The sequence below is a fragment of the Peromyscus leucopus genome, chromosome 8b, assembly GCF_004664715.2.
Source record: "Peromyscus leucopus breed LL Stock chromosome 8b, UCI_PerLeu_2.1, whole genome shotgun sequence".
Taxonomy (NCBI): domain Eukaryota; kingdom Metazoa; phylum Chordata; class Mammalia; order Rodentia; family Cricetidae; genus Peromyscus; species Peromyscus leucopus.
Genome location: NC_051086.1, coordinates 55,963,719 through 56,033,928, shown reverse-complemented (window position 1 = coordinate 56,033,928; position 70,210 = coordinate 55,963,719). Strand labels below are relative to the sequence as shown.

The 70,210-nt window shown below is 49.5% G+C and overlaps 2 protein-coding genes across 4 annotated transcripts in view; both read left to right on the top strand.

The window, feature by feature from the left end:
• The first annotated feature begins 13,553 nt into the window (after positions 1–13,553).
• Smtnl2 (smoothelin like 2) lies at positions 13,554–35,434 on the top strand. 2 transcript variants are annotated; one of them, XM_028888721.2, is made up of 8 exons: positions 13,555–14,025; positions 21,693–21,780; positions 22,431–22,670; positions 22,832–22,907; positions 23,855–24,037; positions 24,923–25,040; positions 25,345–25,496; positions 34,311–35,434. In XM_028888721.2, the coding sequence occupies exons 1-8, from the start codon at positions 13,636–13,638 to the stop codon at positions 34,435–34,437; spliced, it is 1,374 nt and encodes a 457-aa protein (XP_028744554.1). In that variant the 5' UTR covers positions 13,555–13,635; the 3' UTR covers positions 34,438–35,434. The 2 variants fall into 2 exon arrangements, with proteins under 2 accessions (XP_037056841.1, XP_028744554.1); XM_037200946.1 differs by lacking the exon at positions 22,431–22,670 and having other exon boundaries at positions 13,554–14,025.
• Positions 35,435–67,828: 32,394 nt separating this feature from the next.
• Tekt1 (tektin 1) overlaps positions 67,829–70,210 on the top strand; it is a 23,100-nt gene continuing 20,718 nt past the window's right edge. Inside the window, exons 1-2 of one of the 2 annotated variants that reach the window (XM_028888741.2) lie at positions 67,829–68,129; positions 69,871–70,077. In XM_028888741.2, the coding sequence (XP_028744574.1) occupies positions 69,888–70,077 (190 nt within the window). In that variant the 5' untranslated portion in view covers positions 67,829–68,129; positions 69,871–69,887. The remainder of the gene's footprint in view (positions 68,130–69,870; positions 70,078–70,210) is intronic. The other variant, XM_028888740.2, reaches the window with a different exon arrangement.

Here is a 70,210-nt window from a genome sequence, read left to right as displayed (position 1 = left end):
ATATTTCTTTGAGGACTATATTAGAAAGGTTTTTTTTTTTTTTTTTTTTTTTTAGAGGAATATAAGCAACAGATTATATGTGTATATATTATAACTTTTTTTTTTTATGTTGGCTTACATGATATGGGCTAAATAATTCAATAGTCGACCCATGATCTAGAGTGGCAAGAACCATGTAGCTGCTGGATCCAGGAAGCTCAGAAATGACAGTCAGGTGCTGAAAGCCTGGGACCTCCTCAGAGAGCTCCTATATTGAGCCTCTGTGGAAGGGCTGAAGGAGCAGGAGTCTGATGTTGGTGGTGGACTGCAGCAGTAGATGCACTGGCTCAGAGAAAGCTGGAGAGGTGACTCAGTCACTAAGAGCATGTGTTGCTTTTGCAGGCATGAATTCAGTTCCCAGCATCCAAAAAGCGGCTCATAACCATCTCTAACTCCAACTCCAGGAAATCTGATGCCCTCTTCTGGCCTCTTTGGGTACTGTATGCATGTGGTACACATACATGCAGGCAAAGCACTAATACACATAAAAATAAATAAATCTTTAAAAAAATTTAAAAGGAAAGAAAGGCTTACAATGGTGTACATAATTTTTCCCTTACTTTTTTTTTTCACTTGTTTTTGAAACAGAATCTCTCTACATAGCCCTGACTGTTTTAGAACTCACTCTGTAGACCAGGCTGGCTTTGAACTTACAGAGATCCACCTGCCTCTGCCTCCTGAATGCTGGGATTAAAAGTGTGCAACACTGTTTTTTTTTTTTTTTTTTTTTTGAGGTTTTTTTTGTTTGTTTGTTTTGTTTTTATATATGTTTGGGTGTTTTACCTGCATGTATGTCTGTGTATCACATGCGTTCCTGGTGCCAGAGGAAGCTGGAAGAGGGCACCTAATCCCTTGGAACTGGAGTTACAGACAGTTGTAGACCACCATGTGGGTGCTGGGAATTGAACCAGGGTCCTCTGGAGGAGAAGCCAGTGCTCTTTCCTGCTGAACTATCTCTCCAGCTCCTGGACTTAACTGCTGAGCCATCTCTCTAGCCCTTGGTCTTATTTTTCAGTTAAAAAACAAACAAAACTGCTGGGGATGTCTTTCTATACACTGTGAATATATGCTGTTCCCATTGGTTAGTAAATAAAGCTGCATCGGCCTATGACAGGGCAGGATGGAGCCAGGCGGGAAATCCAAGAGAAATTATTGAGAGGAGAAAGGAAAAGTGGAGAGACACCAAACTCCTGTCCAAGGAGCAATATGTAATGGGATGCAGGTAAAGTCACGGAGCACGTGGAAATACATAGATAAATAGAAATGGGTTGATTTAAGATGAAAGAGCTAGCAAGAAACCTGCCATAGGCCATAAGTTGGTAATTAATATAAGCCTCTGAGTGATTATTTTATAAGCAGCTACGGAAATGCAGGGCCTGGTGGGACCTGAGAAATTTCTGCTACATAAAACCTTTGAGTTGATTTGTGCATGCGTGCGTGCGTGCCTGAAGGCATTGTGTAGGTGTGTGCATATTACAATGCACATGTGGAGGTCAGAGGACAAAGTGTGACAGTCACTTCTCTCCTTCTTCCATGTGAGTCCTGGGGATTGAACTCGGGTCATAGAGCTTGGTAGCAAGCACCATTGCCTGCTGAGCCATCTTGCTGGCCCTGGGTTCCTCACTTGAAAGTTATCTGCAGAGTCCGTAAAACTCAGGGCTGTCTGCTAGTGACCTTGACTTGGTCTCTGTTGGACTGGATTCCAGACCAGGGTTTTCTCAGAAGTGTCTACTGTGGCCTCCATCTCCTGGGACAGTTCCTGTGAGGTTGGTGGCTTAGCGGAGGGCCCAACCACAGGCACAGGGCTTAGTTCTTGTGGTGAACTAGTGGGCTACTCTGGTTTATGTTCCCCAAGTGACAGCACAGGTCCCCATGCGAGCCAGGCTCAGGCCTCAGGCCTGCTTCCCATTTGTATGATAGGCCATACATACTCCGTGTTTTCAACCTTCTTTTAGTCCCAGGCCAGGGGGTGGCCTATCTCTGACCTCCCTTGAGGGCTTCTGCCTCCTTTTAAGACAACTCTTGCCAGGTGTGGTAGCAAGCCCCATTTAATCCCAGCAATTGGGAAGCTGAGACAGGAGGATTGCTTCAAGTTTGAGGTTAACCTGGGCTCTATAATAAAACCGTCTCAAGGGCTGGAGAGATGGCTCAGAGGTTAAGAGCACCGACGGTTCTTCCAGAGGTCCTGAGTTCAGTCCCTAGCACCCACATGGTGGCTCACAACCATCTGTAATGAGATCTGGCTCCCTCTTCTGTGTACATAATAAATAAATAAAAATCTTTAAAAAAAAAAAAAACCATCTCAAAAAACAAAACAAAACAGAAATCTCCACTTCTTGTATATACACAAATTTCTTTGTTACTAATTTTTAAAACTATCACATTCAATTGTGTCTTTTTGCACGTGTATGTCCACATGGCGGTGATGTATGTGAAAGTCAGAGAACAACTTGTGGAGTTTGGGTTCCTCTTTTCACCATGGGCCCTGGGGATGGAAATCTATCAGACTTGGTGGCAAGCACTTTTACAAACTTTATTGCATTTAATTGTTTATTTATTTATTTATTTACTTATTTATTTGTGTGTATATGAGTGCGAATGTGTCCCTCTCTGGATCACATTCGTGTCATTATTAATTCTTTTGTTTTGAAATTTTATTTTATGTATATGAGTGACCTGTCTTCATGCACACCAGAAAGGCTGAGGAATCAGATCCCATTACAGATGGTTGTGAGCCACCATGTGGTTGCTGGGAATTGAACTCCAGACCTCTGGAAGAGGAGCCAGTGCTCTTAACCGCTGAGCCATCTCTCCAGCCCCATTATTAATTCTTACAATCTCATGTCTATGTGTTTGAAGTAGGAGGTGGCTTCAATCATCTCTGACCAGAATCAATGCTATCTTTTCTACATGTAATTCAGCTTCTGCTAATCTTTGAGCTGATGTCACCCTGGTGACAACATTTTATCTTTATGATTACTGACTTCAAGCCTGTTTGGACTTGTTGTTGACTAGGGTCTGGCTTAGTCCCAGGACCTCTGCTTTTAGTGGTGCAAGGGGCTAGATCCTGGGCCTCAAGCACACTAGGAAGGCTGTTCTACTGTACTGTACTCTGTCCCCATTTCATATGTATATGGAAGTCCCCTTTTATTTGTAATGGTAGTCGTCAGTGAGTGCTTAAAAACATGTGGTGGATCGTATTGAATTCTAGATGGTTTGCTTTTCTTTTTCAGATAGGGTCTCACTGTGTATCATAAGCTGACCTTGAACTCCTGGCAGACATCCTGCCTTGGGCTCCTAAGTGCTAGTATTACAGGTATGAGCTACCGCACCTGGCCTAATGTTGTGTTTTCTTTTTATTGGTGTGTCATGTATGTGTGCGTGTGTGAGTGTAAGCTGGAGGTCACGTTGGGTGTTTCCTATCGCTCTCTATTGTTTTCTAGACAGAGTCTTTCACTGAACCATTTTGGCCAACTTAACTGGTTAGCAAAACCCCAGGTCTCTGCCCCCTTACCCCAAGCACTAGCTTTTTCATGGGTGCTAGGGATCCAAACTTAGGTCCTCATGTTCCTATGGCAAGCACTTTACCCGATAAGATGTTTCCCCAGCCTCTAGATCCTATTTTTCTATAATGAAATATAATTTATGTTAGACACGGTAACAGATTAGTAACAACAGCTAGTCATAAAATAGAACAATAATAAACTAATACATTTTATAGGAATATGGTCTCTCTTTTCTTTTTTCTTTCTTTTCTTTTCTTTTTTTTTTGAGACAAGGTTTCTTTGTGTAACAGTCATCAGGAACAGTCCTGGAACTCCTTTGTAGACTAGGCTGGCCTCGAACTCACAGAGACCCACCTGCCTCTGCCTCCCGCATGCTGGGATTAAAGGCGTGTGCCACCATTGCCTGGCTGGAATGTGGTCTCTCAAAATATGATAGTGTCTCTGCTCTTTCTGTTTGTTTCCTTCTCCTCGTCTTTCTCCTCCTCCTCCTCCTCCTCCTCCGCCTGAGCCCCCCAGAGGATCTTTCTTCCTTCTCTGTGAGCCTTGCTGTAGTGTGTGTTTCTTTACCTCCCATAAAAGCCTTTCTTTACCGGCTGATGCTGTCTGCTGTGCCTGAGATCCCCTGCTGCTACCTGTTGAACTTGAGATGTTTCTTACCTTTTAATTCTTTAGCTGGCAGAGAAAATGAACTGGATCAAGACCCCTAGACAGTGACCCTTCTTAGACACACTGCCTCATGATGGAGCCCAGGCTGGCCTTGAACTCATGACCCTCCTGCTTTGGTATCCTGGTGTTAGAATTACAGTTCAGTGCCACCACACCCAGTCTCAACCTCCTCCTTGTTGACAGAGGGTAGCTGAAGCCTTGGAAATCATAACCATAGATGCGGATGTGGAGGTGGGGGACAGGACACTGCTACATGTGATCAGCATGTTTCCAATCAGGGCCTTTGTAAGGGACTCAAAGCTCGGAGTCATTTAATCTTCCAGTCCTAGGGTCGGATGCTGCTGCCATGCTCTCCATTTTACAGGAAGTAGTGAGTCAGGACTTGGGATCTGAGTCCAGAGACCTTCTCTATTTCTCTGAGTGGTGTGTGTCTCTGTGTGCATGCACACATGCTAGCTTGTGTGTGGGAACAGATGTGGAATTAAGCTCTGGGCCAGGCAGTGGTGGTTTGTGCCTTTAATCCCAGCACTTGGGAAGCAGTGACAGGTGGATCTCTGTGAGTTGAGGCCAGCCTGGTTTACATAGTGAGTTCCAGGCCAGCAGGGCTACATAGGGAGACCTTGTCTCAAAAACAAAACAAACGAAACCCCCAAACTAAAGAACACTAAGGAACCAAGCTCTGACTGTGAGGTGTTGTTCTACAGCCAGGACTGGAACGGTGAAGGGTAGAAGGTGGCAGAATCAGGGGACTCACCAAGTGGCACCAGCCTCTTATACCCAGCTGTGCCTGCATCCTACCCATCTACCGGAGGGTATAAAGGAGGCCTGGCTGCAGCCAAGGCCTTGGGCTCTGCCCTCTCCATTCTCTCTTGTACACATCCTACCATCTGAAAAATCCTTGCACACAAGAGGGCGCCAGGGCTGGAAAGGAGGGGAGCGTGCACACAGTTCCTTCCTCAGAGAAACACACTCATGGGCTGGGTGTAGCTTTGAGGTAGAGTGTTTGCCTACTCTGTAGGTTCAAGGCCCTCCCCAGCACGGAACCCCACCTTCTACAAGAAAGCTCTAAACCAAAACCAAAACGTGCTTGGAGAAACAAATGCGGGACGCAAAGATCCAGAGAGGAACGGTAAATGCACAGAAATAAAATAGGGCGGAGACTCAGGGTTCGGGACACACAGAAAAGAGTCTAGAGGATGTCTTCATTGTAAAATGGCCGGGATACAGGGTTAGGAGGCATCAAGGTTCATACAGGAGGGCTCCAGGGCAAGGCACTAGCCCCTGGGGATACCGGGGGGGCTTGGAGACCTCCAGGAGTCTGGCTCAGGCCGTGAATCGAGGATCCCATATCCATTGTGTGGCTCCTTTTGGGAGTCGGGGCTGGATGAGAATGTGAACAAGTCTGCCGGTATCCCTGCAGCAGAGGACAGGTGCCTAGTCTCTCTCTGCCCTCCCCTGTGCAAGGCCAGCTGCCCCCCCACCCCCACCCCCGCTCATGCCAGTGTCAGGTTCCGGGCAGTTCCCTGGGGGGAACTTTGATCTGGAAAGAATGAGACTGACCGATCTGGCCGCTGCCCAAAGCCCGGCTGTGTCACTGAGACCTGGCCTGGGCTGCCCCTGTTACCTTTCTACTCATGGGACACCAAGCAGTCGCCATGGGTTAGGGGGCCAGCGGGGGGCTTTCTTGCTTTCCCAAACTCCCTTGTTCTGGAAGTCACTCATTCATGGCCTCATTCACTCCTGCGGTTACTTCTCCTTCATTTCGCTCATCCGACAAGCGCTGTCGGGGATTAAGCGCGGGTTCTGTGAAGAGATAGGCAGGGTCGCGATCTTTAGGGACACCCTAGGGGGTTAGCCTCCAACCACATCTGAAACAGACACAGAGCTAGGAGTAGGGGGACAGGAGGGAGCGAGGGTGCAGCTGAGAGGGGGTTAAGTGAGAGAGGCTGTGGGACCCCGAGAGAAGGGCAGCCATTTGTCACCCAGCTGGACAAGCTTCTGCACCGGGGACTGCTCAGAAACAGGCGCAGAACTGTGGCCGAGTTCCACGTGGGCAGCCGAGAGGGCCGCTTGGGGCTGGCTGGTTAGAAAGAGCCTCCAGTGGATTCCTGAGGCCCATGTAGCCGGAGAGAAGCATGGGTCAGGGGGAGGGGTCCTTCGATGGCTTGTTGGGAAGGTGGCTGACTGTATGGTGGCATTCCAGGCTTTTTTTTTTTTTTTTCTGAGGGGGGGGGTCTGTGTCCTCCAGACTTCTCTTCCTAACTCCCACGTCCCAGCTCCAGTGAGTTTCCCAAAGGCATCCAAGCACGACCAGCTTGTCTACCCTCTTTAGAGGGCTCCTAGTGACCCTGCCATGCTGAGGCCCAGCCCCCTCCTTTGGCCTCCCCACCCCCACTGCCCATTCTGACTGACATGGCCTTTTGCTGGGCTGAAAGCAGACACTGGCTGTCCCGCTGGGCCCCTAGGGAAGGCCTGGTGAGCTGTGGCCTTGCAGCCTGGCTCCTCTTGTCTTGGAGGCTACTGAGCCAGGCCCTATAAATAACCCCTCCCCCGGCCCCTTCCTTGGGAAGGGGGAGGGGAGGCAGGCTAATGCCGGGCTAGAGGGACCAGGCCTCTTTGTAGGACATTGTGGAGGGGGTAGGACAAGGCTGAGAGGGAATTGGAGCCTGGAGTTTGAGGTTTAGTTCTGATCTCAACCAAAGACCACTTGGTGTTTGGGTCTCAGGGGCCTCTTGCTAAGGCAGCCAGGCTGGGTGGGCAGGCATGTATACTCCGGAATTACTGGTGTGAGAAGAGGGCCGAGTCTCATTCCATCTCTGGGCAGGTTTCCTTCCAGAAGCCCAAGAGTCCTGAATATGAGCTGTGGGTCCTTTAAGCTAGGCTTGGCCTGCTCTAGAGACCCCTTTCCCAGTCCTCAGAGGCTCAGGGTGATGTCACCAGGTGCCCACCCCACCTGTTTGCTGAGGTCTTAGCCTAGGGCTTGCTGTCCTTGTACCTCAGTTTCTGTTCCTGGCTCTGGAGTTCTCAGGGTGGTGAGGGCGAGGAAGTGAGGTAAATCAGTGCAGGGACCTCCCCAGGCCAGGGGGCCAGGGCCAGGGCTTGGGACCAAGTGGAGGATCTTGGAAGTGGAAAATGTGAACCAAACAGCCTTATCTGGGCTGGAAGCAGCTGTCTCCACACCCTGCGCAGCCCCTTCCTCTGTGTGTGTGTGTGTGTGTGTGTGTGTGTGTGTGTGTGTGTGTGCCGCGAGCGTGGCTGGAGTGGGTGGGGGTGGCACAGTACTGCAATCCTCACACTTCAGGCTGGAGTGGGCCATGTTTGTCCTCAGTATAACCTGGGCGTCAGGAGAGGCCTGTAGGAAATTCCTCTTCCTTTAGGTCAAGAAGCCCAGCGTGGTTTAGGAGGGAAGGGAAGCTCAGTTCTCTCTCACCTCCTCTCCAAACCAGGTTTTCCCTCAGAATTTGACATGCCAGAATCTCTTTAGGACAGGGCCTGTGCCCTCCAGAGAGTCTTCTAGATCTAGTTAGAGTCAGCCAGAAAGAGGATATGTGATATGCGTGTCCAGATCCAGGCTTACCCAATAGACATGCAAGCGCATAATTAATGTAAACTTTTTTTTTTTTTTTGGTTTTTCGAGACAGGGTTTCTCTGTGTAGCTTTGCACCTTTCCTGGACTACTTGGTAGTCCAGCTGGCTCGAATCACAGAGATCCGCCTGGCTCTGCTTCCCGAGTGCTGGGATTAAAGGCGTGCACCACTACCGCCCGGCAATTAATGTAAACTTATATACAGATATATGTATATCTCACATATGTCCAAGCACATGGCAATATAGGCCATATGTGTCCTCACATCTGATGCTTATACTGGTTTATGTACTACTGATCTACCTACATATGTGTGAATATCAACCTACACGGACCACCTATGAACAAGTCTCTCCTACAATGGTGGGCGTGGTGGAACTTGCTTCTAATCCCAGCACTTAGGCAAAGTCCAGGAGTTCAAGGTTATCTTTAGTTGCGTAGAGCATTTGAGGCCAGCTTAGACTGCATGAGACTCTGTCTCAAAAAAAAAAAAAAAAAAAAAAAAAGGAAAAAAAGAAAAAAAATCCTCCTACAAATATGTATTCTTACAAATGTGTACAACACCCAAATATCACATATATGAGCAGACATTTCCTCCATCCATGATACATGCACAGACATAGATACATCATTAGATATACAGAAAAAAGATGAACATTAAAAATGTCCAAAAGTGGGCTGGAGAGATGGCTCAGCGGTTAAGAGCACTGGCTGCTCTTCCAAAGGATCTGAGTTCAATTCCCAGCACCCACATGGTGGCTCACAACCATCTGTAATGAGATCTGGTGCCCTCTTCTGGCCTGCAGGCAAACATGCAGACAGAACACTATATGCATAATAAATAAATCTAAAAAAAATGTCCAAAAGCCTCGAAAAAACAAAATAAAACAACCCCCCCCCAAAACAAAGCAAGCAAACAAACAAACAAACTACTTAAAATAGGACACATGGCCTGTATTTGTTAGCTGGGTGGTGACGCACACCTTTAAATCCCAGCGCTTGGGAGGCAGAGGCAGGCAGATCTCTGTGAGTTAGAAGCCAGCCTGGTCTACAGATCAAGTTCCAAGACAGCCAGGGCTACACAGAGAAACCCTGTCTCAAACAAACAAACAAACAAACAAACAAACAAACAGAGTCCAAAAGAAGTCAGAGAGATGGCTCAGCATTTGAGTGCATCCTGCTTTTCCAGAGGGCCTGAGTTCAGTCCCCCTGGCACTCACATCAGCAGCTGCCTGTAACTTCAGCTTCAGGAGGTCTGATGACTGACGTCTTCTGACCTCTGGGGGCACTATACTCATGTGTACAAACCAACGAGAGAGAGAGAGAGAGAGAGAGAGAGAGAGAGAGAGAGAGAGAGAGAGAAGAGAGAGAGAGAACACAATTAAAAATAAATCTTGCCAGGCGGTGGTGGTGGTGGCGGTGGTGCACGCCTTTAATCCCAGCACTCGGGAGGCAGAGGCGGGCGGATCTCTGTGAGTTCGAGGCCAGCCTGGGCTACCAAGTGAGCTCCAGGAAAGGCGCAAACCTACACAGAGAAACCCTGTCTCGAAAAACCAAAAAAAAAAAAAAAAAAAAAAAAAAAAATCTTACAAAGTGTCCATTAGTGTGTAGCAGAGTGTTCCTTGGGGGAGAGGAGTGAAGTTTAAGCAGGGGTTGGTGGTGGGAGGGGTGGGTTTGCTGGGGTGGGAGGGTCTCGTCTCAATTGGCTAGAGGTCGATGGGTTCCAGACTCAGTCCCCAAGGCTCTGTGTTAGGCAGGTAGAGCTGATGGGGGGAGGGGGGCGGCGGCACAGAGACCCATGAGTCTCTCTCCTGGGTACTGCCTGGGTTCCCCTGAGGGTGATAAGACCTGGAGACTCCAAGATTTTCCCATGCGGAGGCCTCTGCTACTTGAGTCCCACCACATTTCTACCTCCCTCCTTATCGCCCTCCACTTGGCTCCTGAACCCAGCAGCCTGGCAGGAAAAGATAAATGTAAGCCCCACCTCCCCGTTGGTATGGATCACATAACACACAAGGAATGGGTTCCCGGGACAGAGGATGGATTTGGGGATTCAGGAGGAGTGGGGGTTGTATATTTGCCAGGAGTGATGGGCTCAGCCCTGGAGCTGGTTGCTTTCACGTTTTGAGACTATTTGCTGCAGGCTGTGAGGACTGGGCCTGGCTGACTGCATGTACCTCCCAGGTGTGAAGCCTGCTCCCTAGGCTATTAGCTGTGATGTGGAACATAAGGGGGTCTAGCCTGGCCCACGATCCTCCAGTGAGAGTCTTCCCTAGCAGTGGGGCTCCGGAGAACTCCAGTGAGATGTACAACTGCCCCAACTCTGTGCTATAGCTGAGTGTGGCCTTGGAGACTGGCTCATGGGCCTCCACAACTTCCTGGAACGCACTTTCTCTGGGACTCACTTTAGTGGTGGATCCCCCTCTATCCCCAAATCCAGAATTTGGAAGCCGTCCTTGCTTTCTGTCCCCTCTCATCCCCCACTGTCACCCATCCAACAGTCCCTCTGGGTCCCCTCTTCCCAGACAGCCCATCATCCAATGCTTTTAAAGCACTTATTTTTGGCAGTTGCCACACCAGGTGTGGAGGCAGAGGAAATGTTGGAAGATCTATTTCTTTGCAGTATGACCTGATGCCCCATGTACACATGCATGCACCCATGCATACAGAAGCTGGGGTGGAGGAATGCCACCAGGTGGGTGGGCAGAGCCTAGAAAACATAAGAAAAGCAACTGCAGGGCATTTGCGTTTCTAGCCAACCTAGAGAGGAGAGAAGGGATGCTTAGAACCCACTGAATCTGACTGTGCCCTGACAGATGAGGGGAAAAGTTCTCCAATTAGGCCAGGGCCCTTCTTAGTTCTACTGTGTCTTTGTATGTCTTGCCAAACCGCCTTGAGCCAGTCCCTGCCCATCTCCTGTCCTCAGTTTCCCCATATCAGGCCCATGACTCTAACTTCTCTAACTTCACGGTTTGGGCCTGGCAAGGGTTTGATTTTTGTGAGATGATTGACAGGAGGAGCTCTGGTGCAGCCTAGACCCTGAGCTGAGGGAGGGAACAGCAGGCTGTGGGGTCAATGAGGAGAGCGGGAGGGCAGGTGCCAGAGCACTCCGTGGGAGGTCAGCCTCCGCTGTGTGCTCTGACATCAGGGCTGGTGAATGTGGAGGCGGTTAGCCAGATAGGTTTGCCCTCACCTCCCTCACAGCCTGGTACAGGCCAGGAGCTGTCCAGGGGAGGGCGAGAGAGGGGCTTCCAAGGAGGGGTTGAGAGAGCCTAGGGCTGGGAGCAGAACTTTGCCTCCCGATCTGCGCTGGAGGCAGGCTCTAGGGTGATGTTGGTCCACCGTCCAGGCTCAAGCTTCACTTCTCCTTCACTCCCACCCCCCCCATCTTCTTCACCCCACTAACATCTCAGGCTTATCTCTAATTACTGACTCCTGATGGTAGTTTGACTGCTGAGGGACAAGACTCTGGGGCGTGGGGACGACGGTTTGAGTCCTGTGCCGTCTAACCCACAGTGAGCCCTAATTTCTGCCTTTGACCGAGTTCCTACTTGTGTCCCCAGAAGACGCCCTGTGCTGCCCTTCTATCTAAGCAACTCTTAGGTCCTCTCACAATGTCTCAGAGGGACCAGATTCCTTAGCTGAGGTTGCAGAGTATGTCTGTGTCCTTGGCAGATCTCCACATCTTTGACCTACTCCTCCCTGGGGTTTCCACTGCAGAGACCCATTCACTTTCTCCTGGAAGGTTGGAGAGAAGGCTGGACCCCTAGTCATCTTCTACTCTGAAAACCCCATCTATGCCACTGCCCCGAGGCATGCCCAAGAGGTCAGGGACTCAGACATCCTCTCCTTGCCTGGGCTCTAAAAAGGAAAGGTTGAACTCTGACTCCAAGGCTCAGACCTGCAGGGTGGGCAGCTCTATCTGGGGTAGCAGTTGTTGTAGTGGCCCCTCTCCAGGTCTCTATCAAAGATTCCACCCTGAAAAAGAATTCATGGAGTGGTTTGGCTCACCCTGTCCAGACGGCTGCTTGGAACACACACAGACATGCAACATGCTCGCCTTTTGGCACTCGGCTTTCCCATGAAATAATTGCTGGAAAGCTCTTTGGATTAGGTAACCCAGTGTTCCTTCCTGTCCCTGCTGCTCGGGGGAGGGGATCAGCCCTTAGCATCTGGTAGGCTGACCCTGCTCCTAAGGGGGAGAAAAAGGCCAGTCCAGGAGGGGCTGGAGGCTCCCAGACATCCTTGGAAGCAGCACATGATTATGGGAACAAGCCTTCCAAGCCTCTTCCTGTGGATCATCTCACTAAGTCTGTCCAGTCTTTGGGCCTCCTTCCACAGCCCAGGCCCAGAGAAAGCTAATTAGGGAAGCCTTTTCTCACAAAGAATGAGATGTTCTCATCTTTATTTTTTAAATGTTTAGAGCGTCTATCATACTGTTATCCTAAGCAACAATTACCTCCATCCTCTCTTTTGGTCATGTTTGGGGTTTGTAGGAACGGGACTCTCTGGAATCAGGGATAAAAATAGTATTGGAGAAAAAAAAAGTTGGTACATGGGTACTGAACTTTTGAGGCAGCAGGGGTCGGGGTGGATCGGGGTAGGGGTTTGTGGCACAGATTGGTTTTTGGTCCCAAAGCTTCTCATAGCAAGAGTTTGGAAATTTGGCTTTAATCTTCTCCCTGTTTATCCTCAGCCTCTCCCGGATCCCTTAACAGGGGCCTCTGTCACCCTAAAGTTCTTACTGGCTGCTGATGGGGAACCCGTGCACACATACACGTGTGTGTGTGTGTGTGTGTGTGTGTGTGTGTGTGTGTGTGTATGCCCCCTCCCCCCGGAAGGCCTGGAAGGATGGGAGGGCACTTCACTGTCTGCCTCCCTCTCCGTGAGATCTCAGAATTGGTGCAAGAAATTCCAGGCAAAAGTCTCACAGGTGAGGGGCTGAAGTGATGGCTCAGCAGTTAAGAACACTTGTTGCTCTTGCAGAGAAGTCCCTGAGCTCGGATTCCAAGACACATAGGGCTGCCAACACAACTCTTGGGAACTCCAGTTTCAGAAAATCCCGACACCTTCTTGCGATTTCTGTGGGCACCAGGCACTCACGCTGTGTAAATACAGATAAACAGGTAAAAAGAATCATACACATAAAATAAAATAAATAAATAAAAAAAAGGTCTCACAGGTATTTGCGTACTGGATGGTACCGGGAGGCGATTGGAGATACATATAAAGGTGAGTCCGAGAGGTTATACGGGGAATGCGTGTGTGTGTGTGTGTGTGTGTGTGTGTGTGTGTGTGTGTGTGTGTGTGTGTTCAGCTGCTGAGGTTCCCTGAACATGGGGAAAGGTACCAACCAAAACAGAATCCATGTCCTGCAGGTGAGAACCTAGAGGGAATGCTTAACTTTCTTGGGTTTTTAGAGTAACGTCCATTTGAGGGCCTTCTTCCGGTGGGTCCCAGCTCTTTCCCTGGGCTGCACACCACTCCTCTCGGGTCAAGGGAGTATGAGACTCCTTACTCCTCCAGGGATCCGTGCCCCAGCAAAAGAGAGAGAGAGTGAGCTCTCCACCGGTACCTCTGGGGCCAGCTAGCCCTCACCAGCGGGGCGAGTCCCTAGGGGAGGGGTGTCCGGGAGCGGGCTGTCCCTCCCACTCGGCCCCGCCTCCCCATGCGGCGCCCAGTCCTGGGGCTCTTGGGGTCTGCCCCGCCCTGCTCCCGCCCCTTTGGCCGCCCCTTAGGCGCAGCCAGCCGCGGCCCGCCAGTTGCCGCAAGAAGCTGCAGATCTCTTGTCGTCCCCCACGTCCTGCCTGCTGTCCGATCGGTGCGCGCCTCTCGGCCATGGAGCCGACCCCCGACGCCGAGGAGGCGCACACGGTGCGCGAGGCGCTGGGCCGCTATGAGGCGGCGCTGGAGGGTGCGGTGCGTGCGCTGCACGAAGACATGCAGGGGCTGCAGCGCGGCGTGGAGCGGCGCGTGGCCGAAGCGCTGCGCCTGGCCGGCCCCTTGGCTCGCACCGTGGCCGAACTGCAGCGGGACAACCAGCGGCTGCAGGCGCAGCTCGAGCGCTTGACGCGCCAGGTGGAGGCGCTGGGCTTAGCGACTGGTGTGTCCCCTGCCCCGGGCACGCCCAGTCCCCCTCCTGCGGGCGCAGGTACAGATCGCGCGCCCCGCTTGGGCACCGCACGCTTCTCCAGCCACGCCACCTTCTCACTGTCCGGTCGCAGCCAGGTGAGCTCCCTGGGCGCAGCGCGCGGGGTGTGGTGAGCGGGAGCGTGCCTGGGGGAGCGGGATGGGGTAGATTAGTGCCGCCCCTCGGCTAAGAGTGCGTGCGCTTGCGAGCGTCCTCTGGTCTGAGAGCTATACCTCCACCTGCCGCTGGGACTTGGTAACCGGGGTTACACCAGAGCTGGAAAGAACAGGAGAAACATTGTTTTAGTTGGCCCTCTGCACCTGTCTTGCACCTCTTCCCTACTTTGGAGCCAGGTGGTGTTTGACTTGAGATCTGTCCTCTACTTTCTGCCCCATGAGTTTTAAGAGTTTGGACGCCAAGGTTCGGTCTTTGATGGTTCACTGTCGCCTGGGCCCTCACCTGCGAGTTGGAATGGTCAGCACCCCTTACCTGCCCCAACACCGGCTCTGTTCACGCGTCCGGGGTTGCTGCTTCACTGAGGCCTGACCGCTCGGGTTGTAGATTAACCCCGATTGAGTTGCCGGTGTGTGTGGGTATGCATGTGGTTGCAGTCTGGTCCAGGCTGCTCAGCAACTGTGTTTGGGAACTCACATTGCAGGGGGCAGATCCCATACTGGGAACAGAGGGGGTGGGGGGGGGGGAACTGGCCTTTAGCTGCCTCTAGATTTCTGGGGTCAGTGACTGGGCAGAGGCTGGTGTGGACCAGTCTTACTACTTTGGGCACGGCCTCCTGGAGTGGCAGGGCCTGGTTAGAATGTTTCCATGGTGTGTGCAGTGGCCCTTAGGTGGGATTTTTCCATCTTGACCCGGAATGTGCTCTGGGGGTGGATTTCTAGGGCCTGGGTCTGACTGAGTACACTGCACCTGCCCCCTGCCTCAGTGCATTCTCTCAGGCCCTCCGATCTACTGTGGGTCTCGGAGGAGGGAATCAGATAAGTCCTTGCTTGCCATTGGAGGCCTCATCCTGGGTGGAGATGGCCCCAGTCTGAGCAGTGGCAATAGTGTGAGCAGAGACGCCCTAGTCCAGACTCTGGTCCTTTTGTAGCGTGTATTTGAGGAGAGCTTGATGATGGAGGATCTGATCTTACCATGCATGCTGCCTCAGAATGGCCAAAAGTGCTCACAAGCTAGAGTGGAGCCTTCAGGTGTATAAGGGAGGCATGAGTTGTGAAAGCCCTTGACGTTAGGCAGAGGAGATAGGCTTCCTGGGGGCAGAACTGGTGTCCCAGAGTTCCATATGAAGGGTCTAGAAATATGGAAACATTTAAATCTGCCCTATGAGTATGATGAGTCACGTATCCCTGGTGTAAAACTGCTACTGTGAGTTCACATGTGCCTGCTACAGTGTGTCATCATTTGCTTCTCAAGTTTTAACATCCCTTTGTAACTTGCAGAGGCAGCTGTTCAAGTTTTAAGAAAAATAATCTGAGTCCCACATGAGTGCGTGTGCGAGAACGCTTGTGTGTGTTTCTCCAGCTTTTTAAATTCTCCTTTTTAAAAGGGGAATTTGCCATGTTCATCAGGTAGGGGAATGGGGGAGCTGAGTGGGGGAGGAACAGGATCCTGCTTGGACCTAGTACCCTCCCTCAGGGACGGATGGTGGGTTAGAGGGTGACTGGAGATGAGCTTGTGACTTTTCCCCAGGAGACGTGAACAGACGTCTAGTCACTCCAAAGAGAGCACCCAGGACTGGCTTGGTGAACCAATTAGTTTATTGGGGTTATTAACAGGAGCATGGGTGTAACATCAAAAGCCCACACTAGCATGGGTGATGACTCATGGAAGCTGCATCCATGGAGCTCCCTACACAGCTTGCAGGGAGCTCCGCCAGAGTCTTCTCTCTCCATCGGTTGTTTACTGTTCATGTAACCTCAGGGAAGGACCTGGTGAGTCTTGTAACTTTCTTAGCTTCCAAGCCTCCTGTGTTCAGAGAGTTTCTCAAGTTTTATGAGCCCCTTCCCTCTAAGAGGGAATGTCTCAATTCTAGGGAATTAGCCGCCATAGGCAACTTAACTGTGATGGTTCAAGCAGAAATGATGAGTCTTGAGTTGAGGCTGTGGTGTGTGGGTGAGCTGTCTGGGATGGGAGTTCCAGAGCAGGAGTCAGCAGGCAGGGTGCTCTTTGGACATGAAACAGAGGCAGAGACTTATGCTGGGGAGACTTATGGAAGAGGCTGGATCTGCAAGGATGCTCCAGCCTGTTGGGACTAAGGACAAAGGCCCAGGAGCTGCAGAGTAGTCTGAGGACCCAAGAAAGGCCCTGGGGCCGTGAGCAGCAAGTATAGCTGAGCATTGTGGGTGGAGGAGGATGGCGCTAGAGGTTGCACAGACCTTGGTCACCAGCTCTTGGGGCCTGAGGCTGCTTCCCTTTGTTTGACCCCCAAATGTACAGATGTCTGTCCACCCTTACAGGAACACCCACACAGGCTCTGAGCTAGTTGGTGGTAGAGAGTACAGCTTGGTCTTGAACAAGGATGATGGACAGAGTCCCAGATGGGTGCTTGAAGGAGGGCTGTGTGGTTTCTCATATTCCACGTCTGTGACAGGGGCCTTGATGTGAGGATCTCATCGTGTCCTACAAGCCAGTGGTGGCTGCTCCTCTTAGTTTGTGGCCAGACCTTGTGGAGGCAGGTACTCTACCATCCCTATATAGGAAGCAATGGGGACTAGAGGTACTCAGCTTGGAAATATGCTGAAGGAGTTGGTCAGTTCATCCCCCCACCTCCTGAGATAGGGTTTCTCTGTGAAAGAGTCCTGGCTGTCCTGGAACTCATTCTTTGGACTAGGCTGGCCTCGAACTCACAGAGATCTGCCTGCTTCTGCCTCCCGAGTGCTGGGATTAAAGGTGTCCGCCACCTTTAATCCCGGCCAGTTCATTCACTTTTGAACACACAGACCTTAACAGCATGTGACTAAGAGATGGTCAAGGAAGTCTCGGAGGAGGGAGAGGACAGGGCAGTGTAGTGAGATAACTAGGGAGGACTGTCTGCAGGAGATTGGAGAGACAAGCACTTTGCTTAGAGCAGACAGGAGATACTTTGAAACATTTCCTCTCAGTTGGGGCTCAGTTTCCCTGTGTTTAAACCAAGATGTGAGCCTGGCTTTAATCCCAGCACTCGGGAGGCAGAGGCAGGCGAATCTCTGTGAGTTCGAGGCCAGCCTGGTCTACAGAGTGAAATTCAGGATTTCCAGGACTACACAGGGAAACCCTGTCTTGAAAAACAGAAACAAAACAACAATAAAAGGGTACATGCTGCTCATGAAGAGGACCCGATTTCCAGCACCCACACCGGGCAGCTCACAGCTGCCTGTGACTGTAGCTCCAGGGGCATCCAGTGCCTCTGTCCTCTGCCGGGACTGGTACCACCACCCCCGCACCGTACATATAGTTAAAAGTAAAATAATAAAACAAGGGGAATTGGCCCAGCCTCTTGGCCAGTGCAGTGAACAAGCTAGCTGATCTGGTTAACAAAACTGTCTGAAGAGCCATCTGAGAGCAAGGAGCCAGGAGGCTGGGGTGGATGGCTGCAGCCTGAGGTCAGGCCGAGGCCCAGGAGGCTGGCAGTGAATTGTTCCCTGGAGATGTCATCCTCAGCTAAGCTGGAGCCTCTGGGTCCCCATGGTCAAAGCAATACAGTCCCTCCGTACTAACTGCCAAGAGCCGGGTGTCAGAGGCCTCATGGTGAGAGAAAGCAGACTCACCTTATCTGCCTGCCTTTCCCAGAGCCAGTGTGATAAGGGGGCTTAATGCTTTGGGGAGAAGTTTGGATCGAGTCCTCAAAAGCTGTGGTGTGAGTGGAGATGGGCTGGGGCGGCAGTTTTAACCATTCTAGATAGGGGTCCTGCCCTGTGTGGGTTGTGCTGGGCCCACACGTGAGCTCCCGTGTCTCAGCCTCGCAATGCTGTCCCTTCCCTCGAACAAAATGTCAAAAACTTTCCAACAAGAGGGTCCCATCTCTCAGTCTCTGAAGCCACATTCATCTCGTCCCCTGACTCCCCCGCTGAATTCCCAGGCCTGGGCTCCCTCCCGGGGCACCTCCCCTTCCCTAAAACAGAGCTGAGGCTGTGGGTGTAGGAGGCCAGCTCAACAGGACCCACCCCCAGCCCTGGGGCTCCACTGTGATCTCTGCTCTGGTGTAAGCACATAGAGGGTCCCCCCCAGCTATGCCTGGGCCAGGCTGCCTCAGACAGAGGAAGGCAGTGGCTGGCTACCCGAGGAACTGATTAGCAGCCTCAGAGTGGGCAAGGGTTTATGAGAAGAGCTTGCTCCAGCCCAAGCTGGGCTCCGTTCTTTCCTTGTGGGGCTCTGCCATCTGCGAAAGTCCCACTGGGTGTTCACCTCAGGACTTACGCCTTTTTCTTCCCTCCGTCTGGCTGAGATGCACCCGGTGGGGCTCATCCCCTGGGACAGAACACTTGTCATGAGTTATCCTCTGCAAGGTCAGGTGCTTTGTGAACGGAGCCATGGGTGGCAGGAGGGGACCCCTGGCCTCGGCTGTTATTTCGATCACTGCCTTACACTATTGTGTGAGTTTGGGAGCCTCTTTCTCCTACACCAGGCTGGGCTCCCTCTGGGTGGTAATGGGTTGGGAGGTTGTATTGGAATAGCCCGTTGGCCTGAAGCATGGCAGAGCCCTTTCCCCAGGCCAGAAGTGGTTGCAGTTTGGGACGAGAGGAGTCGGAAGCAGGGGAACTTGGGAGTCCTGGCTCAGCCCTATACCCCACCCTCCCCTTTGTAGAGACCATTTACTTAGCAGGAATCTGGCCAATACTGAGATGTAGGAGCTACTTCTGTCCAGTCCTTTGGGGTACCGTGGGGGGGTGGGGACCTCTAATGTGGAGAGACAGGTGTCTATGGTGTGTGTGTGTGGGGGGGGTTGTAGATACTTACATTCCTGGGAAAATGATTTCATCACCAGGCTGCCCTTTGAGGCCCCTCTCTAGACCTGTGGAACCTGTTGGACAAGAGTGGGGTGGGTCAGGGTGGGGGATACTGGGGACCCCAGGGCTGCTGCTTGCTCGGCCTGGGTGACTGTGGAGGCTGGGCTTCCAGCTGGAATGGCTGGTTCTTTTCCCACTGCTGACTTAGTACCAGGCTTCTAGAGGTGCCCCTCCCCACAAGTTCTGGAGTGCAAGAGATGGCAAATACCCTGTGATCCTGAGGGCGGGCTTGGCTCTCTCCCCTCTTAGATCAGAAATTGAGGGGTCTCCTCCTGTCTAAAACGCGGTGCTCTGGGTTCTGTCCTCTGTTGCCTCCCCGGGACCCCACCCTACAGATGGTTGCCTCACTTTACCAGAGTCTGTTGACCTGTCAGTGTGGTTCTGTCTCTCCATCCTGGGAAAGCTGGGGCCCCCTTGCCTGGCTTGTCACGTGACCAGGATTTGCCAGATGGGGGAGCAGCAGAGGCTCATGGAGCCTTCCCTCGGCTTCTCCCCAGCCTGTCTCTTTCTCTGCCCTCCATACCTCTGATTCAGTCTCTACCATCACCAGTGACCTCTCCGTGGCTAAACACAATGGACACATTTTCTCAGCCCGACTTTCTTTTCCTTGACCTCAGGCTCCCTTTGGACACGGTCCCTTCCCTGGCTTGCTCAGCCTCCTGCTGGGCTTCTTCCCCACTCCTGGCTGTGTGCTCTCTTCTCCTGGCAGACAGCCTTGCTGTCTCTGCTCCCTGACATGCAGGTGCTTATCTGCAGGGCTCCCAGGAGCTGACGGAGGCCATGCCTGTTTCCTTATCACCCATCCTTCCTTTGTTTCTGTTTTTGTTTTTTAATTTATTTGTTTTTATTTTGTGTGCATTGGTGTTCTGCCACGGGTGCCGGGGTCCCCTGGAACTGGAATTACAGACAGTTGTGAACTGCCTTGTGGGTGCTGGGAATTGAACCAGGGTCCTCTGGAAGAGCAGCCAGTGCTCTTAACCACTGAGCCATCTCTCCAGCCCTGTTCTTGCTTTGTTTTACATTTGGTCTCAGATATGCTACCTGATGTCCCAGGTGCCCCTTACACCAGAATCGAAATCCTTGCCCACCCTTCCCCAACATTCCTCTCGGACCTTCTTGTCACTCCGGCCCCAAGCCTGAGCTTGGAAGAGGTGTGGTGTCCTTCCTGCTTCCACATCTGCTTACTCTGCCGGCCACTTTCCTTTTTCTCCAAAGCATAGAACGCTTGTCCTTGGCCTTCTCACACCTTTGGCCCCAGTTCTCCTTCAGGGACCGTGGGGATAACTTGGGGTTATCTGTCTTCTTTAATGCCACCTTTGCTGGCTTCTGAAGTATGTTCCTAAATCACACCGAAGACTCCTTGTCAACCCCAGACAAGTAGCTTGAGCTGCAGAGTCATGTGGGATCACAATACTGGGGCCTTCATGCCTCTCTGGTTTTGTTGCCGCCAGCCATCCTCCTGGGAATAGCTTCTGTCATTGGGTACCTGGCTCACGGAGGGCTAGCTTTGGGTCCATTGCCTCAGAGAACCCTCTTTGCCCCTGGGAGGCTGACTGCCTTAGGTGTCCCAAGCTGACTCAGTACCATCTGTGGACCTGCTTGCCCAGGTCCCCGCTTGAATGGGTGGGCACCTCCAACACTGGCTATAGGAAGACCCGATTCACCTGGAGTCAGGGACAAACTGTTGTCCGAGGAATAGCCTGGAAGGATCGGAGAGGCACAGCCAACCAACCACTCAGGCCACCCAGTATGGGGTTTTAGCAGAACTCCAGGTTAGGGACAGCTTCTGTCCCCCCTTTGCTAGGCTGATTGCCCTAATCTCAGCTCCATAGACACTCTAAGCCTGTCACACCTTTGCTGGGAAGGGTTTGGGGGGCATTCTCCTCTGGCTACATGTTCTGTCTGCCCCCCAACCCCCTTTAACGTCCATAGGCAGTGGGTACCCTCTCTGAGCCCTGAGTAGCACCTGTAACATGGACCTGATGTTTGTTAGATGCCCAAATGCCACTAGCAAAGCCTGCCCCCTGTTCTTGATCTGAGACCCAGAGGAGATGGACTCTGGCCCAGGCAGCTCAGTCGAGATCCCAGGATTTCCCCCTGACACCCCTCCCCCCTCGGTGTTTGTTCCTGTGTCCCTGCCCTGCTGTAGCCCTGGGAGGCTGGAGGGTGTGTGGTGCCACGAGATCTGTACATACTGTATGTCTGGGGAAACTCTTGTGTTGCTGTGTCTGGCAGAAAAGCCTCAGGGTGACTTGGCACCTTGTCCATCTTTGGCCCCGAAGGACCTCACACCTCACCATATCTGCTTCTTTCATGTGGACAGTCCTAGCTGTGGGGGACAGAGGCCTGGTCCTCCCACACATCATCTGGTGCGAGTGTGTGTGTGTGTGTGTGTGTGTGTGTGTGTGTGTGTGTGTGAGAGAGAGAGAGAGAGAGAGAGAGAGAGAGAGAGAGAGAGAGAGAGTTAGCTCGCACATGCACCTAACATACTGCTTCTGAACTTGCAGCCTTTATCCTCAGCCTTCTTGGGCTCTGAGATGAGCCTCTCAGGTGGTGGAAGTTTCTGGAGCTAGGCAGGTTCATCTTTTTTTCTCTGAACCATTGCTCACCATTGTACCTCCTGGGGGATCCTTTCTTCCCCAAGTGAAGGAGGTTTTCACCACCAGAGCCAGAAGGGATTTTGGGCAGTACCTTTAGGGTGGGCAGTTGATGGGGCTTTGTGGTGGGCAGCTGGCTCCCACTGATAGGTGTTGGTGCCTCCACAGAGCGTGGAACATGATGAAGCTGGTGATCTGGAGGGGAGACGAGCTTCAAACTCATGCATCATGGAGAATGGACACCAGCTGGGTACAGGTAGGAGCCTATGGAAGAAGGGAGATGGCTGGGTAGGCTCAGGGCCTGAGCCAGGCATCTGTGCCAGCCATCTCTTGGCTGTGGGGATGGGTGTTTGAGACTGAACCCCACCAGGCAGAGAGACTGAAGGGGAGAACTTTTAAAATAAAGAGAGCTAGGCATAGTGGCGCACGCCTCTAATCCCAGCACTCGGGAGGCAGAGGCAGGCGGATCTCTGTGAGTTTGAACCAGCCTGGTCTACATAGTGAGTTCCAGGACATCTAGCACAGGCCCTGTCTCAAAAAAACAAAACAAAACAAAATAAATAAAATACTCTGAGAAGTAGGAGTTCAAGGGAACGAGCTTCCCTATTCCTGGAAGAAAGTAAGCCGAGGCTGAGAAATCGTCCATTCATTGAAGTGGGTGGACTGACAGGCAATTTCGTTATTTCCTGAGTTGGCAATCTGGGGAAGTGGAGGAGAGTCAGGTCTGAGTGGTGCAGTAAGACTTACGTGGTAATGGAGGTAAGGGAGGCTGGAGTGGCCAGGGAGGCTTCCTGAAGGAGCTGGGAGGAAGGCCCAGGGAGCCTAACAGCCCTCTTTGCTAGGATGGGGGAGCCAGGCTTCTGCGGCTGCCACAGCTGACTTATCCTGGTGGGTTACATGTTACAGGTTCAGCCAACGGGTCCTCTGAGGTCCAAACCTCCTCAGCCCCGGAGCTCCCCAGGCCACGCCCTGTGAGCCTCTCCCTGCGGCTGCCCCACCAGCCTGTCACCGCGGTCACCCGAGTCTCTGAGAAATTCTCTGGGGAGACCTCAGCTTCAGCTCTCTCACCTACATCTGCTGCCATGCTGGGGGGCTTCAGCCCAAGCCCTGGCGAAGCCCTCAGCCCCTGGACTCCTAGTCCCACTGGTATATGACGGGAGAGTGGTTTGGGAGCCAACCCCACCTCAGGGGGGTGAGAGAGGACAGGGCCGGGGTGGGGGTTGGCAGGAGACTTAGGACAGCCAGGTCAGACCCCAGCCCACCTCTGTCACCACATTTCCCGTTTCTGTCTTCCCTTGGTCCTGTAGAGAAGAATTCCTCTTTCGTGCGGTCTTTGTCTGGCTCTGGGTATGGAGCGGTGTCAGCAGGCAGGAACAAGGACAGGTGAGCCTGCTCTGCCTGGGACCTGGGTCTCTCTGGGCTGATTGTCTAGGGACACTCTGCAGAACTGGGGCTGTGGGCCGGCAGGCGGGGTTGGAGCTGGGGAGGGAGGTGACCAGGGTTAGTGTGTAGAGGCTTGGTTGCAGCTGGGTCAACTTCTCTGACCTTCAAAGCAAGTCCATTAAAAAGTTGCAGGTGTGGGTGGGGTGGGGGTGGGGGTGGGGAGGGGATGGAGGGTGGGGTGGGGTGGAGATGGGGTGGGTGTCCCAGCCTCTGTGGGAGGAAGCGGGGGGGGGGGGGGGGGCAGGATGACATTTGACTTTCTGTTCTCCGTTCTGGCTGGGGGACCTCTGAGTGAGGTGCTTTCTGCGGTAGGAAGAGCAGGTGCCTAGCGGGAGGCCCAGGGTTAGGCAGACAGCGGGGGGCCTTCCCTTGGGGTAAGCCTAACTTCAGTGGACTGACTGGGTGTGAGAATGGGGGTGGGGTAGCAAGATGGATTTTTCTTTTTTTTTTTTTTTTTAATGATAAAAGGAGAATTGTGACTTCCTGGCAGATTATTCCAGGGGGAGAACAAAGAGGGTCCTATCTAGCTGTGGTGGAGGAGGGGGCCTGGGTCTGGCTCTGGGTATACCCCTTGCCCTCCCTAGGCATTGACACCTACTAAGGGGTGGCTGTTGTGCCTGGAGAGGGGCCCCCTCTACCTCCCTAGTTGGGCCCGCTGGCCAGGCATGCCACCAACTAAACTGCAGCTCAGTTCAGAAAACCTGCAAACCAGTTGGGACCTGAGCAGGTGGGGCCTGCTCCCCCACAGCCCCTCCAAGGTCTAGGGGTCTGTCATAGGTATAGGCTGTCTTATGCACACTCAGTGTGTATGCATACTCTCCTGGGGCCCAGGGGAGTGCCTAGTGAGGGCCGGTTCTGTATTCCTGACTTCATGGTTCTCTCCTCAGCCCTCCATTGGTGACCCCACCGCAGTCACCCCCATCCTCGCAGCCTCCAGCTATGACGCAGCAGGGCCCTCGCCAGGGAGAGCGTCGCAGGGAATTGGTGAGGTCGCAGACGCTGCCTCGTACCTCAGGGGCCCAGGCTCGGAAGGCGTTGTTCGAGAAGTGGGAGCAGGATACGGCAAGCAAGTATGGATATTCACCCCCAAACTAGCTTGATGGGCTCCCAGAGCAAGCCCGACCACAGCCATGATCACGCAGGCATGGCATTAGCAAGGCTGGCTGGGGCCCTGGCTGTTCCCCAGTGGGGTGTTCCCAAGATCAGCTCTCTCAGGCAGAGCTCAAGGTCAGGGCTGCTTTATAGGGGTGACTGAGGTTGAGGAGTTCCTTTTGTAGGGGAGAAGAGGGCGGTGGGGCTTGGGACTAGGCCAGGCTAGTGAAAGATGCTCCTCTCGATTTGCAGGTAGTTCAGTCTTCTGCTCCGCCAGTGTTCCTAGGCCATCCTTGCACTTGAATCATTGCTTCTTCATTTTCTGGGCATGGCTGGGGAGTCTGGCCAGGGAGACCTAGCTGTGGGGGCTGGCTTTGCTTGAGGACTGAAGAAATGCCACAGTGCGACCCAGGAGCTCCCCAGCCACTCCTTATTAGAGAGGAGGTCCCTGGACCACAGCCTCCTTTGCAGCTGTATCCAGTGCTCTTACCAGTGCATGGCATTGATGCCTGCTGAGTGCAGGTTGCTGCTCATGCTTCTGTGATGATCCAGGAGGCTCCCATTGCCCCAGCAACCTGCCCTTGGGTGCTACGGGAGCCCAGAAGGAAGCAGGATGAAAGGGATGGAAAAGGATGTTCAGGAAGAAGGCGAGAGGTCCATGCCATTCACACCCTCTGTCTCAGGATTATCCAGTGATCCCTGCTTCATGTGGGATGATTCACAGGGGTCCTAGAAAGCTGGGTGTGGATAGGAGGCTGCGTGGCACTGTGCTGTGGCTGTAGCATGTGGGTTGAGCACTGACCAGAAGACATAGGAATGTTCTCTCCATTGGCTCCCACAGCAGGCTTGCCCTCTCTCCACAGGGGCAAAGGTGAGACCAGGGCCAAACTAAAGAGGTCGCAGAGTTTCGGCGTGGCCAGTGCCAGCAGCATCAAGCAGATCCTGCTAGAGTGGTGCCGCAGCAAGACTGTGGGGTACCAGGTGAGTGGGCCGCGGCAAGCCAGGTGTCTCGCCCGCCCTCAACTTGCTGGCAGGGCAAAACCCTGCCAGGCTGGGGAGGGACGGGAACCAGGAGGTTCATGCTTCCCGAGCGGTACCCAAGCTACCCACAACACGTGCTTAGAAATTCCACCTGAGCAGGCTGGTGTGGTGCCCCTCAAAGGGTGAGGTCCAGCAACAACGCTGTTCTTTGCTCAGTGCGTTGGGGCTGGAGAATCTGCTCAGGGTTGAATTGGGTGCCAGGAGAGGGGGGGGTCCCTGCTGACCCCCGCTTTCTCTGCTGCAGCACGTGGACCTGCAGAACTTCTCCTCCAGCTGGAGTGACGGGATGGCCTTCTGTGCCCTGGTGCACTCATTCTTCCCTGATGCCTTCGACTATAATGCCCTGAGCCCCACACAACGGCAGCAGAACTTTGAACTGGCCTTCACCATGGCTGAGTAAGTATGGCAGGTCCCATTGGCTGTGGGTCCCAGCCCAGACCCTGAGCACAACTCCTGCCCTGGGTAGTAAGGTCAGGACACACAGGACAGCACTTGACAGTGAGCTGAGGGACCTTGAGGCCATCCAGTCCGTCTGGCTTTCCTTATAGGAACGGGGAGACTGAAGCTGGTGAGGATGTGCTCAGGGTCACACGTTACTCAGTGCTGGAGCCGTTTCTGCTGTTCCTTGCTGGGTGTTTAGCCTCTGCTGTACAGTTTGGGAAACCAGCCACAGACAGAGCCCGAGGGGCAGCGGGACAGGGGCACTGTGTACCTCCCTCAGGCTGGAGTCTTCGAGGTCCTCAGCAGGAAACGGCGATCGACTGATATATTATGAAAAGTAGCTGGTGTTTCCCTCAATACTGTCATAGCACGGACTGTGAAATTACCTCTGGACTTAGGCGTATTTTTTGTTGTTATAACAGAACATTAGAGGCTAAGTGATTCATAAAGAGGTTTATTTCGGTACCTGGTTCTTTTGTTTTGTTTTGTTTTTTGTTTTTCCAGACAGGGTTTCTCTGTGTAGCTTTGGAGCCTGTCCTGGAACTCACTCTGTAGACCAGGCTGGCCTCGAACTCACAGAGATCCGCCTGGCTCTGCCTCCCGAGTGCTGGGATTAAAGGCGAACGCCACCACCTCCCCGGTACCTGGTTTCGTAGGCTGGACATTCAAGATCATGGTGCTGGGGTCTGCCTGGCTCCTGGTGAGGGTTGCATGATGCTTCAGTTCGTGATGGAAAGCCGAAGGCCAGGTGTCACTCATGTCAGAGAGGCGGGACAAAGGGAGCATGGCACTTTATAACAACCTCTTCTTGAGATAACTAACCCACTCTTGTGAGAACCACATTAATCCCTGCATAAGGGTGGATTCCTGATGTCTAACTGACTCCTAAGAGCCCCACTACCTTTCAACACCATCATAGCAGGGATCAGGTCTCAACATGCGCTTGGGTGGGGGCAAGCCGTATTCAAACCATGGCACTTGTATGTCCCACTCATAGGGAGAGGATCCGGGGAAAGGGAGTGCAGTTCTGGGATCAGGATGTGCTTGGAAAACCCGTTTGGGATCTGGTTCTTGGCTAAGAGCCACCCTCGGAGCATGAGAGTTGTCAGGACCCTGTGGGTCACAGGCGTGTATTCCAGCTGGGTAGGGTGTGTATTCCAGGTGGGCAGGGTGTGTATTAGTTACTTTTTTATTGCTGTGACAAAGTATCTGATAAAATCATCGGAGGAAAGAAGGTTTTTTTTTTTTTTTGGTTTTTCGAGACAGGGTTTCTCTGCGTAGCTTTGCGCCTTTTCTGGAGCTCACTTGGTAGCCCAGGCTGGCCTCGAACTCACAGAGATCCGCCTGGCTCTGCCTCCCAAGTGCTGGGATTAAAGGCGTGCGCCACCACCTCCTGGCTGGAAAGAAGGTTTTAAAGGAACTTTTTAAAAATTTATTTATTTACTCGTCTATCTATCTTTATTTTGTGGCTCACAGTTTGAGCGAGGCAAGGCAACAGGAGTATGAGGCAGCTGGTTACATTGTATCCCCAGGTAGGAAGCAGAGAGAGGAGGTGGATGCTGGTGCTCCATGCATTTTCTTTTTCTTACTTTGTCTAGGGACCCCCGACCCATAAGGCCGAGCCACTCACCTTCAGGATGGGTCCTCCCTTCTCAGTTATACCTGTGTGGAAACAGCTCTCACAGACACACCCAGAGGGGTGCCCCCGTGGGGCTTCTAAATCCAGTCAAGTTAACAACAGAAAAGAGCAGTCTGGGGTGTGTGTGTGTCTTATGAAGGCTCCGACGGTGTGGGCAGGGATAGAAGACCGGGCAGGTGAGGTGGGGCAGCACCCTCTCCAGAGCTGCACTACCTCTTACCATTACGTGAAGGACTGTGCCTCAGCACGGTTGGGTGAGCACAAGCCAGATTCAAACCCTGGCATTGCCTATTACTGTTGATTACTTACTCCTGGGGGGAGGTGGGGGAGAGTGCTATGAGCCCCAGGCCTGCTGGTGCTGGTGCTGGTGCTGAGGCTACCTGAGACGATCCAAGCTGTGGACATGAGGATGCATCCCGCTCACTCTGACTGGCTGGAAGGGGCCTGCCCAGATGAACCTCTGACCTCCTTGCTCCTCCTTGCTCCAAGGCCTCTTGTTGGTTAACCCCAGTCAGAAGGCACGAGGGTCAGGGCATCATCACGGGCTCCCGAGGCCGAGAGAAGGACACAGACGGCACTACTTGGGGCTCCCTGATGCTTTCTGAAGCACAGAGTGAAGGAAGGGCAGCTCCAGAGATACTGTTCATTATGCCTTTGTGCCTCCTGTTGCAGCCTCTGAGGGACCATGTTCGTCCTGGCTGAGCCCTGGAGTCCCCCATCTTCACTTGTCCTCGAGGGATTGGGTTGCAGGAGGCCCCACCCCAGGTTTTCCTTGCTATCTTTAGTCTATGTCCAGCCCCAGCACCCAGTCCTGGCCCTCCACACTAGGACCTGAGCCTGGACAGGGAAGGAGGGGATGGCAAAGTGTCTCATAACCCATGCTCGCTCGCCGGGAGCCACAGCCACTGTCCCTCTCTAGGATGGACGTGCTCACTCTAGGGGCAGAATGGGAGCTCTGGTTAGGAGCTCCTGAACCTGGAGGCTTGGGGATGGGGCCCATGCCTATGGTGTTGATTTGGAACCTAGGTCCCTCTGGGGTCAGAGGAATGCCTTGTGTACTTTCAAAGCCTTCCCTTTCTTGGCTGCTCGGGATCAGCTGTCATCCTAATAGCAGAAACAGCTTGGACGAGTGTGTTATGCAACTGGATCCAGACGATGGTGGACTCCAGCCAAGTGTCGCGGCATGATGTCGGGAGGGGTGGTTCATAGGAAGAGGCCCAGCTGCTTGAAACTCAGGAATGGCGGCTGTCAAAAACCAGACTAGAATGTGTGGGATCAGGGCTTCCACTCAGGTACCCCCAAAGTCACCCTGGTCTGAGAGGCCAGCCTTGGCTTACAGAATTCTTGAAGCCTAGAGGGCTGAGCAATGCCAGCTTATGCCCTGGCCACCTTTGGCCACCTGGGTCCAACTGGCTTGTGGCGGGAAGAGGGACAGTCTTGGGCAATGTGATGGTGGCCCTGTGCCCTGGGTTCCAAGGAACACAGCTTCCCTAGGCAGTTAGGACAGAGTGCCTCCAGGACGTGCTTTCCCAGCAGGAGGTTTGCGAGCACAGTCTCCAGACACCACACAGATGTTTCTTCTATTCTCAACCTGGGGGGAGGGTGGTAACCGGGCCAGGCTTTGGCTCCCTTCTCTCCCCAAGCAAACAGCAGGATAGGACCTTGGCCCTCCCTCCCTGTGGCCTGAGTCTGCTCTCAGTTGGGGAGGGGATCAGGGTGTGAAGAGGCCTCAGAGATGAGTGCTGGCTTTTTTTTTTTTTTTTTTTTCCTGACTGCAAAGAGTGGGGAGGGCCATCAGAGCCAGGTCTATGTGGGGAGCTTACTCAGAGCCTGGGAAGGTACCTCCCCTTATGAGTCATCTGTGAGATTATCTCTCAGGTACAAGGGAGAGAGGGCTGTGGAGGTGGGCTTGCTCCCAGGGCCTCCTGGGAAGGCAGCTGCTTGGATCCCTGGTTTCTTGGACAATAGCCCGCTAGAAAAATCTGCATGGGACACCTGCCTGAGGATATTGGAGCCAAGGTCAGCGTCTTAGGTTAGCCAGCAACATCTGGGTGGATACATGGTACCCGTGAAAGCCATCAGGAGCAGCTTGTACCGAGGGAGGCACAGAAAGACAGTATTGGGAGCCAACCGCCTGAGCTGAGAGGAGCGGGACGTCCAACCAAGGCATGACCTTCAGAAGAGAGAGGACCTGATCATGCTCTCAAAGCTATCCATCCAGGAAAGGAATGTTTCCAGAACCTTCCATGAGCAAGTCTCTTCAGGGCACGGAATGCACCAGGAACCTTGGGTGAATGTGTATGCTGGCTCTCCCCCACCCTCACCCCTCACCCCCACCCCCCATAATTTCTGGGCCCAGAGGTTCCTTGTGTCCTAATCTGTGTGATTAGGCTGGCAGCAGGAGCATCAGCCTGGTCTGACAGGTGTTTAGGGCCTGGAACAGGGGCAGAGCAGTTCCTTTTATGGAAGGGGCAAAGTAGGGCGGGTGCCTGACCCTTCTGCACCTTTCCTTCTCACCCCTGCCCGTAGCATAGGAAGCTGCAGGAAGCCGCAGGACAGGCAGCCCAAGGCGTCCCACTTGCCCTGCGCGGAATGCGCCTGCTCTCCAGTTACACCCAGCAGAAGGGGCTTGAGCGCTATTTGTAGTGCCCATGTGTCTCTGTCTAAAACAAGACAGGAGGCAGCGGTCCCACCCCTGCCCTGCATTTAGGACAGTCTTAAACGTTACCCCCAGCCCCTCCTCCGTGGCCCCAGGGTAGCTGAAGATACAATAAAGAGTAAGAGAAATCCTTCAAGGTATGTCTTAATAAGCCAATGTCATCCTTGCTTCAGGCTGTGGGGTGACATTTGAAGTCATCCCTAGCTCTGTGGACTTCTCCATGTAGTTTGGATTATTTAAAACAAGCCTGGATCATTTTAACAAAGACACCTTTAGAAAGATAAAATGTAAAGGCCAATTGGGGCCTCTAATATTTTGAGACTTACATCTTCTGGTAAAGTCAGCGGTAGCCACCACTATCTTGTATTCCGTCTCCCAAGAGAGAGATTTGCAACACACTCAAGCAAGTGTCCCCATGCTTTCCTATTTGGCAGTTTGAGGAGTATTGTTGCCACTGAGGCTGGTACCACAGTGTCTCTGAAGGAGCTTGCTCTTTTTTTTTTTTTTTTTTTCCGTTTTTCAAGACAGGGTTTCTCTGTGTAGTCCTGGCTGTCCTGGATCTCGCTTTGTAGACCAGGCTGGCCTCGAACTCAGAAAGATCCACCTGCCTCTGCGTCCCTAGTGCTGGGATCAAAGGCGTGCACCACCAGCCCAGCCAAAGGAACATATTTTATCTGCCAGGGACAAGTTGGGGTGAAAGGGAAGTGTCAGCTGTAGGTCGGACAGTGTCATCAAAGACAGGGATGGTGTTGGACCTGGAAGCTGGCGAATTTGGAGCTCCTCAGAGAAGGAAGGGAGTGAAGGGCAGAGGTGGTCTAGGAAAGAAAGTGCTGAGAGATGGTGGCTGCATGTTGCGTGCTGAGAGTCTCTGCTTAGAAACTGCACCCACTGCCATCTGCTCAACTCAGAAGCAACAGGGGGATGGCCTGGGGACCGGTTCTCAGTTTGCCTGCAGGGAAGACCAGCATCTTGTTCACGTCCTGCCGTCAGGGCAGTAGAAGGTGGTACCAGGATGAGGCCCCTTCCCTTCCATCTTTGTGGCTACCCTTATTTGGAAGACTTGCTTCCTGGGCAGGGACATGGGGGTGTTGGCTGGAGCGTGTTCGAAGCCTCTAGAAGGAAGGAGGGGTTTGTTTGCTTGATGTCTTTTTTTGCACAGGTCAGTAACATCTGGAATCAGCCAGCAACTCTGAATAACCAGGAGGTGGGCTAGAGAGGAGTAAGAAGGCAATCAGAGTGTCTTCTGTGCCCTGTGAGGGACAGTTAGGGACACTCATTTCAGTTCAGGGAAAGACACAGGTGCAAAGGTTCTAGTCTAGCATGTGAAAGGCTTTTGTTGTGGTGGGGGAAAGTCAGTCGAGAACAATCTTGTGGGAATGAGAGGTGAAATGTACAAGGAAGCAAAGGAGCATCTGTGCCTTAGGGACAAGTTCCTGGTGGCCTCCTGCAGAGGGGTCAGAACAGTCCTGGTCCTGGGGGAGGGGGAACATGTGGAGGGAGAGCCTTTGTGGGGGAAAGGTAATGTGTGAGTTTTCTTCCAAAGCTAAGGTCCTGGGCTTCCAGGGTGTCCTCACTTAACATGAGAGACCATCAGAGTGGCCGTCGAAGCTAGCCACCGACAGGGATGACCCTCTGGATGCATCTGGGGGTGGTTTGAATGCACCTGGGTGTTTCTGAATAGCAGGCTTGAGAGAGAGAGTATGTGGGAAGCTGAGGTTCTCCCTCTAATAGGGGCTAGGGTACCAGATGACAAGTGATAGGGTTGGAAGGTGAACTCAGGTCCCCAGCCTCTGAAGAATCCAAGCATTTTTAATTATTGGCCACAGAACACCCTTGCATGCCGACATCTCTGACACCAAGGCCTGCCTTTGTCTGTTTTGGGGAGAAAGGGTGCCAAACTCACTTGTCACCTCCATGTAACCTCTGGGTTCCCATGCAAGTCACCCTCTGCGGCTCCAGGGGGGAGGCGAGGCGAGAGGTGGGGATGGGATCCGGGACAGATGTCTCCATTTCGCCTTGACATTAGGTCTCTGGCCAGCTCTCCAGAGCAGAGCCCAGCAGTGCTAATGTTACAGTCTTTCTCTGGGGGCACACAGCTCAGGGATCTGTCCTGGAATAGTGTGGCATGAATTGTGTTGAGCTGGCTGCAAGTTCTGGGATGGGTCTGAGGATCCCTGGCTTGCTGGGGTCTCCCATCTGGCTGGGCTTTGGAAGGCAAGGTACATAAAGACAATATGAAATTGTAGTCTTCCAACAAGCCTGCTGGGAGTCGGATGAGCAGAGGTGGATCCTGACTGCCTGCTCAGGGAATGGATTGTCAGCGTTGGCATCTGAGTTGGCAGTTTATAGTTCATATCCAGGTCTCTTTCCCCCCCCCCATTATCTGCTCTGCAGAGAGGAGGGAGAGAGGAGGGGGTATGCACGTGAATGTATGGTTGTGTGTACCCAGGTGTATGTATGCAGATGCCAAAGGTAGATGATGGTGTCTTCCTCTATTGCTTTCTGCCTTTGGGACTTGAGACAGGGTCTCTCATTGGACTGGCAGCTCACCATTTCAGCTAGGCAGGTTAGCCAATGAACTCCTGGGATCTGCCTGTCTTTGCTCCTGCAGTGCTGGGGTTAAAGGCATGTGCATCCATGCTCAGCTTTTTATGTGGACGCTGGGGGTTTGAACTCAGGTCTTTGTGCTCTCATAGAAAACACTTTTACCCACTGAGCAATCTCCCCGGGAGCTATTCTAATGAGTTTACATTTTTAGTACTGATACACTTTTTTTTAAAAAAAAATATGTATTTAAGATTTATTTTATTTTTATTTATGTGTGTGTATGTGTCTTGGTGTGTGCACACTCACATATATGCAGGTGCCCAAAGACGATGGAAGAGGGCATCAGGTCTTTAGTATTTTTGATATAAGGTTTGTTGTATCCTTGAATGCAGAGTCTGTGGATACAGAGGGTCAACAGCATTATGTGTTTGCTGAGTCATAGTTAAAAATCACCTTCCTTACTGTGGGTCGTGTGCGTGTGCGTGCGTGCGTGTGTGTCTGTGTGTGTGTGTGTCTGTGCGCGTGCACGCATGTGTGTAGGCCAAAGGACAACTTAGATGTCATTCCTCAGGTGCCTGGAGCTCATCAAGCAGGCTAGGCTGGCTGGCCAGTGAGCCCCAGGGACTTGCTTGTCTCTGACCTGCTCCCATCCCCCCCCCCCCCCCCACCCCCCCACCCCCTTGTGCTGGGAATACACGTATGCACCACCACACCTGGCTTTTTTTTTTTTAAACATGGGTTTGGGGGATTTTTTTTACCAGGTCCTTGTGTTTGCAAGGCAAGCCCTGTGAGTCATGTTTGTGTTTGTTTTGTTTTTAAGAGACAGGGTCTCATTGTGTTACTCTGAATGGCCTAGAACTCACTGTGTAGACCAAGCTGGCCTCAAACTTAGAGATCCATCTGCATCAGCCTTCTAAGTGCTAGGATTAAAGTTGTGGGCCACAATGCCTGACTGGATTAAGGTTTTTTTTTTTTTTTTTTTTTTTTTTTTTTTTTTTTCAAATTTCTTATTTATTTATTGATTGATTGATTGCGCAGTATTCTGCCTGCACATATGCCTGCAGGCCATTACAGATGGTTGTGAACCACCATGTGGTTGCTGGGAATTGAACTCAGAACCTCTGGAAGAACAGCCAGTGCTCTTAACCTCTGAGCCATCTTTCCAACCCATCTCCCTCCCCCCTTTTATTAAATTTTAAAATTATGTGTAGAAGTATTTGTCTACATGTCTGCATGTGGTTATGTGCCCATGAGTGCAGGTGCCCCAGGAGACCAGAAGTAGTCAGATACCCTGGAGTTACAGGCAGTTGTGAGTCATTTGATGTGGGCACTGGGAACTGAACTCAGGTCCTCTGGAAGAGCACTAAGTGTTCTTAAGCCCTGAGCCATCTCTCCATCCCCTGGGTCATGTGTTTTTTAATTTAATTTTTTTATTTTTTTAAGTTTATGTCAGAGCTGGGCATAAAGGTACATGATCATAACCTATCATTTAGGAGGTTGAGACAGGAGGATCATGAATTTAGGGCTAGGCTGGGCTACTCAGCAAGCTCTCATCTCAAAAACTCTCAACTAACTAATTAGCTAACCAACTAAATAAATAAATGCATACTGTTGAAGGAAGCAGATGGGTGAATTTATCGTTTTGCTTTAATTTTACCTTTGCTTTCACAGTTCTTGCTGACTTGCCCGTGATAACATGTGTGATATCTTTACTTCTATATGCATTCCATAGGTGGTTTGTGTCTGTGGGAGTCTGGGAAATGAACTCCACAGCTCCCAGGGTTCTCTTGGAGTACTCATATTCGCTTTTGGTGTGCACTTGAACACCTCAGGCCCCTGGAGAATTTGGGGACAGTGGCAATAGCCCAGTTGTGGGTTTGGTTGTTCGCTGGGACCATGCTCTGATGGGGCTTTTGTGTTTCAGGAATCTGGCCAACTGTGAGCGCCTCATCGAAGTGGAGGACATGATGGTGATGGGCCGCAAGCCGGACCCTATGTGTGTCTTCACCTACGTGCAGTCGCTCTACAACCACCTGCGTCGCTTTGAGTGAGGCTGGCAGCCTGGAGAGGCCAGGAAGAAATGACTGTGGGGGTCACTCAGGTCCCCCCAGGCAGCGTGACCCCCCGGGGGCCTCTGTGGTGTGAGCTGCTGTTTTGTCCTATGGCGCGTGACCACGTGCCCCTCACACTCAGTTCCTGATTAAAAGTATTGATGAGGCTAAGCTGAGCCCCACAGCCTCTCCCAGCCCAGGGCTGGAAGGCAAAGGAAAAACCTCTAGAGTCAGAGAAATTGGTGCTAAGTGATGATCTTCCTGCAGGGAATTGCTCAGGTTCTTCCCTCTGGTGAATTTGATACATTGGCTTGACAGGGTTCCACTTATTATCAAGTTTTCTTCTTCTTTTTTTAATCAAAACACCCAGAGTTTTTTACTTCCTTACACTATTTTGGGTCCCCTTTCCCCCTTCCTCTGGGCCACTGCTGGGAAGCAGACTCCAGTTCTTGGAAAGAAACAGTTTGTCACACCCAGATCCTGGGTAGCAGATGACCTTCACATCACCTCTCCTCTATGGGGAGGTGGCAAGGTTCCTACCTAGGTCTAGAGGGTTTTCTGGCATTCCCAGGAGACCCCACAAGTGTTCAGTTAAGAGAAGGTTACCTGGGCAAGAGAAGGGAGGAAGGCTAGGACCCTTCGAGCTGAGAGAGTTCCCATCTGCTCTAGGTATTTATGAAAAGGATTTCATCTGTACCACTAAGCTGTTTGTACATAAAGGATGTGTCAACCTTTGCTTGGGTTTGTTATTTCTGTTTGGGAAATGGGAGGAGGGTTGGGCAATAAGAGACTGGATGGATTTAACAAAGGATCTACTGAAATCATACCTTGTGTATGTACTTAAAGCCACATGCTTGAGAGGCTGAAAAATGACCTGTGGTGTCTACCAATGTGCTTGTCCCTCAGCCATCTATGTTGTTGAAGGATTGTGAACAGAAAATTTACCTCCTGCAGATCTGTCCCTTAGATATTAGCAAATATATTATGATAAAAAGTGGTCCAGGGTTGACGGTTTTGAGTGATCATTGTTTTTGTGTGTGTTTCTTTCATTTTTTACCATGCAAGGGGTTGAGAGTGGGGTGGGGTAGAACCTAGGTCCTTGACTATGCAGGCAGGTTCTCGCCACAGAGCCCCACCTCTTACCCCTGGGGTGGTCCCTTTCATGGGGCCATCAAGGAGTGCTGGTTTCATTTCACAGATGTTTGGCAGTGGAATTTGAATAGGAAAACCATTAGATTCCATAAAGCTGCAGCCCTTAGCTTATTCTTCCCTAAGACTGGAGGTTCGTTTTATAATTGAGTTGGATTTTAGCCACAGACTTTTAAAACCTCCCTTGAAAGATCTAATAGGAGCCTTCATTTCATGGAACTCCCTCTAAGTGTCAGTGTGCTTTTGTGGGGTCACCCCTGTGTCCCAGGTGTTGGGTAGTTAGGACAGAATGTCCTCAGGGACCCCTGGGGCTCTATGGCAGATCTTGCTCATGACTTGAATGGTATCTTCAGTGGATCTGTTTGCTCAGGCTGCAGCCTTGCTCCATCTTTTGGGTTTTCCCACAGTGGGAAGTGTTCCCTTCCTGGCTCTCTCAGCATTTGTAGGCTTGGCGAGCCCTATTCTTAGCAGAGGCACATACTGAGGCTTAGGGTTTCAAACTTAAAGCCAACGAGGGCACACTAGGGCTCTATAAACAGCGTGCCTATATGTCACCGACTACTCACACATGGCCAACCAAGCTCTCCTGAGTGGCAGACATGGCCTTGTGCCTCTGCACATAAAATACAGCAGGTCTTACTGGGCAAGAAATGCTTCTCAGGATAGGTGTCCCTTGTGTCCCACCGTCAGAATATTACAGGCTAGATCTATTTAGGGTTGTTTCATGGTGATCTTGTTTGCAGCCTGTGTGTGTGTGTGTGTGTGTGTGTGTGTGTGTGTGTGTGTGTGTGTGTTTGTGTGTGTAGGGTTATAGTCTAATGTTTTGGACCAGGGGCGGTGGTGCACACTTGTAATCCCAGCACTCAGGAGATGGAGGAAAGGGGATTCTGAGTTTCAGTCCAGCTTGGGCTACAGAGTAAGACTGCGTCTCAGAGAAGGGGAGGGGGACTTGAAAGTTGATTACATCTAAGACAAAGCATTGAAGCTTCAAGGCTTGGAGGGAGATAGAAAAGTCCTCTCAACCTCAAGACATTCTGAGATGTCTATTTTTTGAAAATATTTTTCTGTGTTGTGTGTTGTGTATGATCCTCCCTTCCTCCTCATCCTCCCTTTATCCTCTCCCTCCCCCACCGATTCCCTAGGTCGTTTCATTTCTATCCTCATTTAATGTGTATGTACATGGTTTTATGTGACTTTGTAAAATCCGGTAACCACACATGAGAAAAAACACGACACTTGAGATGGGCATCTTCAGTTGGGAGGACACAAATGTCCTCTATTTGTGGAGCCTGACTCTTGGTTACCTTTTCCTGTGGTGACGCAGGGCTTTGCATCCTTTTCCCCTTCCCGAGTGATTTCCTGGAGCTGTTCATAAGAGTCGTCTGTTTTTTTCCCAGAGAGCGCCCCTCACCTGGATTTTGTTAAAGCTTATTAAATCTGATCAAATAGTCTTACGCGTTTCCCTGGCGGGACCGTTTCTCCAGAGCCAAGATGGGGTTTCACTTTTCTGTCAGCTGCTGGTGTTTTTCCACTGCAAGCGGGAGCCTATAAGCACTTTCTGGATATGATATAGCGTGCTCTGGTCAGAGGAGACCACGCAGGCCAGGTGTGTGGGGAACAGTTTGTTAGAGCCAATGAGTTTCGCAAATGTGTTCGGTGATGAAAAGTTCTCGGCTTTCTCATTGGCGGTGGTCAGACTCTGTAACTGGAGGAGACCAGAGTGAGAGAACACTTCATTTCTGCCCTCATGATGTGTCTGCAGAGCAACTTGATAGATGGGCGAAAATGTTGACTTGGTAGGTCTGTTCAGGGTGGTGCAGCTACCCGTGGGGTAGAACCCACTGTAGTTTGGGTTTCTCCACTTGGTGACGATCTGGCGTCGTCCTGGTGACATCACACCCGTTTGGGCTGCACCTCGATGCCCACTTTCCCCTTCCCAGCTGTACTCTCCTATCTTGGAGATCGGCATCTGCTCAGTGATGGATGTCTCTGATGTGGTCATTTCTGATCTTCCTTGCTTTTAATGTTAGGTTTGGACTTGCCTTTGGAGCCTTTGATCGCTTATCTCTTACTGTTTAGACACCAAGTGGCTCTTGACCTTCTTTGAAAGAGCATGCTAAAAATCCTAAGGCCCGCCTTCTCCCTGGAAAGCCCCAGTTGGGGAAGAGCATCTGGGAGGAAGGAATCTTAGGAGTGCTCCCATCTGTGTTCCCCAGGGCATCTGAGGGGAGGTCCAAACAGTTAAGAGTGGGGACTGGTGGGGCCACTGCTGTGGCCCACAGCATCAGAGACATTTCAGACACATCCCGGCCTTTGTGGCCATGCTGGAGTCTTGGAGATTCCTCATCTCCTGGGCATCTTGGTCCTGCTCCCAAGGCAGTTCATATTCTCTCTTCTCTCCCATAAGTCGAGCTAGCTTTGCACCACCACATAGGTGGAGCTACTAAAGTTCTCACAAACCCCATAGTTTTGCACATTTCTCTCTCTCTCTCTCTCTCTCTCTCTCTCTCTCTCTCTCTCTCTCTCTCTCTCTTAATTCCGTCTGTGGGGGAGTGTCAGAGGAAAGCCATGGGAGTTCTCTTCTTCTACCTTGTGGGTCCCAGTGAGTTGTCTTCCTGCCCACCCTAAGCTTGTGTTTCTCTTACATCAGGAGTTTATAACTCACTCTTTGTGCGGACTTTGGGGAGATTGCTAATGTCTGACTTGAATATTTTGCCTCCTCCTCCCCGCCACCTTACCTAAAACCCGGCTTCTTCAAGCGGTCACCATTTCAGCCAGTGGTGCCACCAGCACTGCCTGAGTGTCCATGATGGAGCCTTGGGGGTTGCTTGTCACCTGGGTATTTCAGCCCTGCTCCCACGGCAGTTCAGACGTTTGCCTCTGTGCGCTGTGAAGTGGGTGTCTGCAGTCCTGAAGCATCCGAGCCAACTGCAGTTTTCAAGACTTCATTGTGACATTTCTAATTTGCAGAACTGTTGAATCATGTCACAAACATCTCTACCCCACAGCTCACATTCTGCTGACTGTATTCTGTTTCTCAACATACATTTTTACTGAGCTGTTTGAAAGTAAAATACAGACATCATGAAATTCACCTCTGGAACTGGAGAGATGGCGCAGTGGTTAGGAGCACTGACTGCTCTTTCAGAGGACCTGGGTTCAATTCCCAGCACCCATATGGCAACTCACAACTGTCTGTAACTCCAGTTCCAGGGGACCTGACACCTTCACACCAATGTACATAAAATAAAGCTAATATATATATATATATATATATATATATATATATATATATATATATGAAATTTACCTCTGGTTGTGTCTGCAAAGATAATCAGTATTCTCAGGGATGGAACTACAGCTCAATGATATAGTGCTTACCTTGCATGTACAAGGTCCTGGCTTTAATCCCTAGCAACATACACATGCGCACACACACATGCACACACATGCACATACACGCACACATCTCATGCAAGCAGTGTATCCTTGTATTTAAGAAACTGAACATTTGTTCTTTTTTTTTTTTTTTTAACCAAGGTTTCTTTTCAATTTAAACGGTTTAATTTTTAGTTAGGTACATATATGTGTGTGTGAATATGCTTGTGTGTATAGTTCTGGAGACCAGAAGAGGGTGTAGGATCCCTTGGTTGTGAGCCACCTGACATGGGTGCTGGGATCTAAACTCAGGTCCTCTGATAGGACAGTAAGCATTCTTAACTGCTGAGCCATCTCTCTAGCCCCAAACATTTTTTTTTTTTTTTTTTTTTTTTTTCCCTAGAACTCACTTTGTAGACCAGGTTGGCCTCGAACTCACAGAGATCTGCCCGCCTCTGCCTTCCAAGTGCTGGGATTAAAGTCGTACGCCACCACTGCTCAGCTAACATTCTTTAAATTTTTAAATTAAAAAAAAAAAACTTTAAATTTTCTTTTTTCTTCTCTCTCTCTCTCTCTCTCTCTCTCTCTCTCTTGAGACAAGGTTTCTCTATATAACAGCCCAGGCTGTCCTGGAACCCACTCTGTAGACCAGGCTGGCCTCAGACTCACAGAGATCCACCTGCCTCTGCCTCCCGAGTGCTGGGATTAAAGGCGTGTGCCACTGCCATCCTGCTCAATCTTGAAATTTAAAAAAAAAAAATGTATGTTATGTGTATGGGTGATGTGTGTGTGTGTATGTGTGTGTGTGTGTGTGTGTGTGTTTTCACCACATGTATGTAGTGTCCATGGAGAGCAGAAGAGGGTGTTACAGATGTTTATGAGCCACCACATGGATGCTAGGGATGGAACCTGGATTCCCTGGAAAAGAAACCAGTGCTCTTAACCACTGACTCTCTGTTCAGCCCCAACACTCTGTCTTTTAATGTGCAAACTTCTCAAGTTATTCCTAGACGCACCTCTGGCTATTAGAATGTCCAGGATCCAAGCAGATCCAATGAATTGGCTGTGATAACTCTTAGTTTCTTTGAATCTGGATTAGATTCTCTCTCTCTCTCTCTCTCTCTCTCTCTCTCTCTCTCTCTCTCTCTCTCTCTCTCTCTCTCTCCAGTCTCACTATATAACCCTGGCTGGCTTTGAACTCAGAGTGCTGGGAGTAAAGGCATGTGCCGCCACACCTGGCCTCATTGAACTCTTTTGTAGAACCCTAGCCAGTGTCCTGTAGACTGTCCCACACTGATTTGTCTGTTTCCTCTAGATTAGATGGATTTGGGTGACCATGTGGGACCACCCAGGCCCTGGGTATTTCTGTGGTAGTACATGAGGCACAGACAGGGTAGATAAGCCTGCTGCTGCCTGTTCACTGGTCTGTGTTCAGCCCTGCTTCCCTGCACCCTTTTCACTGTGATTAGAACTCTGACCCTGTGAGTCCTGAGACCCAATAACATTTTACCCAGTACCTTTAGTTTTGATTATTTGCCTGAGCCTATAGTTATACTGGGGGTTAAAAATTATGATTTAAAAAGCGGGCATGGTGGCGCACACCTTTTATCCCAGCACTTGGGAGGCAGAGGCAGGTGGATCTCTGCAAGTTCGAGGCCATCCTGGTCTACAAAGCTAATTCCAGGACAGCCAGAGCTGTTACACAGAGAAATCCTGACTTGAAAAACAAAGCAAACAAAGAGATGATAGATAGATAGATAGATAGATAGATAGATAGATAGATAGAATTGTGATTTTAAAATTCTGTACTTTTTCTAGTGGATTTTTTATTATTTATTATTGTAAGGGTGTTCGTGTGTGTCATGACATGCATGTGGAGGTCAGAGGTCAACTTTGTAGAGTTGGTTCTCTTCTGCTTTACATGGGTTCTGGGCTTTTGTTTTGTTTTGTTTCTCTGTGCAGTTTTGGTGCCTGTCCTGGATCTCACTCTGTAGACCAGGCTGGCCTCAAACTCACAGAGATCCGCCTGGCTCCGCCTCCAGAGTGCTGGGATTAAAGGGGTGTGCCACCACTGCCTGGCGAAAGGTCCTTTCTTTACACGAGAGCCATTTTGCTGGCCCCGAGGACTTCCCTTTCATTTGTACTGTGTTCACCTAGTGTCAATTCTTTTTGGTGCTCAAACATGTCCAAAGCTTGTCCAGGGAGAGAAGACAGCTCTTGTGCCTTTTCCCATGTCCTCTAGACTCTGAGCTCTTCTAAGATGTTCCAGGCTGGCCCTTTCCTCAACCCTCCCCAGAACCAGCCATTTTCTCAAGTAGTCCGAGTGTCTTATGCTGGGGAATTAAGACCCAGATCTAGGTGGGCTCATTCCCACTGCATTTCATGCTCTCGGGAGAATAGAGCTAAGATATTTTATATAGAGAGGCTTCAAGTGTAGGTACCACTGGCAGCAACCCCAATACTTCATCTGTATCTTATTCAGTTTACTGTTCTTCTTCTACAATAATTTGGATTCCCCCAATTTCAATCTATTTATGAAATTCTGCTATAAAATGTAACAATGGTATCGGAATTTTTATTTAGTCGTATTAGGGTATGGAACCTAGGGCTTTGCACTTACTAGGTAAGTACTCTCCCACTGAGCCACATAGTCAGCCCTTTAAAAATGTTTCTTTTTTGCATTTATGTGTGTATGTGCACATGCACCAGCCACAGCACACATGTGGAAGGTCAGAGGACAACTTATGAGAACTTCTCTCCTCCACTATGAGGTTCTAGGGATTGAACTCAGGTGGTTTAGCTTGGTGGCAAGCACGGTTACCTTCTGAAACTTCTCACTGGTCTAAAATTGTCTTAAAAATTGAGATAGGGTGTTGATAAAATGACCCAGATGTAGTGGGTAGCCATTCCAGCTTTGATCTGGAAGTTCCAACCCCCACTGAGGCTTCGGTTACTTTCACGCCTACAAGGCGGGGCCGAGAGAGGACCCTGAAGACCCAAGATCTGGATGCTCCGGCTCTCTTGTTTCCTGGACCCTGGACGCTGGAGGTAGAGAGAGCAGAGTTCTCCAGAGAACACCACCGGACTGCGCTACGCCTTTTCCAGACCCTGTAACCTATCCCTTCACTTGTAAGTTACTTCACAAAATAAACTTCCTTTTAAACTACGGGTCTTAATAATTTCACCAATACCCAGACTGGCTTTGAACTTATTTGTTAGCCCAGACAAGACTTGAACTCATGGCCTTCCTGCCTGAGTCTCCCAAGCCTCTGGGATTATAGGCCTGCACCAACAGGCCGGGGTTAGTGTCAGAACTTTGAAACAGAGCCTGCTAACAACATACCCACTACGTGAGGTTGTTGGTTGGTTGGTTCTGCCTCCCCGCTCCCTTAGACTGTTTGCCTAAGGATGCACAGGATAGTGGATTCAAAACTTCTTTTTCTTTCTCTTGGAAGCCATGAGTTTGGTATGTAGTTAAGTGCATTTGTGTCTATTTATTCTACAGATGTATTGCCTCTATCATGTATTTTGTGTATGTGCAAATTCTTTACCACCTCCAAAGTCAGTGTTATCAGAAGGTGCACTGCCTTCACATTCCTCCATCTGTTTCCACCCTCTGCCTTTCCTCTGATGTATCCTGAGCCTTTCTCTTCCTTTTTTGTACTCTAAAAAAAAAAAAAAACTTTATAAAAGAACAGCATAGCACATACAGGTGGCCATGCCTGTGAATCCTACATCCATGTGTTTAAACATAGGTGGAACATACTTTCAAAAGTTCCATCTGTATGGAGCATATTTAAGCTTTTATTGTACAACTATTTGCATAACATTTACATGATGTTAGGTAGTATAAAGAATCTAGAGATAATTTAAAGTATGTGGGACTGTATGTAGGCAAATAGTACCCCATTTTATATAAGGAATTTGTGGATCTGTGGATTTTGAGGATCTGAAGAGAACAGATCCAATGACACAGGGAACTAAGATATGACTGAATTCTTTGTTTTATTTTGAATTGTATGTGTATGCATGTATCTGCATGTGAGTAGATGCTCATTAGAGCAATTGTCCTAGACAACCAGAATAAGTCTGTAGATGCAACCAACTGTCTTATTAAATAAGAAACACAGAACCAATGTAAAGAAGAAAGCCCAGAGGTCAGAGCTCAGAGCTAAAACCTTACCCTTCCTCCTGCAGTGGTCCTACCTCTCCGAAAGAGACCTACTTCCTGTGTGTTTGTCTTTCTGTTCTGCCTTCTCATTGGTTGTAAACTCAAACACATGACTGCTTCATCACTGCCTGTATGTACAGCCCTCCAGGTCTTAAAGGCGTGTGTCTCCAATGCTGGCTGTATCCATGAACACACAGAGTCTTACCTAGCTCTGCCTACCAAGTGCTGAGATTATAAGTGTACGCCATCACCGCCCTGCTTTCCTATGGCTTGCTAATACCTCTGACCCCCGGGCAACTTTATTAACATACAATTAAAATCACATTTCATTACAAATAAAATACCACCATATAAGTCTTTGGATCCCACAGAGCCTGAATTACAGGTAGTTGTAAGCTCCCTGATGTAGGTGCTGGGAACTAAACCTCGGTCCTCTGGCAGAGCAGTCCATGCTCTTAAATATGAGCCATTTCTGTAGCCCTGACAACAGAATTCTTATAGCTGTATTCATCAGTTTTCTATTACCTGAATAAATCCACTTATAAAGTGAAAGGGATTATTTTGGCTCACAGTTTTGGAGGTTTTATTTAGGCCATGATTAATGCCCCTGGCCAATGGGCCCCACTGCTTTTGAGTCTGGGGAGGCAGCAGATCATGACAGGGATGAATGGGAGGAAAAGAGAGCCCTTCATCTCAGAGACTGCAAGAGCCAGAGCTGCACGGTCCTCTTCCAGATACAACCCAGTGACTGAAGGATCTGCTAGACCCCATCTTGTAAAGGCTCTGTCACGGGGTGGGGACCAAGCCTTTAACAGGGACATGTGAATCCAAACCATAGCAACTGCCCTTTTGTACTTATTCACCAGTGAGATCATGTCAACAGCATCTCATCTCTAGTACTGTGGTGTGTGACTACCATACAGTTTATCCACCCTGTAGTTCGGACAGTTTTGAGCCACCATGTAGGTGCTGGGTATTGAACCCAGGTCCTCTGGAAGATCAGCCAGTGCTCTTAACCACTGAGCCATCTCCAGCCCGTTTCCATCGTTTTACCAGACGAACAGTGCTGAGGTGAGCAGCTGCCTGCATTTGTGGGAGGAGCCTTCAGGTTTAACTTCCAAAATTGAGTGTTTTGTTAGATATTGTCAAATTCCTCCCCACAGGAGTTGAACTATTTTGGACCTCACCAGTAATATAGGAGAGTCTGCTTCTGTCTGTGATGGGTATCTCCAGGCCTGTTGCTAATGGGTGGGTCAGCATAGTCATTTGGATCATGTTTTCATGTCTATGGGGTATTTGTTTTTTTTTCTTTTGTTTTCCTTTTTTTGTTTGTTTGGTTTTTGTTTTATTTTGTTTTGAAAACGAATCATTTGCTCTTGTCCATTATTTTGATTTTCAAGGCTCTTTTATGTTTGGCGAGTTCTATACTTCCCAGCTCAGCTCCCTTCCTCCATGCTGCCTGTCCTTGTTAGCTTGGACCTTGACCTGGAGTCATCAGGGAAGAGGGAATCTCAAGTGAAGAGTTACCTCTATCAGACTGGCCGTTGGGCATGTCTAGGGGGATAGTTTTCTGATTGCTGGTTGGTGTGGGAGGGCCCAGCCCACTGTGGGTGGTACCATCTCCAGGCAGGTAGGCCTGGGCTATATAAGACGTGTGAGCGTGGAAGCAAGCTAGTAAGCAGTGTTCCGCCCAGTAGAGACCTCTCTACTTCAGTCACTGCCTCCACATTCCCACCTTAAGGTCCTGCCTTGCCTAGATGATGGTCTGTGACCCACAAGCCATATAAGTCCTTTCCTCCCTCAACTTATTTTTGGTCAGTGTTTTATCACAGCGACAGAAAACAACTAGGACACTGGCTGTCACTGACCTGGCTCCTGCCACCCCTCAGATGGGTCAGAACAATTATCTCCTCCTGCTCTCCTGTCCCTTGCTTGACCTTGACCCTTGGTCTGTGTTGGGGTTAAAGCGAGTGGTTTTATTATTAATTATTTTTAACATTTCATTCATTTGGGAGGGGGTACTCATGCCACGGCCCGTGTGTGCGGTTGGAAGGCAGCCTGTGGGAGTTGGGAGTCGGTCGTATCCTCCTACTACGTGGGTCCCTGGGATTGAAGTTAGGCTGTCAGGCTTGATGACAAGTGCTGTTACCTGCTCATCCATCTCAGTAGCGTCAAGAATATTCTTCAAATGCTAATCTGTGTATCCATTGTTCCTGGGATAAGGAATTCCTTAGCAGGGTGTTGAAAGTTCCCTCACTAAACCAGGTGTCTCCAAACCCAACTCTGACCCGCCCCCTTTCTTGAATCCTCTGGTTCTCAGAGCTCAGCTGAAACATCATGTCCTGGAGGAGGTTGTGTTGACACTCTCCTCCATCACTGTCTCCAGGTGCCATGGGCTCTGTCAGTCCATGACTTTGTTTCATCCCAAGACTCGAAGCTTGATGAGGGTAGGATGTATCACAGCTAGGCCAGACATGGTGGTGTAGCCCTTTAATCCCAGCACCTGGGAGGCAGAGATAGGAGGAGCTCTGTGAGTTTGAGGTCAGCTTGGTCTACAGAGTGAGCTCCAGGACAGGCAGGACTACATAGACTTCTTTTTTTTTCTGGTTTTTCGAGACAGGTTTTCTCTGTGTAGCTTTGTGCCTTTCCTGGAACTCACTCTGTTGCCCAGGCTGGCCTCGAACTCACAGAGATCCACCTGCCTCTGCTTCCCAAGTGCTGGGACTGAAGGGGAGCGCCACCACTGCCTGGCTGAGAGACTCTGTCTTAACAAAACAAACCGGGGGCTGGAGAGGGGGCTCAGCCGCTAAGAGCACTGACCATTCTTCCAGAGGTTCAATTCCTAATTCCCACATGGCAGCTCACAACCATCTGTAACTCCAGTTCCAGAAGATCTGACACCTTCTTCTGGCCAGGCATGTCCAGACATATATGCAGACAAAACACACGTATACATAAAATAAATAAATCTTAAGAAGAGAGACCATTTAAAAAAATGACATTTAGTTATTTGTGTTTGCACATGTGTGTGCCTGTGCTTGTGTGTGCACAAAAATGCACATGTGGAGGCCAGAGGACAACCCAAGGGAGTCAGTTTTCTCCTTCTATCATGTGGGTTCTAGGAATCTGAGGTCATCAGACTCAGCAGCAGCCTGTACCCACTGAGCCATCTGGCTAGCCTGTTAAGCACTTTTCATTCACTCATTCACTGTGTGTGTGTGTGTGTGTGTGTGTGTGTGTGTGTGTGTGTGTACTCACATGTGTGAGTACTCCACTGCTCATGTGGAGGCCAGAGGACAACTGGTGGGGGTCGATCCTTTCCTTCTACCATGTGGGTCCTGGGATCTAGTTTAGGTCAGCAGGCTTGTTGGCAAGCACCTTCTCTTGCTTAGTTCTCTAAACCTGTGTCATGGATGACCAGCGTGTTCCCCTCGGCAGATTGCTGGGTGCCAGGCCACAGCAGGAGGGGGTGAGTGAATGGGGTGTTCTGACCATCCTAGGACCCAGCTGGAGTTTCTGAAAGATAAATGCTCATGTTCAGAATCGGTCAGGTGCCACCTAGTTTCTTTCCAACGGGACTGTCTTGTTCAGTACTGCTTCCTTCCCAATCACCAGAGAGTTTCGAGAGACCAGCGGAGGCGGCTGGGACCCGAGCGATGGTCCCGGCAGCCAGCACGTATCCATGAGTGGAGTTGAGTGGCTGTAACTTAGCTGCTGAAGCCTTGAGCAGAACCCCCCACTGGCTAACGGGCTCAGATTTCAGCTCCAAAGTGCAGCATCACTGCTGTGGACAGGAGGTACAATTAGTGTCGCCACAGAAACCACCAGTCCTCCTCGCATCAATCATTATTATGAGGTTGGAGTGGGGAGTGAGAACCAAGTTCAGTTCAGAACAGAAGGGTGGTGAGAGACCTTACAGAAAGCTGCCACGGTCTGCCAGGAAGCAGACCCTCCCCCGTGCCCCCGGGAGAGGCGGGGCAGGACAGGTTCCCACCTCTCAGGGAACCGCAGAATGCTCACAAGGGCAGCACTTGCTTTTCTGACTTTTTTGAGGCTTGATTTTAATTTTATAGGTATGCATGTTCCTGAATGTGTGCATCTGAGCACATTGTGCACCACCCGTCTATAGTGACTGAGAAGACCAGAAAATGGCATCAGCTCCACAGAGACTGGGCTTACTGATGACTGGGGGCTGGGAATTAAACCAAGGTCCTCTTGGAAGAGCAGCCAGCCCTCTTGACCGCCGAGCCATCTCTCCAACACCCCCCCCCCCCCCCCCCCCCCCGGCATTTTCTCAGGAACAGAAGAACATCGCCCAGCCCAGTAAACAAGAGGGTCCCATGCTGAGTCACAGGACAGACATCCAACCTGGGGCTGCTACCGCCACGTGGATGGCGCCTCGTTCTACGGTGTCCACCGTGTGTGGCGAGGGCATGGACTTCGCTCATGCCTGCCCACTGGGGCCTGGGACACAAGTTTGTTCAGAGCCGCTGGTTTGCAGCGGATCCCTGGGCCTGTACTATAGTGGCGTTGTCCCATCCACTGTAAGACTGCCCCACCCTAAGGCAACAGAGAGACACCGTCTGCCAGGCCACGGAAGTCACTTTAAGTGGGACTTTGTCAGAACCAGAACAGGATTTGGGGATGCAACTAATCACAAATTGAGAGTTAGTTGGCTCAGTGGTGTGGTTCCTGGTCTGCAAAGGGTTAACGGCGCTCGGTATTTTTGCCTCAGCAAACAGGTTTCCCTTTTGCCCTCCCAGGCTACCCCCCCAGTAGCATCTGGTTCTTTAGGTCCCAGAGCTGTGTCACCCGGAGAGCAAGAGAAGAAGCCCATGAGGCTCTGCTCAGAGCCCACCCCCTTGCACCCTGCCCCTCCCCAAAGTCCCCCTCAGCCAAGGCGTTTCATTCCACGGGCCATCTGTTGGGTTCTGTCTGTTACTTTATCCGGCTCACACTGCTTGGAGAGGGTGACTAAGGGAAACCGGGTATTTTCAGCCAGGGGCCATCATCGTTACTGGATCAAGTGTCTTTTTGGTGCCCTGGATTTCAGGACAGGTGTGTTTTTATTCAGGAAAAACAGAGCCCTGAAATTAGAAGAGGCTAGATTTCCCTTCCAAAACATCTCCCTCCCCCACCCTCCCAGCCTGTGCTACTGGTGATGGCAGCCACTGTTTTGGTTGTAGAAGAACCATAAAACCCTAAACCAGGAGGCTGGGCTTCCGATCTCTACCTCAGCATGGACACATAAACTCACTGAGCCTTGGTTCCCTCCTGTCTGTGGTGAGCCTCAGCCTCTCCAGCCTCCAGGGAATGGCTGGAGGGTCTTAGTGAGATGCTTCAGGGACTTGGGAGGGCAGAGGACCACAAAGTACTCGGGTCCCTGATGTGTGCAGGGTGGCCTCCCTGGGTCAGAGCCCTCTTTTAGGCCAGAGCTACAAAAGAGAAAGTACAGAGCTGGAAAGAAGGTCAGGTTGAGCCGTTTCCCAAAATCACACCTGTCGTGTGGGCGGAGCACTCTTTTTACTTTTGTTTTTGTTTTCAGAGCTGGGAATCAAGTCCAAGGCCTCACACACACTGGGCAAGTGCTCCACCACTAGGAAGCATTCCTAAAACTCTCACCCACCTATAGCATCAAGGCATGGACATCAAATTTACATCCTTTCAAAAACTAATTATTTGGGGGCTGGAGAGATGATTCGGTGGTTAAGAGCACTGGCTGCTTTTTTAGAGGTCTGGGGTTCAATTCCCAGCACCCACACAACGTCTCACAACCATCTGTAACTCCAGTTCCCGGGGATCTGACACTGTCTCTGACCCCCTTGGGCACCAGGCATGCACATAGCACACAGATGTACATACAGGAAGAAAAAAAAACATACACATAAAATAAAGTTTTTTTTTTTTTTTAAAATCAAAGTCATAATGCACATAGATGAAATCAAATAGTGACGGAAGATATTAAACAATACCAATTTATTCTCCTTCACTTACCCGGGTCCTAGAAAGAGCCGACCTCACCTTTTCTGTGTTTTCTCTTTGTAGTTAATCTTGTGTCCAACTGATGTTATTTTATTCCTGTTTCTCAGTTTTTCCTTTGTGGACGCCCATTGGTTTCCTGCTGTGGGGGAAGAGAGCTTGGCTCTCCTACACTGTGACCCCATGACTTCCTTCCGCTCAGCTCCCGCACCGTGGCCCTATCAGGACACTGGTTCATTTGACAGTGTTTGCTTTATTATGAGTTTGCAAAATGTCCTACAACTGAACTCTTATCTTCTCCCCCAAACCCTGCTACTGCTGGTTTAAAAACACGTCCACACGGTCTGTGCCTGCTCTCCATCTGGAGAGGGAATTTGGTCCCCTCCTTTCAACATGCCCACTGGATTCTGAGGGACAGAATCTTGCCGAAGTAACTGCTCTGATGGACACCAGGTCATGAAGGGCTGGTTTGGAATTCTGAGCTCCTGGGAAGAGGTCTGGCTCCCTGGAAGCCATCAGACTGGAGATGTCATGGGTGGAGATCACACAAAGATGCTCCAGGAGCCCCACTGGCCTGCCTGTGGCTCCCAGACTCGCTGGTGGTGGCATCAGATAAGGGGATGGAAAAGACTCAGCCCTACTTCCCCTGACAACTGCCTAGCACTTGCCATGACCATACGAACTAACAGACACCATGATTTTCATCTTAGGCCACTCAGACTAGATTGGTTCATCCGCAGGTAACAGGAGCAACAGCTGGAACCATGGCCTCCCCATCTCGCTAGACTGTGGCTCATGCCATTTTTGATATTTCTCTTTCACACTCTCCCTCATTTCTCTCCATTGTTCATACTCTTCCCTCATTTGATATGTTAAAAACACACTTTGGCTCTGCCTTTAAAGTCAGTTGACAATTTACTGTTCTCACTCTCTCTAATGAGGTGGTTCAAGCTGCCATCATCCGACGGATATAGCATTATCACTTTTCATCTAACTGCAGCATCCTGCTGCACCCCAGTCTCTCTTAGAGTTTATTCTAAACACATTAGGAATAGCTACTCTGGTCATGTCACTCCTCTGCACCCAACTGCAGCCACTCCCATCTCAGAGGGAATGCCTCATGGTGATCTCCTCTGCACCCAACTGCAGCCGCTCCCATCTCAGAGGGAATGCCTCATGGTGGTCTCTTCTGCACACAACTGCAGCGGCTCCCATCTCAATACCTCACTGTGGTCTGCACACATCTGACCCCTCAAACCTCCGACTTTGCTACCTCCCCTCCCCTCTCCAGTTAGCCCAGCCCCTTCCCCTTGACTGCATTCAGCTTGTTTCATTAGGTCCTATGTATAAGTTAATCTCAGCATGTATTTCCCAAATTATTGATTGCTTTAAAAAATTACCTAGAAATCTCTTGTCAGTTGCTCATTCTTACCCCCAGGTTATTTAAACATTTCTGGATACTACTTTCTACATTTCAAACAGGTCCTTCTCTTAAACCCCTCAGGCACTTCCCTTCTGGTATTTGCCATTTTCTTGTCCCTCTGGACTGGCTGCTTTCTATCTGCTGTCATCCTAGGAGTTCGCTGCTCTCTGGTGTGATGGTCCAGCAACCCTTAATCATGCAGTCTCTCTTAGATCACTTTCTCATTTTGTTGGTGCACATCCCTGCAGCAGCTTTTTTGATGAAATTACTTTTATTTATTTTTATAAATAGGTGTGTATATGCTTATTTGTATGTACCATATGTGCATGTAGTGCCTGTGAAGGCCAGAAGAGGGCATCAGATCCCCTGGAAATAGAGTTACCAGGAGTCGTGAGCTGCCTAATGGTGCTGGGAAATTGAACCTGGGTCTTCTGCTAGAGCAGCAATTTTCATTGGCCACCACGCCATCTCTCAGCTTCCTGAAATGCCTTATTCCACCTTCATATCATGTTAGAAAACCCCTATGCTTATCACTCTGCCACAGGTGCATGCTTCACGGTACACTGATCATTTAGTTACACGTATCCTAGGCTGGAAACAAATTTCACACTTGAGTATCTTGAAAGGATAATTTTCTAACTCCTGTGTGGCTACTGAGAAGTCCAGCACCACCCGATTCCCGGTTGTTTGCATACTCTCTCTCTCTAGATGCTTTAAAAACTTTTCTTCATTCTGGGTACTTTGAAGTTTGTGCTGATGCCTCTCGGTCTTTATTTGGGTCTTCATTTAAGTGTGCCAGGCACATAGTAGGGCCTTTCAATCTGGAGGTGTCTGGATTTTTTTTTTTTTTTTGGTTTTTCGAGACAGGGTTTCTCTGTGTAGCTTTGCGCCTTTCCTGGAACTCACTTGGTAGCCCAGGCTGGCCTCGAACTCACAGAGATCCACCTGGCTCTGCCTCCCGAGTGCTGGGATTAAAGGCGTGCGCCACCACCTCCTGACTGGATATTTTTAATTTTAGGGAAATGATACTTTAACAGGCCTCCAGAACTTAGCACAACTGATCCCGTGTTGGAGGCACTATTCAGATCTTAGACCCCAGTGCCTGGTGAGGCTCAGGAGGGCATGGTTTGGGCAAGTTCCCCATGTAGCCACCGGCCAGCAATACAGATTTTCTATTCAGCTTTAGGAGTGTCTCTGTGTGTTCTCTGGTAGAATTGCATCACATAAATACTGTTTACAATACTGTTTTTATTATAATTTCCTTCCTTAGGTTTTTTTCTCTGTTCTCTATTAAAATATTTTTAGTTGAAATTGGACTTTCTGAGCAGTTTTTTATTTATTTTTTTATTTTGTAAATTTTTTCCCAGACAGGATTTCTCTGTGTAGCCCTGGCTGTCCTGGAACTTAGTCTGTAGACCAGGGTGGCCTCGAACTCAGAGATTAACCTCCATAGTGCTGGGATTAAATGTGTGTGCCATCACCTACATTTTGGTGGGTTCTTTATTATTGTTTGTTTTGTTTTGTTTTTAAAGATTTATTTATTTATTTATTATGTATACAGTGTTCTTTCTGCATGTATGTCTGTACACTAGAAGAGGACACCAGATCTCATTATAGATAAATGTGAGCCACTATGTGGTTGCTGGGAATTGAACTCAGGACCTCTGAAAGAGCAGCCAGAGCTCTTAACCACTGAGCCATCTCTCCAGCCCCCTTGTTTGTTTGTTTGTTTGTTTAAGACAGGCTTTCTCTGTGTAGCTGTCCTTGAACTTGCTCTGTAAACCAGGCTGGCCTTGAACTCACAGAGATCCACCTGCCTCTGCCTCGAGTGCTGGGATTAAAGGTGTGTGCTACCACCCGGCTAGTTCTTTATTCTTCTCTTTCCTCAGTTGTAACAAGTTGAACATTCCTAACCTGAAAGTCTGAAATCTGGCGTTAGAGCTCCCATGACACTTAAAATGATTCTGACATTGGAGAGTTTTCTGTTTTAGGAATTTAGATGTTTAGTCAACAAATCAATGCAAATATTCCAAAATGGGAAAGCTCCCCCAAACATTTTCAGTCTAAGCATTTTGGATAAGGCAAACTCAATCTGAATATTAATATCTCCACCACAAGATGTAGATTGTGTTGGTCAGCTTTCTGTCAGTGTGACAAGACACCCGAAATAATCACCTTATAATAAGGAAAGGTCTCTTTTGGCTCATAGTATCAAGGGTTTCAGTTCTTGGTCATTGGGCCCTGTTACTTTGGGCCTAGAGCAATACAAAGCATTGTGGCAGTGGTTTGTGGTGGGGTGCATGGAGGGGTGATATAAGTCATCATGGCAGAGGTGCATGTGGAGGTGCATGGAGGTGTGATATAAGTCATCATGGCAGAGGTGCATGTGGAGGTGCATGCAGGTGTGATACAAGGCATCATGGCAGAGGTGCATGTGGAGGTGCATGGAGGTGTGATACAAGGCATCATGGCAGAGGTGCATGTGGAGGTGCATGGAGGTGTGAAGTGAAGAGAGAGAGGAAGGATCCAGGGCTCTAATATCACCTTCAAGGGCATGTCCTCAGTGACCTGTTTTCTTCCACTAAGTGCTGTCTCCTGAAGGTTCCACTGCCTCTCATCGTGCCACAGACTAGAGACCATGTTTCTACCAAACTCTGGGTAGAAAATGGGCTTTTAAAAAAATTTTTTTTAGATGAAATATAATTACATCATTTCCTCCTTCCCTTTCCTCCCTTCAACCCTCCCGTTCATGATGTCTTTTTCTTTGTTTTCACAAATGTGTATGTATCATTTGAGTTTGTATAATGCTTCTTGTATGTATAATTTCAGGGATGACCATTTGGTAGGATCTTCCTGGGGGAGGACATTATAATGTGTGTGTGCATACAACATACACACACATTTGTAAACACACACACACACACACACACACACAGAAAGAGAGAGAGAGAGAGAGAGGAGAGCGGTGCCTGTAGAGGCTCTGGAGCTGGAGTTTCAGGCTCTCGGCCAGGCTCATCATTTCCCTCATTTTATTCTCTCATGGGTTCATATATCCTTCATGTCTTTATTTGACATTTGTCAAGGTTCTAGAAGGATTCTAGGTGAGCAGCCCGCCAGGCTAAGTCAGACGGGGTTGCATTTTAAAAGCAGAATTGACTGTCTTGCTCAAAGAAGGATGGGCAAAATATGCCTTCCCACTAGTTTGCACACGCCTCCCACGGTGAAGCTCCCAGGAGATGGGCCAACCCATGGCATTCCCAGCGGTGGGCACTGCACCCACTACATAAGTTATCATAAGCTAATCCAAGTGAAACGCTTTGCATAGCACCTGGCATCTGACTGTTCTGGTGACAGAAATGATAATGAGTCTTAAAATCCTGGGATGACTTTAAGAACTCCGGAGACTTGGGGGAAATTCTGTATATCCTAGACTCAGGCCCCAAGCCAGGGGCAGCCCTTTGCAGGCATTTTTTTTTTTTTTTTTTTTTTTTTTTTTTTTTAAAGCCCACCAGCCACTGGCCTCCAGGCTCTGAGGATTCCTCCGTGAGGGAGAAGATCCATTCTCCCTGGGTGTTGGCTGCTAACGTATTGTTTCACTTGCTAATTGGCTTAAGTGCCACCTGAAATGCTCTTGTTTTTGACATAAACCTGTGTCTTTGCAAATCATCACTTAGTGTCTTCCCATTCTTTCTCACCCTACACATTTCTCCCTCTCATCCCAGCTCTTTCTTACAACATTAAAATCACGCTAACTTGTAACAAAGGTAATTCAGTCCTTATTACAATTGCCTAGAAATTTCTACAGTCTGTCCATCCAGGTTCTTCCCACACCCCAGACAATGTTTCTCTGTGTACCCCTGGTTGTCCTGGAACTCACTAGGTAGAATAGTTGGCCTCAAACCCAGAGATCCCCTGCCTCAGTCTCCTGAATGCTAGAATTAAAGGTGTGTGCCACCACACCTGGCTTCATCTGGTTTTTAAAAATATATTTTACTAAAAGAATTGTTTCTGTGTGTGAGTATATGCATACCTGTGTGGGTGCTCACAGAGACCAGACAGGGCACTGGATCTCCTAGAACTGAAGTTACAAAAGGCTGTGAACTGCCTGATGAGGGTACTTGGAACTGAATTCTGGTGTTTTCCAAGAATAGTATGTGCTCTTAACGGCTGAGCCATTTCTTCAGCTCCCAACAGACCAGTTTCAATCTTAACCCTGCCACTGAAGATCTCTCTGTGCAGTGGGCAGAAACTGTAGGGGCTCAGTTTCCTCATCTGTCAAATGAAGGTGACACTAATAACATCTAACCCCCTGAGCTGCCCTGAGGATTGAAGAGGTAACCAGCCCTGTGCAGAGTTCAAGGAAGCTGACCACCACTGTCGTCCTCTTTCCCAATTTAACTGCCCTGCAAAGCTTGGAGATCTAGGCACCACAGGAGAGGAGGCTCCCTACGTGTGGGAAGCTTTTCCAAGGGCTGAGGCAGAGGAAATGTGATCTTGATTTTGTTTGTAGCTTCTACGACACTGCATAGCAACAGAGCAACAACCCAATATAGCTGGCCCACCTCCCGAGGCTGGCAGCTTACTTTTTAAAAACATATGGTCAAGACTTAAGAACCAAGCTGGAAACTTCTAGTTTCATATCACGTTGACACAGCTGTCATAGTAGAGATGGTATTTGATGTTTGTTTTTCTCACAGTGGCTCTCATCACAAAAATGCTGATCACAAACTCCCTTCCTCTGGGCTCCTGAAACGGGGTTAGAAGCTAGTCACCATACTGCCCTCTAGCGAATCGTAGTGATTTCCTTGCTTTTGGGAGAGGTGTCCCCTCATTCTTTCCTGGATCAATGACACAGCCGGCTGCAGAGAAGCAAGCTGCTTGGCCCGAAAGGATGGTGTGGGACATTTTTGTTGGTACTAACAGTAACCCTTGGAGGGGCTGCTGTCTTCACTCTGAACCACTGGAGACGAATGAGGAAGCTTGTGAATGACCAGGAGTCATTTATTATTTGTTATTCATAGTATTGGACTCATTGGAAGATACCGCTTTGTGACATATCAAGACTCTTTAAAAATGATCTCATTTTCAGCCATTTGAACTGTGAGGTCTGAGTTTCACTAATATTCTGTTCTTGCAGCACTAGCTCTTCCATCCAGTGGGTCCAGAGACTCCGTTACTCTAGTTCCCTGTATGTTCTCAAGCTTCTCTATTAGTCCCCAATACTGGCGGACCGAAGAGAGCAGCCTTTCCAAGAGTTAGTTAGCACCACCAAAAATGTTCCTCAAACATCCTTTTGGGTTAGTCTGGTCTCTTTCTGGCTGGATTTGCTAACGGCCCAGAAGACAATCAGGATACACCCTCACCCTGATAAGTTACCAAGGTGGACCATTTTAAGCCATAAACGGCGGAGCAGCTGTAGCTCAGGGAACTCCTCTGTCTCTCTTCTTCTCTGCTGGATAACAGGAAGATGTCACCTGAACAGCCAGGTGGGGCTCTTCCCACTGGTGTATGGGAGTCATCCTGAGATGTGGCTGCATAAACCAATGACAGTTCTCGTCTTCCATGCTTTCCCCAGCATGTGTCCCAGGCACTTCCCAGGGGTCCCAACCCCCTTCCCTATGTGTAGTCACCTCATAACAATGCCGGGTGTCAAATAGATGTGTAAGTCCCTCCACACTCGGCCTGAGTCGAATTGCTATTTGCCATCTCTTTGTGTGTGTATGACAGAGAGGGTCAGGGTCTTGATTCACTGATTTTATCTACTTTATTTTGAGAGAAGTGTCACTAGGTAGCTTAGACTGGATGATAACTTGCTATGTAGCCCACTGAGGCCCTGAACTCGGGATTCTCCTGTCTCAGCCTCCTGAGTGCTGAGACTCATGTCTGGCTTTTGACTTGGTGTGTGTGAAGCTTCCAGGAATGTTAATATTATATTAACAATATCAATAAGTTGTATGCTTTCTCCTTTTACTGATTTAGTTTTCAGGTTCCTAGGCACTGCAGAGAAGAGGGGAGGAGATGGACTTCCTTCTCCACGATTCCACAAGCTGAGCTGACCGTGAGAAGGGCAGGTGGTGGGTCAGTGGCCTCCATTCTCCGGGAAAGCATCTCTCAGTGGGTTCTGCTCTTGGCTGTTGGTCCTTCATCAGCCTCGGCCGCTGTGCCCCAAATTGGCAAAAGGCAAACCAACTAACCATACCAGCAGCCCAGTGCATCCTTACCCTGCCTCCTCTTGACTTTCAGGCAGCTTTATGTGCCTCTGAGATGTTAATCCCTGAGGCAGAAATCCAAGCTGGTTTCCCCTCAGAGCTGCTAAGGACAACGGTGGTGATGAGCGACCAGGCACCACCTTTCTTCTAGAACACAAGGGGTCTATTCACCAGGCACACAGTCACAGCACAAAACACCATTCTTGAATCCCACTAGCAAAGGAAATGGGTCCAAGTGCAAAGACAATCTTAGACTCAGGTTGTTTCCTGCTGAAAAGTGAAACCCAAGGGAGGGAAGGCCATGGGAAGGAGAGAGCAAGCACCCATTCTGGAGCCTGACTGGGCAGGTGTGCCGTGGGATGCACCTTTCACAAGCGGCCTGCGGTTGTGATGTAGGTTGCTCACCTCCTTTCAGAGAGATGCTGCCAGGGTTCAACAGCAGGCCCGTCAATGCCGTCAGGAAACGTGAGGCCGTGCCAAACAGGGAACATATTTGTATTTTCCATGGTCTGGACCACGGATTTTGCCTGACCCATATGAGTGCCAGGAGACAAGTATTTACGAAGAGCATGTGTTCGACATTCTGAGCTGTACTTTAAAATAGAACATGGACAAACAGCCCTGATTTGTGCAGCCAGTAAGGCTATAGTTAGAGTTTAAGATGATTAGCAGGAATCAGTATGTAACTTTTATTTATTTATTTATTTTTGGTTTTTTCGAGACAGGGTTTCACTGTGTAGCTTTGTGCCTTTCCTGGATCTCACTCTATAGACCAGGCTGGCCTTGAACTCACAGAGATCCGCCAGGCTTTGCCTCCCAAGTGCTGGGATTAAAGGCATGCACGATCACCGCCTGGAAATATGTAACTTTTATTATGCAGTTCTGATTTCAAAACACCTTTCACAATTCTAGAGAGCACACTGTGGTTCAGGCTTGGGAGGAAAGCCTGACCCACGCCAGGATTCATTGCTATCTTGATCTGTTGGAAACCTGGCCTTTGGGTATAGTTGGTGTGCCACAGAATTTTTTTCCACTTAGAATGCCGACAACTCTACCTCTAGACACACTCCTTAGAGTGTGTCTTCTAAGACTTGTTAGGCACAAACGATATGAAAAAAAGTTCTTTAACGGGGGGTGGGGGGATGGGGTGGGGGGGGAAGCCCTCAAAATGTCTTTTCCTGAAAGATGCAGGTATCCTCATAAAATACAGCCCAGAGCTGGGTGTGGTAGCACATACCTGGAATTCTTGTACTTGAGAGGCAGAAAGTCAGGTGGATCTCTGTGAGTTCAAGACCATCCTGACATAAACTGCAAGTTCTAGGCCAGTCAGGGAAGCATAATGAGATCTTATCTCAAAAACAAACAAAAGGGCTGGAGAGATGGATCAGTGCTTAAGAGCATTTACTGTTTTTGCAGAGATCTTGCGTTTCATTCCCAGGACCCACATCAAGCAGCTTACAACTGCCTGTAACTCTAGTTCTAGGGGATCTCTGATGCCCTCTTCTGGCCTCCAAGGGTACCTTCATACACATGGTGCACATAAACTCATGGAGTCACACACACATATCCACATAAAACATCTTTTAAAAATTTCTAATTAATAGTTTTTTTGTGTGTATAAAATTTAATTTAAACATGTCTATTTTATGCCAGGTGTTCTTCTCAGTGTTGGCCTAAGTCAATGTTCAGCGAGTGTAATATACTGAGTGTATGTGTTATCATTCTTTATGACGAATAGAAGAATTAATTTCAGAAGGAACTTTCTTTCCTTTCTTCCTCCTCCATAGAACTGAAATTTCTTTGCCTCGGGCTGGAGAGCTGGCTCAGTGGTTAAGCACACTTGTTGCTTTTGCGGAAGACTTGGGTTCAATTCCCAGCACCTACATAGTGATTCACAGTCATCTGTAACTCCAGTCCCAGGGGTTCTGACTTCCATGGACACCAGACATGCACATGGTGCACACACACATATATATGCAGGCAAAAATAATAAGCATAAAATATTTTTAAACATTTCTTAGTCAAGGAGATAGGAATTACATATGAAGGAAAATATATTTATAATGAATGAACAAATAGGGGATTTCATCACAGAAATAAAAACTTAAAATATATTTAAAAATAGAGATCAAACCATTCATAGACTTATAATACAATGGCAACAGCAATAACAAAACAGTGTAGCTCAAGATAGATCAATAGAAATTACTCATTTTGAAGGATACAGAGAAAAACATTTGTTAAAAAAAGGGCAGGAGGAGCCTGTTGGTGGTGGCACACACCTTTAATCCCAGCACTCAGGAGGCAGAGGCAAGTGGATCTCTGAGTTCAAGGCCAGCCTGGTCTACAGAGCAAGTTCCAGAACAGCCAGGGTTACAGAGAAACTCTGTCTTGAAAAACTAAAAAAAAAAAAAAAAAAAAAAAAAAAAAAAAAGGAAAAAGAAAAGTGTGTGTCTGTGTGTGTGTGTGTGTGTGTGTATGTGCGCGGGGGACTGGGGCCATGGTTCAGTCAGTGTTAGCATTAGGATCTATCTGAGTTTGCATTCCCAGCATCTACCAAAAACCTGGGCATCATAGTGCTGGGAAGACAGTAACTGGCCCCTAGTCTGGCTGGGTCAGTGAGCTCCAGGTTCAGAGGGAGACTCTGTCTCAGTAAGGTGAGGTTCTACATGGAGCCAGCTAGAGGTAGAGGGAACTTAACCTTTCCACTCAGCACAGAGGTGGTAGCAATGTAGTAAGGATTCTCTTTATTTGTTTCCTATTATTTATTTCCCACTCTTGCAGATATGTGTCATGATGGTTTTGCTTTTGTTTATTTCTCAGTTAGGTGTTAGGATTGTTACGTTTCTTTCCACAGTTCACTGTACAGCATTCCTCAGTATACTTGACCCCATCTCATACACCCCCTCCCATCTTATTTAACTTTTTAAAACTTTTGTTATGTGTATAGATGTTTGGCCTGTATGTATGTTTGTGCACAACCTGTATGTATGTGTGTGGAGGCCAGGGAGAGCATCAGATCCCCTACGACTGGAGTTACAGTGGTGAGCCACCACGTGGGTGCTGGGGATTGAACCCGGGTCCTCTGGAAGAACAGCCAGTGCTCTTAAGCGCCGAGCCTCTTTTCTAGCTCCACTTCTCATTACTGTGTCTTCTCTTTCTCTCATTCATATCCCCTCCTATCTTTAGTTCTTCGTTATAAATTTCCATAGCTTTAATAACCTCTAAAATCTGTGACCCGACCCAGCGTCCCAACTCCCACCCCCAGCTATGTTATCACCTCAGCTGTTAGCCTTTCAGAGTTGATCTGGTCCTTCACAGCTCTTCCTCCCACCCCTAACCATATTAATTAAAGTCCGAGCGTAAACCGTATTGTCCTTGTTTGTTTATCCTCCAACAGTTATTGAAAGGGTTGGAGTTGTGAACTGGCCAGTGCTACATTAGCAGTTGCTCTAATGCTATAATAACAACAAATATCCTACCTAGGGAACAAATGTAGAGTTTACAACAGGCGCCCCAAGCTTCCAGGTCTATTCGAGGAACTGTTTTCTGAGCTATGCATCCAACTCTACCACATTCAAGTTCTGTTTGCAAATCCTTGAACGGAGAGACAACAGCTGATTAAAAAGTAAACCTAGCAAAGAAATAACACTAGCATTTTCCTTCTTTTTTTTCGAGACAGGGTTTCTTTGTGTAAGAGTCCCGGCTGTTCTGGAACTCACTTTGTGGAGCAGGCTGGCCTCAAACTCACCGAGATCCATCTGCCTCTGTGGTGGTAATCTAATTGTACTGAAATATTATTTTGATTGTATGTTAATAAATAAAGTTGTCCGGGGGTCAGAGCTATTAGAGCCATAGCAAGAGTGTGGCGGTGGTGGCACACGCCTTTAATCCCATAGATATCTGTGTGTTCAGGGTCAGAGCTATTAGAGCCATAGCGAGAGTGTGGCGGTGGTGGCACACGCCTTTAATCCCATAAGATCTCTGTGTGTTCAGGGATACAGTCAGCATTGGAGACATATGCCTTTAAGACCTAGGGGGCTGTACATTCAGACAGTGACGAGGCAGTCATGTGTTTGGGTTTACACCCAATGAGAAGGCAGAACGACATACTATAAAAAAACGAACCGACAGGAAGTAGGTCTCTTTTCGCGAAGCTGGGACAGCAGGAGGAAGGGTGAGATTTTAGCTCTGAGCTCTGACCTCTCGGCTTTCTCTTTTACATTGTTTCTGTGTTTCTTATTTAATAAGACGGTTGGTTACATCTATATGCCTCTGCCTCCCAAGTGCTGAGATTAAGGGTGTGTGCCACCACCACTGGCAGAATTTTCTTTCTTATTGCTTTTGAGTTTAGGGATACAGCCTGAGAGTGAGCAGTCATCTTGGGTCATTGTCCCTGAAGGTTCCTGGCCCATTTTCCTGCATAGTTTTCCAGGAGACTAAGACAAGCAAAAACTACCAGCATGGTGTGTAGTATTTATGGCTGTCCCTGACACCAAGAACCTGCTCAGCAGTTTTGATGTTTGTTTAAGATAAACCATGTACATTGCAGCTTGGATGAAAGTCACTTTGTCCTGACCCTGACCCTCTCTCTAACTTCCACCAATCTTGCCGCCATCCTTCCCCGTCCCTCTGTTAGCAAGTCCACCCCCCCCCCTAACCCGTAAGCTTTACTGTGCATGGTTCCGAATCCACCACCCTTCCCCCTCGGTCAGCAAGTCCCCTATAAGCTTTACGGTGCATGGTTCCGAATCTGTCTGCTGCTTCTTCAGTCAAATGGCATGCTAAAGGTTTTACACAAGGTTTTCCAGAAACAAAGCTCAAGAAAGAATGAGAAATAACCATGATTACTCTTCAACTCAAAGGTAGATGCCTCTCCCCAAAGGGTTAATGGTCAGGTGCAATACTGGTCTATTGGGAAAACTTAAAAAGAAAGGGCTCCCTTCACTTTCCACACTTCTGACTCAAGTTATGAAATGTGTAAAGAACCAACAGCTGAGGAATACTTAGCTGAGCATTTGGGAAGCAAGTGTTTCACGTTGTCATGGATTCCAGGGGACACTTGCGATGACTTCAGCGGTCTTAGCATTCAGTTACAAAGAAAGCCATTCCAATTTCTTATTTTCCCTTTTGACTGAGAGGATCACTTAGGAATTCAAGTGAGTTAGAGTGGGAGGAAAGAAAAATAGGAATATCCCCCCACATCCCACCATGTGTGAGTGTTTATGCATGCGCGCGCGCGTGCGTGCGAGTGTGTGTGTGTGTGTGTCTCGCGCACACCTGTGCATGTGGAGGCCTAGTCTCTTCCTTCGTGGAGGTGGGGTCTCAGCTGAACCCAGAACTTGCTGACTGGACTAGTCTAGCCAGCCAGCTTGCTCTGGTGATCTCCCGTCTTCACCTTTGGAGAGCTGGAATTATTGCTTCTACTGCCCACCATGTCTCGATGTGGCTTCTAGGGATCTGAACTCAGGTCCTCATGCTTGCATGGGAAGTACTTTATCCATGGAGCCATCTCCTCAGCCCAGGAATGTTTCTTAATCTCCTGAAGATGAAGGGCTATGCAGTGTAAGAGCAACAGACTTCAGTGGGACTAATCCAGTCATTTGGTGGGTTTAGATCACTTAAATGTTGCTCAATAGCCAACCCAGTATTTCTCACTAAACTCATGTAATCAACTGTTTTGAAGTCTTCCTGGAACGTCAGAAGATGTGAAGTCTGTTGGCTCAGTACCAAGCTGCTTGTGAGACTGTGCACAAACACAGTACTATGTCAGCCTTCACTTTTCCTCCATAAATCAGCAGAGTTGAACGATGTGGTCTTCAAGACTTATTTTTCTTTCCCCCTTTTCATTTCTGAACAGAATTCAATGTGGCCACTCCTAGGCCTGAAAGGAATTTCTTCTAATAGAAAAACAACATCCCGGGACTCCACTGGGGTCAGGTGTTGTGCACGGTGACGCGCTGGCCTTTCCAGAGGACGGCGGGGCAGCGAGGGAATGAAGGATGGCAGTGCGCCGTGTGTTGAAAGCTGTTTTGGTAGACCTCAGTGGCACACTTCACCTTGAAGATGCAGTTGTGCCAGGCGCACATGAAGCCCTTAAAAGACAAGCTATCCTCCAGGTTCAGATGACAAATGCGTTTTTAAGTGCCGCTTTACGAAGGCGGATCATTAGCTAAATGGATGGCCTTGAGATGGCGTTTCACCAGCCCATCATACGTCGGGGAGCTGCCTAGGGTTTCGCTAGAAGATGTATGCATTGTAATATCCTCCGAACATTGTTCTCCCTGCCTTTATTAGGTTTGGCCTTTTGCTCTACCCTTTTTCTTTTCTCTCTTCCCTCTCTGACTCTGGTTTTTTAAATCAATAATGTAAATTGGGGATGAAGACTCAAGAAACTAAAATAATAATTTAATTCTAAAAATATAGAATCAGCAGCACTGGAAAAAAATCACATGATTCCTGGGATCCAGCTGAAATATATATACAGGCACGCAGGCATGTTCAACCTCCTGATCACCTAAGATCTAACATTGAATTTGCAACTGTTGAAAGTAATGCTTGCTTGAAAAACTTGGAATTTTTAGAAATATTTTCATCAACTAAATTTAATACTTCCAAAGATTAAAAAAAAAAAAAAGAATGAAAGAAAAAGAAAAGCAACATCCCAGCTCAGGCAGCCAAAAGACTCCCACTGGGTAGCCTGGGTCCTTATGGTCCGGTCTGGCCTGCCTGAAGCATCCACAGGCCTGCCTGGTGCTCTGTGGCACCAGTTGGCTGGGTGCCAATATGATGACCAAGAATATGGTGGTGAAATGGGAGAAAGAGAGGCAGAATGGGTCATATGCTGTGGTAATAGGCAGTTCTGAAGAGGCAGGGGCTGTGAGGAATGGGCAGATGTTGGTGGCCTGCTTGCCACCCAGGATCATGGTGACGTCCAGGCCTGGGCTGCCACCTGTGGCCATGTCAGGGTCCGAAACAACCGGAGTCTGTGTTAACGTCCATGACCCATGTTGCCACCAAGGTCACGGGGATGCCCCGGGTGTGGGCCACCACCTGTGGCTGTTTTGGTGTCTAAGAGCTGTGCCACCACCAGGACCATGTTGGTCTGACATCTGGGTCTGGGCTGCCAACGGAGGCCAAGGTCTGTGTTGATGTCCATGGCTTCAGTAACCACTGAAGGCTGTGTGGATCACCAAGGTCTGGTTAATCACCTGAGTACATGCTGGTGTCTGAGGGCCATGGTGCTGCTGGGGCCGTGCTAATCTGGATGGCCTGTGCTGCCACCTGGGGTCAAGGTGACGTCGGAGCCCAGGCTGTGGTATAGGGCCACATCTGGATCCATGGCCCTACTGCAGCCAGGCTCTCTGTGGATGTCCATGGCTCCTGACACCATTGAGGGCAATGCCAACGCCAGGGGTCCAGGCTGCCACCTGGGGCCATGTTGGTGTCCGAGGGCCACCCTGCCACTGGAGCCATAACAATCAGAGTAGCCTGTGCTGCCACCCAGGGCCAAGGTGACATCCAAGTGCGGGCTGCTGATGAGGACCATGCCCGGGTCAGTGTTCCTACCACAGCCAGGGTCTATGTTGATGTTCATGGCCTGTGGTGCCACCAAAGGCCACAGGGCTACTTGGGATCTAGGCCACAAGCTGTGGCCATGCTGGTGTCTGAGGGCTGAGCCGCCCCCAGAGCCATGCCTATCTGGGTGGTCTGTGCAGCCATACGGGGCCATGGTGTCGTCCAGGCCTTAGCTGCTGCCGTGGGCCATGTCGAGGTCCGTGGTCCAGCAGCAGCCAGGGTCTGGGCTGATGTCCATGGCTCGTGTTACCTCAGGGGGTCATAGGAACCATGGGTGTTGAAATCGTGCTGAGCCAGCCCCGCCCCTCCCTGGCCCCGGGATAGCTGGCCCCGACCCTTACTGTACACTTCAGACGCTCCCTCACCCCCCAACACACCCAGGAGTGATGGCCCCACCCCTCACCACAGGTGTGGGAGAACTGCCCTCCCCCATGGCATTGGCCTAGGAGAGCTGCTCTGCCCCTTGCCTGAGGGGACAGTCCTAGTGACCTCGACCAACCGGCTCAGCTACCACCCAGACCCACATCCTGGGTCTTGGGTTGGCCCACCCTAACATCTGCCCCATCTGTGACCCGCTGGAGTGCACTAATAAGACTGGTCCTGCTGAACGATGGCTGTGGAATCTCCATGATACTGTGTGTGATATCCGAGAGGTGTTTCAGTGAGGGCCCAGTGATGATGGTGTGTCAGAGGCATTGAACCAGACCGATGGTTCATTGCAGTGAACATTTTGTGAGTGTGGCTGATCGGACAAAAGGATGTACTGAGTGCCACTAGGATGAATGAAGAGGTGAATTTTTGTTTGTTTTGTTTTTATTAACTTTGGGGGCATGCTGCAGGGGTAGGAGGCAGATATGGAGTGACTGGGAGGTGAGCGGAATTGGGGTGCATGATGTGACATTTCCAAAGAGCCAATTAAGAATTATGGGGGAAGCCGGGCGGTGGTGGCGCACGCCTTTAATCCCAGCACTCGGGAGGCAGAGCCAGGCGGATCTCTGTGAGTTCGAGGCCAGCCTGGGCTACCAAGTGAGTCCCAGGAAAGGCGCAAAGCTACACAGAGAAACCCTGTCTCGAAAAACCAAAAAAAAAAAAAAAAAAAAAAAAGAATTATGGGGGAAAAAAAACCCCAAACCAACCAACCAACCAACCAACCAACCAAAAAAACAAAAACATCCCCTTACTAGCTTCATCAGTTCTGAACAAGACCATGGGGCTTTGGAAACCCAGCATTCTGAGCCCTGGCGATTTCCTCTCAGAACTGAGCCTCAGATACTCCTCCATGTGGGGTGGGTGTGGGGGAGTTGCTAACTACAGGATGTAGGGCCCATCCAAGCTTTCTGATGCAGTAGGCCTGGGCAGGGCCCAGGAATGTGCATGCCCAACAAGCTGGAGGGATGCCAAGGCTTGGACACACATAGATGCAGGTGCCTCTCAGCTTACTCAGGCTACACTCACCTGGACAGAAAGGAATGGTGGTGCCCTGGAATGAGAGCAGGCAGGAAATTTGGAAGCCAAATCAATTGTTTTTCTGCTCCCTGCAACCCTGGTTATTGGTTATTATTATTTTAGCAAAGGAACCTTTTCGGTTTTACATTATTATTATTATTTATGTCTCTCCTCCCTGCCTCTCCCCTCCTCCCCTTTCTTTCTGTACAACTTTTGGCCGTCAGTTCTTTCCTCCTACAGGACCCTCCAGTGTGGGTCCTGGAGAAGCACTTTTTACTCACTGAGCCATCTTGCCCACCTCAGTTTTGCTTTTTAAAAAAATCAAAGCCCGTGGCTGGAGAGAAGACTCAGTAGTTAAGAGCAAGTACTGCCTTGCGGACGACTTGAGTTTGGTTCCCTCCAAACTTTGAGTTACAGTTCCGGGTTATCTGACGCCCTCTTCTGGCCTCTACAGACACTGCACTCATGCAATAAAAGCTTTAAAAAGTGAAATCCTGTGAAGTATCTCAACATACAAAAGGATGAAAGTGATCCGAGCTATTTATTACATGAATTCACATATATAATATGTACAGACAATAAAGCTTTATAGCAAATATTTAAACAACAATTGCAGACAATAGTAAATTTTGGTTTATATCCATGTCATATACTCACACTTTACACGTACTAATTTATAAATATCCACTGTTTCACAACAAATACTGTTATCCCTATTGTATATCTTCCACCAGCCACACAGGGGGCATATGTTCTAGAGACGTGTTTTTAGACTGTTTTGCCTTTGTGTGGACATCCAAGAGTGTACTTACAGGCTGGATAGGATAACCCAGCACACACACACACACACACACACACACACACACACACACACACGGCACACTATGGCTCCTAGGGCCATGATGGACAGAAAAACAGGAGACTGAACCAAATGCCAGAGAAAAGGTGCAACCAGGAGAGCGAGAAGCATGAGGCAAGAAGGTGAGCAGCACCAGGCTTGCAGTTTTACGCTGAGCTTCTGTTTTCATTAAGTAGGGGTGCACCGTAAAACAACGACCGCAGAACAGCACCGTAAACACACCCGAAACAGCCGTTTATGCGGCACCGTTCCACAGCCATGGCCCTGAGGTTTCTTATCACAAATCTGAGTTGGTCCCCCTGCTTCCTTTATCTCCTAACTTTCTGAGATTTTTTACCTTTGCTTTAGTATTTCTTCCCCCCAAAACGTGCAATGTTAGTACCAGCACATTCCCCAAAGTATTCTGCTCTCATATGTTTTGGCTAGGTATATAATTTCAGATTTCAAATAATATTTTCTCTAAAAAATTTTGAGGTCATTATTCTAAACACTGTTCTAAATTAACAACTTGTACTGGACATGAAAAGCTTGTTACCATTTCAAAAATCCCTTTCTGTATCTTTGAATTAAGACATTAAGAGTATACTTTTATGAAAGGTGAGTGCTAATTTCAAATAGGTCTTTCAGATTTGAGCCCTCAGTTTAAGGGTCTTTCTCTGGTGAGCTGATGACAGGTGTGAGCCGCCACACCCAGCTCGTCGCTACTTTTACGTTGTTTTTTAAATTTTATGCCTTTCTTCCATCTTACTCACCTTTGTGGTTGCTTTCTACCACACAGACAGCTCTAATTTCCCATTTCCAGTAGTAGTGCAAAGTCTTTTAAAATAAATGTGCTGCCTGTAAAATGAACGTGTTTGAAGGTGGTGCATGGCTGTGTTAAAACTCAAGACCGTGCCACTGAAAGGCTGACATTCCAAACCACACAGTTTCAAGATCACTTAGTAGTGCTGTCTTGACTGAGGAAAAGCTCATTTCTTGGTGAATTTTACGCCTTGGGGGAAGATACCTGACTGAAACCCCACTCTTGCCTATCCCTATCTGGAGCCACACGGGCACCGTGTGTGTCGCCAGGCTTGCAGGTCCCGCCTCCTCAAAGCTCCTTCCGGTCGTCTTGGAGCATTGACCACCCGCAGAGCCCAGTGTGTAGCTCGGTCCCGGGCCATCTGCAGCTGGAGCATCGCCAAGCCCAACCCCGCAGTACACCTGCAGAATCAGAGACTCTGGGACCAGGAACACCGAGTGACCCGGCCACCTGCTCGGTGTTTGACGTTTTCCCGGTAGGATCAAATTTCCGAGCATCCACCACCACAGCTTCAAGTTTGAGCGGGTCTCCCTTTCGCAAAGCGCACGGTCGCGCTTGCGCAGTCTTCCAACCAGGGAGCCTTCCGCGTCCGGTTGCCATAGAGACAGCAGTTTTTCCCTCCTGGTTCTTTCAGAGCCAGGATCTCCAGTTGGGGTAAGGAGATCCCCGGCTTAGATTGTGCTCTTTAAGGCATTGAGGTAAGTGAACCCCGATCCACTTCACTGACCCCTTCTCCCTACCCATAGCCATGTGTCTTTTGGGATCCGCTATCAGCCCTGATTTAGGTCCCCTCTCTGAGACTACTCGTGCTTGTCCAAAGTTAAATCTTAGGAAGCCACGCTGAGGCAGACTCGGGAGAGACTATAGGAGGAACTGGATTGGGGAGCTCAGGAGTGTCTGAGAGGGCTGCGTGGGCCCCGGTGCTCAGCCTAGTCAAGATCTGCTCTGACTCCATCCTTGGTTGTGAAGGCTTCAGCGGCCCCTAGGATAGACACTAGGGTTGTGGGGCCAAGAGGAGGAGCCCCTCAGGATTCAGCTTTGTCTGTGGAAGGCAGATACGATGGTTGTTCAGAGCCAGGGGGCCACATTTTCTTCTTTCCATGACTGCCCGCCCCACCAGCTGATTTCTCCTATGTTCCCCTTCATTTTAACATAGTTACAATGCCCAGATGTTGGCTTACAGATGTCACAGCTGTTTGTTCCTTAGAGAACATGTCTGAGTTCATGTATTTGGAAGAACACTGCTTGTCTTAGAGTTTCTATCTCTGTGATGAAACACCATGACCAAAAAGCAAGTTGGGGAGGAAAGTGTTTATTTATTTAGCTTATCCTTCCACATCACTGTTCATCATCAAAGGAAGTCAGGACAGGAACTCAAACATGGCAGAAACCTGGAGGCAGGAGCTGATGCAGAGCCCGTAGAAGGGTGTTGCTTACTGGCTTGCTTCCCATGGCTTGCTCAGCCTGCTTTCTTATAGAACCCAGGACCACCAGCCCAGGGATGGCACCACCTACCATGGGCTGGGCCCTGCCCCATCAATCACTAATTTAAGAAAATGTCCTACAGCTGGATCTTATGGGGACATTTTCTCTCTGTATCGTTCCAATTTTAGTATATGTGCTGCCGAAGCGAGCGCTGGGGACATTTTCTCAATGGAGGTTCCCTCCTTTCAGATAACTCTAGCTTGTGTCAAGTTGAAATAAGACTAGCCAGTACACTGCTCTGTGGTCCAGCAAGTCCTATGAAAACTCGTTGTTCTCCAAAAGACATACAGGAGAATATTAATAGCATTCTTGTTGATAGCCCTAAGTGAGAAGAGTCCACATATTCATAAGCAGTAGAAACAGGCTGATTTAGGCCGGGCAGTGGTGGCTCATGCCTTTAATCCCAGCACTCGGGAGGCAGAGCCAGGCAGATCTCTCTGAGTTCGAGGCCAACCTGGACTACCAAGTGAATTCCAGGAAAGGCACAAAGCTACACAGAGAAACCCTGTCTCGAAAAACCAAAAAAAAAAAAAAAAAAAAAAAAAAAAGAAAGAAAGAAACAGGATGATTTTTATATAGTCATTTGGCACACTACACAGCAGCGAGAATGGACGAGCTACATTATAAGCAGCCGGACCACTGTTATGGCCACAATGTCAAATAAAAGGCACCAGGCGCAAAAGGATACACTGTGTATGGTTCAAAACCAAAGGAACTCAGATGTAGCATAAAGGTCAAGTTAGTGGTCACCCTGTGTGTCTGGAGTGGCAACTAGGGACTAGAAAGGTTTGGCATGTTGGTAACATTGATTTCTTGATCTGGGAGCTGGCTACACAGATATGCTTGGTTCAGATTATGATTTGTGCAATTTCTGGTATGAGTGTCATGTTTTGATGATGGTGACGATAGTAGAAAAAAAAAACAGAAAATGCAAAATTGTCTGTGTTTGATCAGGACTTTGGATATCTCAAATGGCCAAGCTACTGCAATCTCCACCCAAGTTCCTTCCTGCAGAGTGGTATATTGCTAACAAAAGCCAATACCACCGAGCAGAGGCCCAAAGGTCCCGATCTGAACGCCTGGTGGCAGAGAGCCAGAGACTTGTGGATGAAATCGAGAAGACCACCAAGAAGTCTCAGAGTGATGTGAACAAGAAACTTGGTAAGACAATGTGCTTAGTATGTTTGTGACTTCATCCTGATGAGATCTCTGGGGGGCTAGCTCCAGTGCCATTGTTTGGTGTGGCAATGTGTCACTGTTCTGCTCTTGGCCCCCCTTAGTCTTTTCTCCTCTG

Excerpts from the sequence above, each read along its gene's own strand:
- Smtnl2 (XM_028888721.2), top strand. The coding sequence starts at position 13,636 with ATGGAGCCGACCCCCGACGCCGAGGAGGCGCACACGGTGCGCGAGGCG. Across the intron at positions 21,781-22,430 it reads TGGACACCAGCTGGGTACAG|GTTCAGCCAACGGGTCCTCT; the intron begins GTAGGAGCCTAT and ends TACATGTTACAG. Across the intron at positions 25,497-34,310 it reads CTGGCCTTCACCATGGCTGA|GAATCTGGCCAACTGTGAGC; the intron begins GTAAGTATGGCA and ends TTTGTGTTTCAG.